Genomic DNA, 72,089 nt, shown 5'->3' on the forward strand with positions numbered 1-72,089 from the left:
ACTTTATGACTTTCATCAGGGTTATTTTGGCGGTTCTTTAAACTGAATTACAGTATTCAAATGAAAAGTGAAGACACAAATATTGACCCGTGTGGCATTTTCCAGATAGTTATTTGTCCTGTGCTATTTACGGTTTCAGACATAAACAGTAACCAATTATATTCCACATTTTGTAACTGATCATTTTCTGTCCCTGTAGAAAGCAGGCACTCCCTACAAAAACATGTCAATTCTAAAAATGGGGAACAACATTTAGATAATTTGGTCAGAGGCGCCCATGTCTTAAAATGACAAATATCACTAAAAGTCAACAGGTTTTTTTCCTCCAAAACATAAGAATTTATAACCACGCTCGAAAAGGCAAAACCTCACTCCATCCAGAATCAAATTTGTTTTCAGATTTAAGTAACGGTCTTAAGTCGACCATTAATTATCTAATTTCAGAGTTTATATGATTAGATGTTAATTGAAACTGAGGTGGCCGAAAGTTTGCTTTGATGCGATCTGTAATGAGTTCTCCATTTCATACACTAACACAGGTCCCATCCAGCCAATTTTAACATCAGTTTTCAGCTGTAACAATAGGGATCTAAAATATTTGATACACATTGAGATTTTAAATAGCTTTTATATATCTGGGTCTTTACAGTAAAATTAACAGAATTAAAGTGATGGAAAGTCCACTGGCATCGATGAGGAGCTAAATTCTTCAACCAGACTAAACTTGAAATTAGAGACACAACCCCGCCCCTTAGAAATGAGTGAAACGGGGTTTGCTTTAAAATTAAGGTACATAAACCACAAGACGACCACATACTGTTTTCCGTCTCTAATTTTCTCTGGCTGGTGTTCTGCTTTCTGATGGCAAGACAACATAACATGGCACATGCGGCGATCAAACCTCAATCACAGCCGCCCTGAGGCACCCCTTCAACTCCCTCAAACCTCCGCGCCATGTGTTATTAAGTTTTGCCTGGATCGGCATGCTGTTCCGCATGATGATCTAATTTTTTTGTGTGTGTGCATACTTTGGCACAACCCACCGGTTAGTTGGCGAGCCGCAAAACGGATGGTTGTCTGGGGCCATGAAATTCCTTCGTGTCGGCTGGAGTGGAGGAAGGGAGCGAGGATGGAGAGGAACTGTCAAACTGCACGTTCTTAGGCATTACGTGAACAAATAGCGAGTTGCCTGGGATCAGGTTGTGTAACTTTGCGAATGTGCCAGCAACTTTAAAATCCCTTCCTCCTTCTCCACTCCAGACAGTACCAAGAAAATGTGAGGCACTCTATACAGCTGCAACTTTTGGCAAGCCGGCTCTTGATCCTCTTCGCTATATTCTGTGTGCACATATATATAATGTTCTGAAGAATCACATTGACTTTTACATTTAAAATATATTTGATGGGAATATAGACTTTTTGAAAAAAAAAATATTTTCTGGGGAATTACAATTTCCCCTCTTCCCTTGATTTAAAAAGATGAATTATCCAACGTTAATGTCTTTAGTCAAACTTTTTGGTCTTTACTTGACTTGCCTGGTTCGAGACGTCGATGGACAACAACAGCAGCAACAGCAGGAGGAAGGGGAGAGCTCGGCGGCGGCTGTTTGGCGCCAGCGAATTCAATGGCGAAACAACGGGCGCGTTTATAGTTTGCTGAGCCTGGGTTCCGAGTACCAGCCGCCCCAGGGCTCAAGCGGCAGCAACAGCCTCTTCCTGCTGAGTGACAGTGATACCAACAGCACGGTGGGCAGCGACAGTGCCAGGGACTCCCGGAGGAGAGCCCCACCACCCTCAGCCCAGTCCCCCTCAAGAAGCTCCGGTGCCCGGGCCGCCCGACAGCCGGAAGACTCCCCCTCATCCACATCCCAGCAGCGCTCCTCCGGCGCCAGGCGGGCAGCTGCCAGTCGGTTGTGGCAAAGCACAAGTAGCAATAGTGCCAGGTCTTCGGGAGCCCGGAACCCCTCCGGTGCTGGGGCTCGGGCCAGCGGGGTACCCGGACAGGTGGCTCGGGAGACCCCAGCCGCTTCCTCCACCAACCCAGGTAGCAGGGAGCCACCTGCAACTGGCCAGGACACATCGGGCCAGAGTCCTGACAGGGCTGCCAATGAGGATGTCATGGTCGGGGATGATCCTTATAACCCCTATAAGCAAACTGATGACAATCCCTACTACAATTACTACGATACATACGAGAGACCCAGGGTTCGACCTCGCAGACCTGGGTACGGTACCAGGTACTTTCAGCATGGTAAGCCCTGTTACTAAAACCTAGAATTTATTAGAAAAGAACATTGTCTTTTTTTTAATTTCTGAAAATAGGAACAGTTAATCGATTGAAAATACACCCTTATGTTTGCTTTGATGCCTAATTAAATTAAATCAATGCATTTTTTGAATCTGTAGGTTTGCCAGACTTAGTTCCAGATCCATACTATATTCAAGTCTCAACCTACGTTCAGAAGATGCACATGTACAACCTTAGATGTGCTGCAGAGGAGAATTGCTTGGCAAGGTACAGTCTGCACCATAATCAGAAACATGTGCCACTCATTCTTGCATCACTAACTGCACCCTTAACTCGTTTCCTTCCTTTGCACTGTAACTCTTACCGGCAGCTTCTCTCAATCCCTCAAGACTTTTTAGCCATTCAATTCCCTGCCCGACCTCATCCAGATTGCCTGCACAAGGAAGATCTCAGACAGCCTCTTATAGTGGAAAAGAGTCACAAAAAGTAGTAATCTTAGCAGTTGTGTTGGCGCATCAGCCAAATGTGGGTGTGAAGTGGTTTTGAATTTGGTGTAAATGTTAACTATGTGTAGCAGCGGGCATTCGGAATCCAGAGCCGAAGAGGTTTCGGCAAAGTGCAGCATGAGCATAGCCTGCACGACTGGATTGGATTAGATTAGTTTTGGAACAATACCAGCCCCCATTTCTGGATTTGTATTCTCTGTGTACGTGTAGAGGACTACAATTCTTGCAACGACATACTTTAAGTTTTAAAAAAATCGCATTTCTATCATTTGGCTTTAACAGAACGCCAAATAACTGAATACATTTGAATAATTTCTTCTGACTTGTCCATGTGATAGAAATGAAGAATTGAGGATATGAAAAGATTCGCTTCGTTTTCCAAAACTTAGCCATTATCAAAGAACAATTTAAATAAAGGTTATAAATGTAACCGTGGTAGCTTTTACGCGTCTAAAGCTTAGATTTATACAACAACCACTGATTTTTCGATTCAGCTTGCACCAGGTTAGCCTGAACATGTCTGTTCATCCATTGAGATATAATGAGGGTTTTTTGATTAAAATTATGTTTAGTATGTGATGGTTCTCTCTCTCCACTGTTTCCTTGTAGTTCAGCCTACAGTGGGGACGTCAGGGACTATGATATGAGAGTGTTGCTAAGATTCCCGCAAAGAGTCAAGAACCAAGGCACAGCAGATTTCTTACCAAGCAGACCTCGTTATTCATGGGAATGGCATAGCTGTCATCGGTAAGTGAGAACTGCAGGATAACCTGCACTTGGTTCCATTGTCAAGTTTCAAACACATTTTTGAATGCCCAGCGAGATATCAATGATTATTTTACTTTGTTTTCTTAACGTCACCCTCTTATTTGCAGTCAATTTTCCCATTTTTTTCTTTTTGTTCTTCCTTCATTTTCTTGCAACGGAGCTCTTATCCAACTGGAGGCAAGCTGGAGGAGCATGAGAGGGACCTCATTGCAATGGAGTGCTCAGACTGAATTGAGCCCAGAATCCAAGTTTAGATTCTGGAGCAGTACAGGAGAGGTGCTACACTGTTGGAGGTGCAGTCTTTGGGATAAGACTTTATACTGAGGTGGACATAAAAACCATTTCGAACAAAAGCACGGGGATTATCCCTGGTGTCCTGCTCAACATTTGTGGCTCAAGCAACTTCACTAAATAGATGATCTGGTCAATATCACTGCTGTTTCTGGGAGCTTGCTGTGTGCAAATTGGCTGCCATTTTCCTACATTACTGAAGTCCAGTCATTGTTCTAAAGTCATTCATTGGCTGAAAGGCACTCAGGGATGTCATGTGGTCATGAAAAGTACTATATAAATGCAAGTTTTTTTGACCCCCCCATTTAAGACAGCTACACTATCAATATTAATCTGTTCCAGACTACAACAGTGCAGAATTTCTACAAGTGTCCAACATGTTTGTTAAGCATTAGTATCATTATCAGGATGCAGGACTATAACATGCAAATTCAACAGAGCTTGAGTAATATGGACATAAAAAACACAAAACATTTACAGCACACAAGGTCAATAGAATAAGGATTGCTCTAATGGCAGTTCTTGTTATTATTCGAGCATGACAACATCATACTATGCGCAATGTGGTCAGATAACATTAATGCCCAATGACATGTAGAATTATATCAATGTGAGATATAAGTCAAAATACTGTGGATGCTGGAACCTGAAACAAAAACAGAAACTGCTGGAAAATCTCAGCAGGTCTAACATTATCTGTGGAGAGAGAATAGAGCCTTAATCAGAGCATTGAGGGCCATCCAGACTCGAAACATTGGCTCTATTCTCTCTCCACAGATGCTGTCAGATCTGTTGAGATTTTCTGTTTTAGAAATAAGTCAGTTCCACCTAATTGAGTATACACACGAACACTGATTTTCAATTATATATTTAGTTTCCTTCTTCCTAAGCAAAGACTCAACTTCCCAAATTATAACCCTTAGTACCTGCCTTTATCACTGAAAACAACATCCACTATTTTGGAGTCTTATTTTTGTGACCCTATCTTTTTCTTCAGTCCAGTCAGTAGTTGTGAAAATATGCATCTGTGTCAGGGAATGAGTTTATTCATGAGCACATTATTATAAAAATAGACAATATGTTTCATTATTATACATGCCTATACTGCTAGCATGAGTGATGACATTTCTTAGCATTTTCATAATATAAATGTTACTTACCACCCAATTGATCCACAATCAATTACCTAGCTGAAAAAAGGCATATAAAGCTAAATATGTAAAAATGAACATAAGGATTCAATGATGTCAGGAGATGAAATTGAGAACCTCAGTGAGAGACTTACCAAAATGAATATAAAAACTAGGTTCATACTCTCAAACAATTTTGGGAAAAATGTAGACATTCCAACACAATAAGATGAGGAATAAACACTAATAATAAACACTAATGGACAATTTAGCCATTTAGCCTTCTGAAAATGCTCCTGTCCAAAAAGGGACTTAAGAAAATTAATAGAACATGAAATGAATTATGAAAAAACTTGTGCATTATTTAAGAGTAGGAGAAAGTCAGAAAATTCAGACCTAGCGTTAGTCATTTTAAGGATTAGGCCATTTCAAGGTACAATCATAGGAATTTTTTTATTCATTTACGGAATGTGAGTGCCGCTGGTTGGGCCAACATTTATTGTCCATCGCTGAGCGGATTCATGAGTCAACCATGTTGCTATGGCTCTGGAGTCACATGTAGGCTAGAACAGGTAAGGATGGCAGGTTTCCTTCCCTAAAGAACATCAGTGAACCAGATGGGTTTTTATGACAACTGACAATGGTTTCATGGTGATCATTAGACTTCTAATTTCAGATTTTTATTCAATTCAAATTTCACCATCTGCCGTGGTGGGATTTGAATCCAGGTCCCCAGGGCATTACCATGGGCCTCTGGATTACTAGTCCAGTGACAATACCACTACACCACTGCCTCCCTTTAAGCTTGAAATAAAGGTATAAGGATAGATTCAGGTACTATGTTCAGATTTACAGTAAATCCAAACACCATTCCTAATTACCCATGACATTTTAAGCAAAAGTTCTTATCACAAATGTAATCTGAGGAAAATTGTATTGAAAAAAGATGTAAAATTAACAATTTTTCAATCTTTTAAAGATCAAGAACAAGAGAAAAAGGTACAGGTATCAGCTATTTCTACCCTTTGACCCTGCTCCACCATTCTACAAGAACATGGCTGATTTCCTACCTGATCTCCACCATCCTGCACTATACCCAAGTCACTTAATTCCCAACATACCCAAAAGTCTACTGACCTCTGGCTTGAACATACTCAATGACTGAGCATCTACAGCTCTCTGGGGTAGACCATTCAAAGTTTCACAAACCTGTGAGAAGAAATTTCTCATTTTGGTCCTAAGTGGCGAGCTCCTAATTCTAATATTGTGACTACATGTTCCAGATTCCCCAAGAAGGAAAAAGTTTTCTCAGCACCTGCCCTGTCAAGCCATTGAAAAATGTTCTATGTTTCTATTTGATCACCTTACATTCTTCTATACTCTGGGAAATATAGGCCCAATCTATTTAATGTTTTCTCTCAGGACAATGTCCTCACCCCAGGTATGTCTAGTGAACTCTTGTGCACTCCCTCTAGGGCAAGCATGTCCTTCCAAATTGTATGGCATCAGTGAGGCCACATCTAGAGTACCGTGTACCAAATTGTACACAGTACTCTAGATGTGGCCTCACTGATGCTCTGTGTACTTGTAGTTATACCTTCTGCCTTTGTGACAAAAGCTAACATATAATTTCCCTTCCTAATTGCTTGCAGTACCTGTATATTAAATTTCTGTTATTTATTTACAAGGACATCCAGGTTCTTTTGAATGCAAGCATCCCGAATAATAAATTCCAACATTTTGCTTCATTCAAAGTATTCAAAGTGGTTGTGGATAGAGGGCTATGGAGAAATGGCATGGAAAAGGAGTTGTGGTCGGCATAGATCATCCATGATCGCATTGAATGATGGGGCAGGCTTTAAGGGCCTAGTGGCCCACTTCTGCTTATATTTCTTGTGTACTGATATTAGGCTAATTGGCCTATAGCGTTCTGTTTTTGCTCTCCCATATTTCTTAAATAATAGGATTATATGTGTTACTTCATTGAATGGCTGTTTACGCAGCAGATTCTGTCATACATGGATTATCTTTCATTTTGTTTATTATCTTGAAACAATATTGCAAAGTGGGGATGGACTGACCTCAAGTGCACAGGGCTGTGATTTGAGTACTGAGGAAGGGAAGAGGAAACTTCTCCCTGTAAAATAAACATATGAAATAATAAGACTGTTTAACAACATGAAGATGATTTACCCAGATTTTCTTCTGGGCTTCCATTGTGGTTACTGGTAGAACTAGATATGAAGAGTTTATATTATATGCAACTCAGCTTTTTGAGGTAGAGTTCACAATATTATCAGTGTATAATGGATTGCTTGGAGCACTGTTTGGAACAGAGTGGAAACAGACTAATGCTTCTATTGTTTTATTCATTTACCGGTGTGTTTAAGAACTTTCAGGATATCATTTTGTGTATAAAATGCATGCGCCAATGACAGCTCTCACTTTTGTTTTACTATACTCCTCGCTTCCAGACTCCCAGACATATTGTATCCCTCATTTCCAGCTGTGTCACATTTTCTTGCCCTTCCTGACATTTTCACTTTATGTATACCTTTGTCTGTTACCCGGTCTTTTTAACTGGAGGTGCCTGCCTTTTCTTATCAAATTTCTTTATTCTTCCCCTGTCTTTGTCTGACACTATGGGTGGAATTTTACAGCCTTGCTCATACCGAAACCGTAAAAGCCTGTCCGAGGTCAATGGACCTTTCCATGGTCCGCCCCTCGCCCACTCCGATTCCTGTAGGGACGGTAACATTCCGGCCTATGGCTTGAATATTCACCCCCAGGCTGGGAGCAAAGTCAGTATGTCTGTGAAAACCTGACCCAGGAGGAAGTACTCTGGAAATTGGGATTTTTGTTCTGGAATGGTAGAGATCTCTGGTGACCGTGGTGTGGAGGCAGGTGGGCAGAAGGTCTGACTTGGTGCACTGGCACTTATCCGATACTTTTTTAAAAGCATTAAAACAAAAAACAGCCCTCATATACTCTCTATGCCCTATCTAAGTCAACCTGTTGCCACCCACGTTCATAGTCCCTCATACCCACCATGTCACTTCATGCTCTCTACCCATGCCCATTACACTTCATACCCTCCAATCCAATCTATGCCTTTCCATCTACCACCATAACCTCTCACACCTTCCATATCAAACTATGCCTTCAGTCACCCTCATTGCCCTTTATAGACACAATGTCAAACTATGTCCACCTCCCCTGCTCATACCCCCACACCCTCCATGCTAACGTATGTCCTTCACGCACCCTCATGGTCCCTTGTAGCCCCTATACCAACTAAGTGCCAACTCATGCCATCTATCCACCAGCCTTTTCCTTTAGATCTCCATGCCACCTCACTCAGTATCTACCATGGCCAGACCTCAGGACCTACACAGAGATTAAATAAAATTCATAGGGCGGGACTTTATGGCCTCGCTCGAGTGTGACTGGAAATTCCCATCCAAGGCCAACAGACATTTCTGTTGTCTGCCCCTCGCCTGCTCTGATTCCGTGGTGGGCAATAGTGTTTATTATAGACTTCCTTTTTGAACACTCATTCATAAAAATCCATTCACCACATTTGCATTGTCAACTACATCGTTATAAAAAAGAAACATTTCATTCAAATCCCTTATGAAAAATATTTAATTCATGTTCTTGATCACTTATAAAAACAAATATTGGAATTCATACTTCAAAGAGTCTATAACCACTTGGAGCAGTCAGTCAAACTGAAATAGAAGGCACTCCATTATGATAATGGAACATTGTGGAATCAATAATGATAATCAGCAGGCTAATGTCAACAGAGAGAGTGAAATAGCAAGCAATTTTTTATACACTCCACTGAGATTTTACAAAGATTTAAAGGATAGGAATTTTAAATGCCTTGACAGTTGCTTTTGACAGTTTCTCTTGACAGTTCCAATGAACTTATGCACATTCATATCCACTTTTAACAATCCCAAAGGGCATCTTACCTCTCTGAAAAGTGCCTTGTGACCATATTCAAAGGGATATTATATCTCTCCAAAAGGGTAGCCTATCTCTCCAAAAGACTCTCAAAGTTTAGACCTGTTCCTATCAAGTATAGTCTGCACATATTGTGTTTCCCACTCCTAGCTAATGAAAACCAGACAAGACTCGAGGCAGCTGATGTTTCATATGGGCAGCTTCCCCCACAAAATACACGTGCAAATCCCAACCCAGTCCCATTCCTGCCCCAGTGAAAATGTTGGGTGCTCTTTCGCAGGGTGGACTTACAGATTTTAACCTCTTCCAGCATTTTTTGCAACATGGGAGAGGCTCCTTGGCATTCTAAAAATTCAGGCCCATTTCTTGCACAAATACACAAGATGTGACTCGCTTCATGTTTCTATTTCTCACGGTCATTCAGCAGTGACAGAAGAGTCTCATGGGAAAAGTGTTTTTCTTGAACTTATTCCTCAGCCATTTCACACAAGCATTGTGAACTCTACCTTGAATTACTGGATTTTGACACTGGAACATTTGTTGCTTCAGATGCATTATTGGATCAATATTATCAATGTGCCATGATTGACTTTAGTTTTCCTCGTATCATAACATTGAATTCAACAGAAATGTACATTTCAATAACATGCGCTGAGATTAGTCGATTGACATTTTTTAGAAATGGGCAGTTAGCTCAATTTTGATGAACAAGAACATGGAAATAAATCAGAATATTAGTGACCGGGATTATAAAGTGGTTACCAATTTATTGGCTAGATGAATATTGAGTTAAATGATAATTATTTTCTGAGGTATTTGAAAAAATTGTTGAAGATGTCTGCAAGTTCATTCTTATTATGCAGTTTTCCATTATTAGTAGGTTGGTAATATTAACATAGTAGGGTAAAATGAAGGAATTTTAATGGTTGGATGAGGGGACAAACTAAATACAATATAGGATACAATGGAAAATGGACTCTTAATGCTTATATCATCTCTCATTAGCTTTGGACTTGTTTGTGCACTCGTGGCTTAGCTTTTCTAATATGCTGATTGACAAAAAGCCCTTCACAGGTGGAAAAAGTAGTTTTCCCATATAGTTGCTAAATATATAATCAGAATAAAATATTCCATGTGTGGGAACACTGGGAGACTAATTGTTCTGTAATAAAACTTCAACAATTAAAATTACAGCTCTTGGATTCAGTATTGCTGGCACCTGTAATGGAAAAATAAATCAGCTGTGCATAAAGATGAATCGGTTGATTTGGCAATGGTGACAAAGAGGGTGCTAACGTACTAAGGTTTTAATATGTCAGCAGTTTGTTCTGGCATAGGTTAAAGCCAATCAATTTATTTTAAAAATAATCAGGGTAAACTCCTCCAACCTTTGTTCAAATTCTGTCTTTCCAGCCTTATACCAGCTGTGGCCAAGATAGAGGCATGTTTTGAGACCTCTGCTACACTAAGTAATTGCCAAAATTCTCCATCCAAATGCAAAATAATTTGTTCAGCAAATTATCCAGTTTATAGCTCACAAAAAGTAATTTAAGATTAAGAAATGATTGGTACGGAGACTGAACTTGTATCACACCATGTCAAGGCACCATGGCTTGAATTTTTCAGATGGCAGGGGCTCGCCTCCTGACCCACTGACTCTGACTGCCTTGCAACCAATTTATTCTCAAATGAGCGTTGATTGACAAGGCTATTGGGTACGTAAGTGGAAGAATGCCTGAAGAAACTGGCTCAGAGGGGGCAGCATTAGCATTCACGGGGCAAGTAGCAATTAACTCTATTTTGACCTTTCCCTCTCCCAACAATGATCTTAGCATCTTGGGGCCTCCAGCAGTCGATTGAAGGCATCTACACCAGTGACGAACACAGCTGTAAGCCATTTAGGACTTCTACTGTTGCCTAGGAAATGGTGCTCCAGGTGTACTTTGTACCATGTTCAGATGCAGTGCAATTTGGGTTGACTGCCTGTGCAGGAGAGGGCAGGAAATTGCAATTCTACAGCAGCATTCTGAATTGTTTTTAATGATAGAATAATAGCTAATTGCTGTATTGATAACATATTTATTTTGATATAATAGGAAACAATTTAGCTTATCTTACATAAGGCATTACACCACCACTAAATAACATTTAATTGCCATGCTGCATTAGACAGTAATGTTATACAAGAGAATATCTTGATGTTGTAACTGTTATCTTATGATCTCATAAATACAGCCTAATTACCATACACATTCCTCATCATCATGTCATTCTTAAAAAAGCCTGTTCTAATGCAATCTTGAAGAAGATTATATATAATGGTGTTGCTCGAGAACTAGGAATAAGATCTGGATTTTAATCTGGGGGTGAGTTCTGAGCCGGGAGATGCTATTATGCCATCAGGAAATCCAGAAGAACAGGTTTTTCCAAAACAAAAACAGAAAATGCTGGAAAATCTCAGCAGGTCTGACAGCATGTATGGAGAGAAAATGGAGCTAACATTGAGTCTGGATGACCCTTTGGTGGACATGGGGGTCAAGGGTGGATTTTTTTTTGAGAGAGTTGATTGTGGCAGTTTTTAAGTCTTCTTAAAATGGTTGGTCAGCAGTTTAGTGGGAATTGGGTCGAGAGAGTAAGTTGGTCTCATGGATTGGTTAAAATGGAGTAGGAGATGAAATTCAGCGCTTGGGTAGATAGAGGTTTAAGCATAGTTTTGAATGATCCTTAAGTAGTACATGTTTTTGAGTAAATGATTTTGATGAGAGAAGAATGATATCCCATAGAGCTTGGCACAATGATAGCAGATCTGTTGTAATGTAGAAAATGTGCTACCAAATTGCCAACATCAAACTCCCACAAACAGATGTGTGATAATCACCAGATCATTTGTTTCTTTTTGTGATGTCCATTGAAGGATATATCTTATCCAGTACAATGATGGTTAACTCCCCTGCTCTTCTTCAAAATAGTATCATATTTTAGGTCAACTTGAGAGGGCAGATGGGGCCTTAGTTTAACATCTCGTCCAAAACACAACACCTCTGATAGTGCAGCCACTCCCTCAATACTGCAGTGAAGCATCAGCCTAACATCTTGTGCTGATGTCCTGCAGAACCTTCTGACTCAAATGGAGGCTGCATCAGGTGGAATGACTGGGATGTGCAATGGTCATCACTTTGCTATGAATGAGGGTATCAAAGGTGGAGGTGAATGACTGGTAAACATATTAACAGCTGCCATGACATTAATGCAGATTGAAAAGCAAAGACTGGGCAGTTGGGAGTTAAGGGTTTGCATTATACAGTTAAGTGCATATTTGTCAAAAGAGCTCTTAAGATACCATTAATAGTTATGGAGAAGATTGTGACAGATAATAAGCAATTTACTCTACATAAAATCACCCAAAATTAAAGCAACACCCTATTTCTGCGTTTAACATATAAATGGAACTTGCTGTGCACAATTGGTTGCCACATTTCCTACTTTACAATAGCATCTACGCTTTAAAAGTACAGTACTATGTTGACTTAAACCACCTTGGGACGTCCTGAGGTTGTGAAAGGTGCTATACAAATGCAAGTCTTTCTTTTATTAAAAGAATCTGATATAAAGTGCAAGTATTCAATTTTATAACTAAATTGCTAAATGACTTAGGCTATGAATGTTTCTAACCAATTAGCAAATTGTTGAGTTGGCAAGCTATTTAGCCAAAGCAAACAATGACATTTCCTTTCACAACTTAGTTTGACATACCCATGTTGCCTCACTTGCCAGATCACCATTTCAAATCTACTGTATTATTCATTATTCCTGTTCTGTTTTATATTAATCCTCATTTTATCTACTTTCTTTGTATAATCATTGGAGTTGAATACACAATAATTACAAAGCCAACAGTGTAAATGTTTTTGGTCAGTTAGTTAGCTGACATGCACCACCAAGAAATTCACCATCAAGTTTGAGAGTCTCCAAACTAACCTACTGAAAAATCTACCCAGGTAGAGTTTCATATTTGCTAGATACAGAGCATGAAGTCTGTCTTTACAGTGGTACATTCCATTTACTAAAACCTGGAGAATTTAGGCAAGGTTGACAAAGCCAAAGTTTAGAACCCCAAATAGATGCAGAAGTATAGTTGGGAGTTTAACCAGTTAATATCCACAGCCAGAGTACTGGTGAGCTTCCTGTAACAACATGTTGTTTGTACCTAAGCACAATAATAACAATTTTGTTTTGTTTTAAATCACAGGCACTACCACAGCATGGATGAATTTAGCCATTATGACCTCCTGGATGCCAGCACTCATAGAAAAGTTGCTGAAGGACATAAGGCCAGTTTTTGTCTGGAGGATACCTCTTGTGACTATGGATATTACAGAAGATATGCTTGCACAGCACATTCACAGGTGTGTGAAACACAATTTAATATTACACAGCTGTCAACCAATATTCATATTACAAATGAATTAGACTAATTTGCTCTTTTGTGTGTCATCTGTGGCTCAGTTAGTAGCACGTTCATCTGAGCGAGAAGATTGTGGGTTCAAGTCCCAGGTCTTGAGCACAAAAATCAAGACTGACAATCCAGTGGAGTACTTAGAGAGTGCAGCACTGTTAGAGATACTGTCTTTCGGTTTAGAGTTAAACAGAGAGCCTATCTGCTTTCTCAGGTGGATGCAAACAAATCCATTGCACTATTTTGAAGAGGCATAGTGGAGTTATCCCTTGTGTCCTGGTGAATACTTATCCTTCAATCAATATTTTTACAAAGCAGAACATTTGCTTGTTATCACATTGCTGTTTATGTGCAAGTTAGCCTCTGTATTTCCTATATTTTAAAAATTCATTTATTGGATGTGGGTGTTGTTGTCTAGACCAGCATTTATTGCCCATCCCTAGTTGCCCTTAAAAGGTGGTGATGAGTTGCCTTCTTGAACCACTGCAGTCACTTAATGTAAGCACACCCACAGTACTGTTAGGGAGAGTGTACTGGGATTTTGACTTAGCGACAATGAAGAAACAGTGATATATTTCCAAGTCAGGATGGTGAGTGGTTTGGAGAGGAACTTCCAGGTGGTGATGTTTCCAGGTATCTTGTCCTCCTAGATGATAGTGGTCGTGGGTTTGGGAGGTACTGCTTAAGGAACCTTGATGAGTTCCTCCAGTGCATCTTGTAGATGGTACACATTGCTGCCACTGTTCATTGGTAGTGGAGGAATTGAATGTTTGTGGAAGGGGAGCGATCAAGTGGGCTGCTTTGTCCCGGATGATGTCGAGCTTCTTGTGTTGTTGTTGAAGCTGCACTCATCCAGGCAAGTGGAGACTATTCCATCACACTCCTGACTTGTGCCTGGCAGAAGGTGGACAGATTTTGTGGGGTCAGGAAGTGAGTTATTCGCCACAGGATTCCTAGCCTTTGACCACAATTACAACAATGAATAAAATTTAAAGTACTTAAATGGCTGTAAATTGCTTTGAGAGATTCTGTGGTCACGATTGTTTCCAAAAAAAGTCTTCCTTTTTTAAAAATGGAAAAAACACTACCTATGAATGATTTTTTTCTGGGTTGTAATTTTCTATCAATCTGACTGTATAACCAAAGAATGCTTAATTGGGGGCTTGATACAAGTTCAATTCACATGGGAAGGCATAAGCAACATAATCTCTTTATGTGGCGAAAACCCAACTAGAAAGAAAGATGATATAAATGAAATTATACGTCAGACAAGCTTAAGGGTTCAAGTAAACAAAGCAGAGGTGGATGGTACTAAACCCAGAGCTTTACAAAACACAGGGCAAAGATTATGAGCCATCATGAACGCGTTGAACACAGGGAAGCACCAATAAGTTAAAACCTGGCAAACTTAGTCACTTTCGGACAATAAAACCAATGAAGGCTACTAAGTTGCACTTGCTATGACAGAATCAACTATTAGAGGTAAACCTGAAGATTACTGGTACAATTGTTAACATGGTAAAACAACAATCAAGATGGATTCTTGACCTTTGTGATTAAATGGCATCTCAAGTGGACTTGGTGCATCTGGAGTTCCAAAAGCATTTGATCAAGTTTTGTAAATAGACCATCCACTAACATTACTGAAGTAGGGATAAGGAATGAATAAGTTTTAAGCTTCAGTTATAAACAGTAGGAACTTTTTGAAGGATATATATAAGGATGGCGGAGAAATAATGCCAAATACCAAGGATCGGAAACAAGGAATGCAGAGGAGTTGGGGAATTGCTGATTTTCTGTTTTGCTTTTCAATTTTCCTTGTTTTCATGAGCATTTGTTGAACTGAGGGCAGTTAAGAGTCAACCACATTGCTGAGGGTCTGGAGTCACATGTAGGCTAGACCATATAAGCATGGCAGTAAGTATGTATATTACATAAATATTGTAGTATATTTATTACTTGGAGTTTAGCATTTCTCAAAGTACCCTTGTTATTATAATAAATTGTATTTGTAACATTTACCTTTTTGCATGCTTTGGTTTTATTTTATGTATTTAGCATGAGATTTAGGTGAAAATGATTAAGGGGATTTAATATTGAAATAAATCAAGCTAATTCTAGGAATTCCAAACACCAGTAAAGCATCATGTTCTTTGGAACAGAAAAAGTATATTTATGTTACAGCCCCACAGTTCTGAAGTGCTGGCTTACTTTATTGAAGTAAAAAGTACCACATTTTTAAAAATAATGTAGATTAACTTTTACAGCAGTGACTCATTTCATTTACACTTGAGTCATTAATTTTACGATATAATAGGCCTTCCCACAATTGAAATGGGAATTAATCTTTTGAAAACAGTTTGCAATTACTTAGGCAGATTCTGTCCTTCTGAATTTAATGTATCTGTTTATGCACATGAAGATAGTTTTAAAGTTTGTATTTGCAACTATTTAGCATTGTGTGGGCAAGATCCAAACAAATCAGTGATAGCAAAATTCTTAGAGGGCATGCAAAATTTCTTCAACCTCAGTATGCTATAAGGAACCTGGCCTGATGTATTGACAGTAAGAAGTCTCACAACACCAGGTTAAAGTCCAACAGGTTTATTTGGTAGCAAAATCCACTAGCTTTCGGAGTGCTTGCTGTTCCTTCGTCAGGTGAGTGGGAGTTCTATTCACAAACAGGGCATATAAAGACACAAACTCAATTTACAAAATAATGGTTGGAATGCGAGTCTTTACAGGTAATCAAGTCTCAAAGGTACAGACAATGCGAGTGGAGAGAGCATTAAGCACAGGTTAAAGAGATGTGTATTGTCTCCAGACAGGACAGTTAGTGAGATTTTGCAAGCCCAGGCAAGTCATGGGGGTTACAGATAGTGTGACATGAACCCAAGATACCGGTTGAGGCCGTCCTCATGTGTGCGGAACTTGGCTATCAGTCTCTGCTCAGCGACTCTGCGCTGTCGTGTGTCGTGAAGGCCGCCTTGGAGAACACTTACCCGAAGGTCAGAGGCCGAATGCACGTGACCGCGGAAATGTTCCCCAACAGGAAGAGAACACTCTTGCCTGGTGATTGTTGAGCGGTGTTCATTCATCCGTTGTTGTAGCGTCTGCATGGTCTCTCCAATGTACCATGCCTCGGGACATCCTTTCCTGCAGCGTATCAGGTAGACAACGTTGGCCGAGTTGCAAGAGTATGTACTGTGTACCTGGTGGATGGTGTTCTCACGTGAGATGATGGCATCTGTGTCGATGATCCGGCATGTCTTGCAGAGGTTGCTATGGCAGGGTTGTGTGGTGCCGTGGTCACTGTTCTCCTAAAGGCTGGGTAGTTTGATGCGGACAATGGTCTGTTTGAGGTTGTGCGGTTGTTTGAAGGCAAGTAGTGGGGGTGTGGGGATGGCCTTGGCGAGATGTTCGTCTTCATCAATGACATGTTGAAGGCTCTGGTGGAGATGCCGTAGCTTCTCCGCTCCGGGGAAATACTGGATGACGAAGGGTGCTCTGTCCACCGTGTCCCGTGTTTGTCCTCTGAGGAGGTCGGTGCGGTTTTTCACTGTGGCACGTCGGAACTGTTGATCCTGTGTATACAGAGGGCTTGTCCATAGGGGATGGCTTCTTTAACGTGTTTAGGGTGGAAGCTGGAGAAGTGGAGCATCATGAGGTTATCCGTGGGTTTGCGGTACAGTGAAGTGCTGAGGTGACTGTCCTTGATGGAGATGCGTGTGTCCAAGAATGCAACCGATTCCGGAGAGTAGTCCATGGTGAGTCTGATGGTGGGATGGAACTTGTTGATGTCATCATATAGTTGTTTCAATGATTGTTCACCATGAGTGCAAAGGAAGAAAATGTCATCGATGTATCTAGTGTATAGCATTGGTTGAAGGTCCTGTGCGGTGAAGAGGTCTTGTTCGAACCTGTGCATGAAGATGTTGGCATATTGAGGTGTGAATTTAGAACATAGAACATAGAACATTACAGCGCAGAACAGGCCCTTCGGCCCACGATGTTGCACCGACCAGTTAAACAAAAAAACTGTGACCCTCCAACCTAAACCAATTTCTTTTCGTCCATAAACCTATCTACGGATCTCTTAAACGCCCCCAAACTAGGCGCATTTACTACTGATGCTGGCAGGGCATTCCAATCCCTCACCACCCTCTGGGTAAAGAACCTACCCCTGACATCGGTTCTATAACTACCCCCCCTCAATTTAAAGCCATGCCCCCTCGTGCTGGATTTCTCCATCAGAGGAAAAAGGCTATCACTATCCACCCTATCTAAACCTCTAATCATCTTATATGTTTCAATAAGATCCCCTCTTAGCCGCCGCCTTTCCAGCGAAAACAATCCCAAATCCCTCAGCCTCTCCTCATAGGATCTCCCCTCCATACCAGGCAACATCCTGGTAAACTTCCTCTGCACCCTCTCCAAAGCCTCCACATCCTTCCTGTAATGTGGGGACCAGAACTGCACACAGTACTCCAAGTGCGGCCGCACCAGAGTTGTGTACAGTTGCAACATAACGCTACGACTCCTAAATTCAATCCCCCTACCAATAAACGCCAAGACACCATATGCCTTCTTAACAACCTTATCTACTTGATTCCCAACTTTCAGGGATCTATGCACACATACACCTAGATCCCTCTGCTCCTCCACACTATTCAAAGTCCTCCCGTTAGCCCTATACTCAACACATCTGTTATTCCTACCAAAGTGAATTACCTCACACTTCTCCGCATTAAACTCCATCCGCCACCTCTCGGCCCAACTTTGCAACCTGTCTAAGTCTTCCTGCAAACTACGACACCCTTCCTCACTGTCTACCACACCACCGACTTTGGTGTCATCAGCAAATTTGCTAATCCACCCAACTATACCCTCATCCAGATCATTAATAAATATTACAAACAGCAGTGGCCCCAAAACAGATCCCTGAGGTACACCACTTGTAACCGCACTCCATGATGAATATTTACTATCAACCACCACCCTCTGTTTCCTATCCGCTAGCCAATTCCTGATCCAATTTCCTAGATCACCCCCAATCCCATACATCTGCATTTTCTGCAGAAGCCTACCATGGTGAACCTTATCAAACGCCTTACTAAAATCCATATATACCACGTCCACTGCCTTGCCCCCATCCACCTCCTTGGTCACTTTCTCAAAAAACTCAATAAGGTTAGTCCCCATGGCTGTTCCGTGTGTCTGGATGAAGAACTGGTTGTTGAAGGTGAAGACATTGTGGCCCAGGATGAAGCGGATGAGTTGTAAAATTGCATCTGGAGACTGGCAGTTGTCGGCGTTGAGTACGGAGGCCGTTGCAGCAATGCCATCATTGTGGGGGATGCTGTTGTAGAGTGCCGAGCCATCCATTGTGAACAGGAGTGCTCCATGTGTGCTGAGTTTCTGTAGGAAGTCCGTAATGTCGCGACAAAATGTATTGACTCAGCAGTTTAAGGCACAGTGGGAAGGAGTTGTACACCAGCAACTCTACTTGCTTCTGTTGCTAACCTAAAATAACTCTACTGGTAGCAGCAGGGCATCACATTTACTTGCATTTTGTGGACAATTCATGATCTGGTTTTGGTGTGAATGTTTTTGAAACCATGGTTTGTATCTGATCATTGCAAGTACACCAATGGATGTTGCATATTGTCACCATTGGGAATAAAAGTCCCATGGAACATTATATTCCATAAGGATCATATGCACTCAATGATATAAAAACAGAAAAATATTTATATGAAATTTCTTTGAACTAAACTTTACTGTTGAATAGTACTGAAGGCCCTTTCATAAATAGTGTTATTTAAGTTGTTTGATGTGGACTTTTAAACCAAAATGACTGAAAAATGCATATTTTACTGAAAAGTTGATTTAAAATTTATCAGTTCATTAAAATTATTTAATAAGTTAACATAAAGTGACCCATCGAATCATGCTTGCACTAATTACATGCACGGTCAGTCAAGTAAGTCTGATCACACAGCGACAAAGTCAAATGTATGAGTGTTTAGCATTTATTTGACTGGATTAACAATTCAGAGGTCATAGATATAGATCCTCTCAAATTAGGAATAAATCTACCACTAGGTAAAATGACTATCAAAGTTGCCTGATTGTTTTAAAGAGCTAACTAGTTCACTAATGCCCTTTGGGAAACAGCTACTCATGTGATTTTAGATGAGTACTCCCAGGGCAAATAGGAATGGGCAATAAAACATCCCAAGAGTCAAGAAAGATTCTACTGAGAACAAAACATCCCTAAAGGATAAACTGATTTAATTCAAGGCCTTTCCATAGGCTGGACTGATGAATGGGAGTAATTTGTCATCAAACTACTTATTAAACTTGCAGATTTTGCAAAATGCTTTCATAGTTTTCTCATAAAAATTCAATTGATTTGCAGGGATTGAGTCCAGGATGTTATGATACCTACAATGCTGATATTGACTGCCAATGGATCGATATTACAGATGTTAAGGCGGGAAACTACATACTGAAAGTAAGTGATGTTAAACAGTTATCACGGAAGAAGAATGACACCACAGGGATTGTTACTAATGTAAAATTTCCTTATTCTACAGGTTGCAGTAAATCCAGGCTATTTGGTACCAGAATCTGACTACACTAATAATGTTGTTCGTTGTGACCTTCGCTATACAGGCCACCATGCTTATACCTCAGGCTGTAGGATTTCACAGTAAGTGCTCATGAAATTAAGTAGTAGATAATTTACCAATTTTGAGGACAAAACAAGTCTTCTTGCATACATAAAACATCCAAGTTGGTACAAAATATGCTGTTACATATTGCAATTTTAGTAGAAAGATACTAAATGAATAAGGAATGCACTAATGCTTGATTTATTTCATTTAGACTAGTGATCTCTGTTCTGTATGAATTACTGTGGACACAAAAGCAAATGCTGAAATCAAATAGATATTGTTTTTAAATCAGCTTCTTTATGAGAAGGGAAATTCAGAGATGATGAAACTAGTAAATCAGATTATAGTACTTCAAAAATGTTCTGAAATTGCTGTTGTATGTTTCACCATAGTAAATCACAAAAGTATTCAAATGAAAACACAAAATTGGACCCATGTGTCTGTAACATCAGTTACATACATTTCTATGTGTAGTCTTTAAAGATGAGATATTAGAATATATGTTTTGCTCAAAACATACAGCACATTCCCTTAAACCAGCCTCAAAAAACATCTGCCATTAGTTTGGCTGATTGCTAATTATTGTGCCACTTCATTCTCTGGCATTAAATTGCTGTGGACAGAACTAATACTATATCTTATGATATAGCAAGGTATACCAATCAAATTTCCAGGATTGGGAATAATTCCCTATAATGACATTAATCAGACATTTCTGAATCTTGATTAACAGAGCAATTGGATTGAAAACCTGAACTATAGAAATAACTGCAATACAGTCTTACTCAGACCTAGTTGTTGTAACAAACATTTTTCTCTTGGTTTTGCATTTTAATCAGCATGGATTTTTAAAAATCCTGAAATAATGAACTTAACTGAGAGAACCTGGGGGGGCGGGGGGGGTGGAAAGAGTAAGCATTTTGTCAATTCCAAAGATTATGGTGGAAAGTAATGGTTGTGTACAGTCAGCAGGAAAAGGGGTACAGGACAGTTGAGCGCAGAAAATTTATTTTTCTAACTATATACTGCAACATTCATTAGAAAATCATGGTCTTATTAACTCCAGAGTTATAACAATTAACAGTCTCAAATTATCATATGTTATACGTTGCTTTCATACAGAGATCTTACATTGCTGTTTTGTAACTCTAGGTTTTACCTCCCATTTCATATCTACTGTTTGTAGAATTATTCTGCAACAAATTCATCAAATGGGGCGGCACGGTAGCACAGTGGTTAGCACTGCTGCTTCACAGCTCCAGGGACCTGGGTTCGATTCCCGGCTTGGGTCACTGTCTGTGTGGAGTTTGCACATTCTCCTCGTGTCTGCGTGGGTTTCCTCCGGGTGCTCCGGTTTCCTCACACAGCCCAAAGATGTGCGGGTTAGGTTGATTGGCCGTGCTAAAATTGCCCCTTATTGTCTTGAGATGGGTAGGTTAGAGGGATTAGCGGGTAAATATGTAGGGATATGGGGGTAGGGCCTGGGTGGGATTGTGGTCGGTGTAGACTCGATGGGCCGAATGGCCTCTTTCTACACTGTAGGGTTTCTATGATTCTATGAAATCACACCATAAAGAAGATACATCTTCTATGCTACTCCAAATTAAGCAACAAAGATGCTCTTTGCAGAGTTCTTTGCTGATTTTCTCTGGCCCGACTGCTATGTTCACTCATGTCTAGCAAAGTAATTGGTGTTAATCTCGCTGGCATGGCATTTCTTATTCTTCCATTTAATTTTTATTCAGTTATGTTCATGGTTCTACTGTCTTTTCTAAACTTTACTCATCACAACTGGCATCTTGATGACATGAAGCATACTGAGCCAAGTTTATTGATTCTAGGAATCTTCAAGCATGTGAACTATTGTTGTTTCCTTTTCCCTCCTGCAGTCATTCCTATGATCCATTTCTACAAGTCTCTGAAATGATATGCAATTCCTTCTTTCCTTTTGGTGTTAGTTTTTCTAAAGAACTAATTGTCCTTTTGACTTTTTAAAAACAAATACCTCAGCTCCAGCTCGAATGGCTTAAAACAAAATTCAGAGGATTTCTGGAAATGGCTGACCAATATAAAATTTTAAATCATAGAAACATAGAAAAACTATAGCACAAACAGGCCCTTCGGCCCACAAGTTGTGCCGAACACATCCCTACCTTCTAGACCTACCTATAACCCTCCATCCTATTAAGCTCCATGTACTCATCCAGGAGTCTCTTAAAAGACCCTATTGAGTTCGCCTCCACCACCACTGACGGCAGCCGACTCCACTTGCCCACCACCCTCTGTGTGAAAAACTTACCCCTAACATCTCCCCTGTACCTACCCCCCAGCACCTTAAACCTGTGTCCTCTCGTAGCAGACATTTCCACCCTGGGAAAAAGCCTCAGAGTCCACCCGATCGATGCCTCTCAACATCTTATACACCTCTATTAGGTCTCCTCTCATCCTTCGTCTCTCCAAGGAGAAAAGACCGAGCTCCCTCAGCCTATCCTCATAAGGCATGCCACTCAATCCAGGCAACATCCTTGTAAATCTCCTCTGCACCCTTTCAATCTTTTCCACATCCTTCCTATAGTGAGGCGACCAGAACTGAGCACAGTACTCCAAGTGGGGTCTGACGAGGGTCTTATATAGCTGCAGAATCTGTTGAATCCTCCATTCTCTGGTCCTAAAGAAATTTCTTAAGTTAATCTCAAGATTTGCATCTCTCAGTTTACCTCTACTGAATATGAACTCTATCCCTCCTCCAGTTGACAGGCCCTTCTTAACATTTGCCATGTTCATTCTATCCTTAAGTAAAAGCTTTTTGCCCTTGCATGCATATTTTTTAAAGTTATGGAAATTGCTTTGAATTCACAAATTATCCACCACTTTCAAAGTTATGGCTTGATCCATGTTGTCAGTGTTAACTCTGAAGAATGTCTTCTGTAATCATGTACTTCTGTAGAGGTAGAACTCCATTTGTTTGCGAAGGTATTTCAGCAGTTTTGTTTTTGACTAGGCGCCAATCATGATCACCTATCACTTTCCTGTAAATAATTCAAGTATGTATTTCTTTACAGCAAAGTCCTGAATTAAATCAGTAGTATTTTTGCCAAATTTCACTGTATTTAAAAATTGCTGGAAAAGAGATGCATGCCAGTGAAGCTTTTGGTCTTGCACTCATCAGGATAGATACACAAGGATACCAATTATAAAAAATTATACTGCATGAGAAGAGAGTTCTGATTGGTTTGCAAGTGGGCTCTAATTGTTAGAAGCATTGACATGAAGAATGTACCAGAAAACACTTAACTACCAAGCTTTTATTTAAATTCAAACCAGACAGATTGATTCTTATTGATCAAAGCATTGCCATGGGGAATGAACCAGTGAATGGTTGCTTTTGTTTAGTTGAAAAAGGTGCAACATGTGAACATGCTCCTTCTGTTTGCATTCCCCTTGGCAACACTTCTGCCAATCAACCACCACTTGTCAGTCAATCAGCACTGTCTTCTCGTGCAGTATAAAGTGTTGTTTCCTTTACAATTGGAGTTCTTGTGTATCTGTTCTGAAGAGTACAAGATAAAAAGCACATCTCTTTTTTCAGCAATACTGAAGTTCTTTTCAACCAAATGATTATTCTCTACATTTCAAAGTCTGAAAATAATCCAAATGGTACCGTAGGAATTTAATATTTTTTGATAAAATACTTTGAGATTAGATAGTTACTGGCCTGACAGTAGCATCTATTCCTTGAGATCTTTAAATTCCACAAACATAAAAAAAGATCAAGCTTGATAAAAGGGCATTCAAACTATTGAAGCTAATCCCTTTAATACTCAAATGTTTGCATCTTAATATCCTAAAACATTAAAAAATATTATTTTCCTTTGCCTGTTTGTCAGATTTATTTCAAATATGTATTACTCTTTGAATAAATAATTGTTCCTAGGTGCTTCACACCTTTGATAGAGGTTTGTTTGGTAAATAATGTGCAAAATTCACCTGAACTCAATTTTTCTTTTCAGATACTAAATTCACAGAGAACAAGATGTGTTTAAGAATGGATTGAATCAGTAACATTTACAAGATACAAAACAAGTCAAGCTTCAGTCTCCTTATTTGGCACCATTTCAATTTAAACAGGTATTATTTGCAGGAGATGCTGAAATCTATGAGAACAAATGTTTTAAAACCCGTAACACTGTGACTGGGACCTCTGGAACCAATCTTTACTATTGCAATGGAATCAATTTTGATACTTTAACTCATTCACTACACATTGCCATTGTGAAGGTACTGTCTCCAGTTAACATCCATTTTGCATAGATGCATTCTCCCAGGACCAAGGATTGCAGTGGGATTAGTGCCAAATGGTATCTCATTACTGAATGAGTTAAGAAAAGTTTGGTGTGATTAGACTATATGTAACTTGTAATAGACATTTTATATTTTATATTTAATAGGCACATGACTATTCTAAATCATCCACTCTAAAAAGGCCATTTTCCACCATGCAAGTCACAGCAACGACCAGATGAATAACAGAACATCACAGGGCAGGGCTTGTATCATTAAAAAAGTGGATGAGTTAGAAGAAGACATGTGGTTATGACCAATACTGTGTTTACATTTAACAGTGATCCAGTTACATTCCACTGCTTTCATTCCAAACAATGAATCCTTTGTTCGTTGCAGGATGATTGCCTGTTACCATGCACATTTGACTATGAAAGTTATAATTACAGTTGAAACATTAAAATTGTTTCTGTTTGTTGTGTAGTTATGCACCAAAGAGGTGTAGAAATATGAATTTGCTGTTGCGATGCATTCAAGCTCATCAGCAAGGATCCCATTAATATATATGTTTTATGTACTATTTGATCCCAAATAATACATTATTGAATGTCACTACATTCAGGTGGTTAAGGGCATGTGTGCCTTTTTTGTAAATTTGAGCCTGACCTCTTTAACTGAAGCTCCCCAATGAGTGGTTAAAATTTATTCCTGTGGAATAAATGTTAAAGGCATTTCATCTTTTTTGTTCTACAGTAATAGCTGAGCAGAATTACAAATTCAGAAGCTAAAATCTAATCATTATCATATGAAACTCTGTAAATATGAATGTAAGAATTTAGGACTGAAATAACTTATGATTCAAGGCTTCTGATTTCTAAAAATGATGCCCGAAGGATGGTTAATTTCTACAACTACAGCATCTCTAAGATATTTTACTGTAGAAGAATATTGCTCCAAAAAATAACATAATTTGAAACAGTGTGTAAAAATTAATAATGAAAATGAAATGTAACCATCAAGTTGGTGTAAATTTTCATTTTTACATTTATCTAATTTCTACGCACTGAAAAATCATGACTTATCTGCAAATAGATTGAACTTTTATTTAACTTTATTGATTATAACTTTTGCAAAAGGAAGTTATTGTGAAGATAAAAAGCTGAAGACTTACATACAAACAAATTAATTTCAGCAGAAAGTAAAAGTAGATTTAAAAATAATTTCAATCACTAAAGAACAGGCCTAACATAAGGGACAAAGGACAGATCAAAACAAAAATGGCTTCATGTCTCTAGAATTAACTTGTAAAAGCCCTTTTGAGATCCCTGATCAGCTCCACACATATTTCAGGTTAGAATTAGAAGGAATTATATAAATAAGTGTGAAGAAATAACACAAAAGCAAGTGGTGTGAAGTATGGGGATCTGATGACACAATTATCTACAACACTCGCAATTCAGAAGACAGGTCAAATATAGACTAAAGTAAAGTTTATCCTCCATTCATGTCAATCAAGTGCAGAAATAGTTAATATATAACAATATATGGATTATATTTTACACACCAGTGATTTCAGACACAGGGAAAAATCCTGTGCCCTCCCCTATTTGAGTTTAGTGATGGGGTGGGGGTGGAGGGAGGTGGCATTTAATCAGGTGGAAGGAAACTCTGCCAATTTCCTACCTTCACCTTCATAAAGTCTATGGCGGGAAGGCCCATGGACAACCTTCTAGCCCCACCATCAATTCAGATCCCTAAATGGTGACGACCACAAGCAAATCTGTGCGGGGTTACTCAGGTTGCCGGGGTTTGGGGTCCCAAATTCAAATGTACTCAGTACTTGATTGGTGGACACGGCATTGGGAAGGGGGAGCCTGTTGAAAGATCCCTGTCCTTGCGGCTAACTCTTCTCCCTTGAAATGTATCCCCTCCCCTGCCTCCAACATCACTCATATCTGGCCTGGAATCCAGTGACAATCTTTGGGTGGGTGTCACACTGGCAGCAGCTACCGCCTCCCTGGGAGTGCTGCCATTCAATAGAGCAGCTGACCTCTGATTGGCCTTCCACCACCCCCCCCCCCCCCCCCCCCCCCCACCACTCACCCCCAGGGTCCTCGATTTTGGAGAAGGCCCACTGCTGGCTCGAGTAGAACAAGATGCGGCAAGCTTTCCTGGAAAGAGGTGACACAGAACACTGGCTGGTTGTCCAGCTGGCTGCCGAGACCCACGTCGCCTCCAAACAATTCGGCCCATAAACAGCTAGCCCCATGTAGAGTGGTGATATTTATGAGCATCAGCAAACTCTCACTATTCAATATGTTTTGCAGAAGCAGGTTGCATAAATTCTCTGGTTTATGTATAGTATTTGCAGTGCACATTGATTTTAGTGAGGCAATGTATTTTTGGAGGCCTATTCTAAAGTCATAGCAAAATGCAGTATGCGGCAAATATACGAAGTTGCTTTGTGCTGTCAATATAAGTGACTCATAAAAATGATTCATTTTCTAGTTTAATAAACTTTCATTTGAATGTGCCACCTAAATTACTCAGTGATCCACCCTTTCAAGTACTGTGTAAATGCTGTACAGTTGCTAAGTTGCATTTAAATGACTGAAACACTATTTGACAATAGTGATCCACCTTGATGCATTTGCTACAATTTAAATAATTGGTAGGTGATGATGTTTGTTTCATTTACTGTATTTATTGCACATCATGACATGAACCGACAACCTGCACTGTAAAGCCTAGCTATAAAATGAATTGTATTACCAGCTTTAGAGTTCAAGACAAAAAGGAAAACAGTCAGTTAAAGGTTCATTAGTATCATGGATCACATAATAATATTAACCCATCATGCCCATTTCGGTTCTTTGAAAGAGATATCAAATTAATCCCACTCCACCGCTTTTGCTCCACAACCCTGCAAGTTTTCCTTTTCAAATATATATCCAATTTCCCTAATTATCATTGAATGTAGTTCCATTACTGTTTCATGCAGTACATTCTAGGTCATAACCTGTCACACAAAAAGCATTCTCGCCTCTCTGATTCTTCCATCAATTATTTTAACTTTTGCCCTCTGCTTACTGACTCTCTTGTCAGTGGAAACAGTTTCTCTTTTAATCTATCAAACCTCATCACCATTTTGAAAACCTCAATTGAATGTCTGTTTAACCTCTTCTTTGCTCCAAGGAGACCAATCCTAACTTCTCCAGTCTTTCCACAAAACCTATCTGATGCCGTGGTTTCGGCATCACCCTCTCCATGGATTCGGCATCATTCTTAAAGTGCAGTGCTCCCAATAGGACATAATACTCCAGCTAGGCCTAGCTAGCAACTTGCAAACGTTTAGCATAACCGCCTTGCTTTCCTATATCAAGCCTCTAATTATAAAGCCAAGAATTTTGTATTCAAGAAAACATTAGAGAATTACATCTCTCCTCCACATTAAAATGGCTGTGCAGACATCCCCCATTCCCACTCGACTCCCATCACCCACAGCTTTTTCTAGGAGGCCTAAACCTGATTTTAAGGTGGTCTCAGCTTCCCCTTCTGCGACAGACACACCTTGGTGATGGTAGGCATCCCTAAGTCAGTCTAGATTGATCTACCTTAAGTTTGTCAGCTGCCTCTCTCTGCCCATTTTATTTGGGCAGCTAACAAGAAGGATGTGAATGAGGTCCAGCCATTAAAATCAGCTAAGGTTTCCCACAGAGACCCATAGACAGGCAGTTGAAATTCACCATGATGTCTGTGTGCCATTTCAGGAGGTTCAGTATTTTGAAAAACGTAACTTTTAAAATCACATAGAAGCTAAACAATCTTTTAAACTGGTCACATAAATTTGAGTAGCCAGCGAAGAATGTACATCTAGACAATTTAACACGGTTAGTCGGAATGGCATAATTAATATTAACAGTACACTAAGCATTATTTCCTTGACACAATTGACTTAAATAATCTACTTCAGTCACACAATCATCATTACCTTTTCACTTGTGTCAGCAATGCAAGGTTTGACAAGTAGAGGTATCACAATTACCTGATAAATACTGAAAACCACTCTGAAATATAAAGAAATGATGGATTTCATGCTGTCCACTAATCATGTGGTCTAAATGTATTTTTCCAGGTACAATTGTGTCAAAGTTTTTGGCCAGTGCTTTAAAAAAATTAAAATAGAGAAAAATATAAGTTTTTTTCAGTAGCATGGTGATAGTTGATAAAAATACCACAGTTACTTATTTGGTGATCCTTGCTTATAGCTGAAGTGCAACATCATTATGGAAGATAATATTGCTTCAATGGGAGTGAACAAGTACATATATTAGTTATATTTACTGGCCCTTGGGGAAATATTTAATCAGAAGAAGCCCTAGCACAAATGCAATAATTTTAGGATAGTCAAAGATTAATGGTAAAGGCTGTGGGCTACAACTTAATAAAATAACAACTTCCATTGTAATGGGTTTTATTCTCAAAGATTTTCTATAATTAATATGCATCTTAGTACAAAGGGTGCTATTTCAATTTGTAACTTTGTTTAAAAAAAAAACTTAGTTTCATACAAAATGCAAAGAAAATGCTATTGCTGGAAATATGCTCAGTGATAAGTAAAAAAATGAAATGCCACTAAGTTTACAAGCCTGTTTTGGTGCTTTTCACCATATGTATCTGCTTCATACTGAATTTCATAATTTTTAGCTGCAGGTAATTTTTATTTCTAGAAATCATTGTATCTGTACTTGAAGCTTATAGTTACTGTAATAATTTGTAGATGGTAGATATGTAATGTTTATTGCAGATTTATAATCCAGAGTTATTTGCCTATATCTAATTGTGAGACCTTAACTTGAATAAAAATGTTTTCAACTAATGATATTGCTTAGTGACTTTATTTGGAGGCATTTAATTCACCTTCAAATGTATCACATAAAATATGATGAGTGACCAAAATAGAGAACTTTGTAAATGTCTTGTTTCACATTCAGCCCAGGTTCAGCAGTGATGGCAATAGCAGTCACTTAATGACGATGATTCGTTCGTCACTGTTGACAAGGACAGCCTATGTTTCATTTCCAATTTAATCATTTATGGAATCCCATTTGACTGTAAAATTTTGTTTTTGCTCGGAATGATTTAACACACATAGGGCATCATATGGCAGATTGCCCCAAGATTGTCCTGATTTTCTTTGGGCGAGCCGGGTATATCTTATTCAAGTTTTGTTGTGGCATCATGAAACATCTTTTGAGATATTTTCCTGTCATGTATCAGGCACCGATGTGGCAGATCGGATGCTTTTTTTAAAAACAAAATGGAAGTTAGATAATCCTTGCATCTTTTGAATAGACGACTATCAGATCTTTAACCAATCTTCAACTCACCTTCTTGGGTAATCTAGTATCAGGCATTTAGCCAAGGTTAGTATCAATGTCTTTACCCCTTTGTATTTATTCGAAGACTTGAATGCTTGAAATCTTGTCCCACTAGCAATTTATTTTGCAGGGGAGACAACCATCTTGATTTCTAGTGTTTAAAATCTACCACCGTGGACCACAAATATGCTTTCTTTTCCTAACTGAGACAGCACAGTGGCAAAGCTATATTCATAGCTTAGACAATTGGTGTGTGCGCATCAGGCATCCATGTAGCTGACTTTACATGCAGCTATCCTAAATCTGTCCTGACACTGGTTCTAGATAGAAGAAGCTGAAATGTGAGGTAGACTTATTGTAAATCTTTATCATGAGAAATCGCTGGTTCATTTTCATTACCACAATACCATACCATTTCTCAAAGTCCTAGGATGATGGGCTAGTGGAGAAGCAGTGAATGTGGATTCACGGGATGTTGTAGTTGTAAACTTGAACACAGGTAATTCCCGCACAGAGTCTCTTCCCCCATCCACCTCGTGTGACTAAGCAGTCACATTTAGGATCACACCATTTACCTTTGTAGAATGAGGAAGGGGCAAGAAATAGTGCCCTGAACAATGTTTGCTTCACCAACTCTTGGCTACTTTATCATAGCTGATAGAAATTTAACACGTGGTCAAAACAATAAGAGGACAAAATACAAGTATAGTAGCTTGGAATATAGGATGAGTCAACAATTATGCAGAAAGATGAAGTGCTCTGATCAAAAGGGAATAAAGATCACATAAACTCAATATTGTTGCTCTCATCAAAAGCTGTTTAGAACCATAGAAAATTACAGCTCAGAAACAGGCCTTTTGGCCCTTCTTGTCTGTGCCGAACCATTTTTTGCCTAGTCCCACTGACCTGCACTTCGACCACATCCCTCCACACCCCTCTCATCCATGAACCCGTCCAAGTTTTTCTTGTTAAAAGTGACCCCGCATTTACCACTTTATCCGACAGCTCATTCCACACTCCCACCACTCTCTGCGTGAAGAAGACCCCCCTAATATTCCCTTTAAACTTTTCTCCTTTCACCCTTAACCCATGCCCTCTGGTTTTTTTCTCCCCTAGCCTCAGCGGAAAAAGCCTGCTTGCATTCACTCTATCTATACCCATCAAAATCTTATACACCTCTATCAAATCTCCCCTCAATCTTCTACGCTCCAGGGAATAAAGTCCCAACCTATTCAATCTCTTTCTGTAACTCAGCTTCTCAAGTCCCGGCAACACCCTTGTGAACCTTCTCTGCACTCTTTCAACCTTATTTACATCCTTCCTGTAACTAGGTGACCAAAACTGTACACAATACTCCAAATTCGGCCTCACCAATGCCTTATATAACCTTACCATAACACTCCAACTTTTATACTCGATACTCCGATTTATAAAGGCCAATGTACCAAAGGCACTCTTTACGACCCTATCCACCTGTGACGTCACTTTTAGGGAATTCTGTACCTGTATTCCCAGATCCCTCTGTTCAACTGCACTCTTCAGAGTCCTACCATTTACCCTGTACATTCTACTTTGGTTTGTCCTTCCAATGTGCAATATCTCACACTTGTCTGCGTTAAATTCCATTTGCCATTTTTCAGCCCATTTTTCTAGTTGGTCCAAATCCCTCTGCAAGCTTTGAAAACCTTCCTCACTGTCCACTACACCTCCAATCTTTGTATCATCAGCAAATTTGCTGATCCAATTTACCACATTATCATCCAGATCATTGATATAGATGACAAACAACAATGGACCCAACACCGATCCCTGCGGCACACCACTAGTCACAGGCCTCCACTCAGAGAAGCAATCCTCCACAACCACTCTCTGGCTTCTTCCATTGAGCCAGTGTCTAATCCAATTTACTACCTCCCCATGTATACCTCGCGACTGAACCTTCCTAACTAACCTCCCATGAGGGACCTTGTCAAAGGCCTTGCTGAAATCCAGGTAGACAACATCCACTGCCTTCCCTTCATCCACTTTCCTGGCAATCTCCTCGAAAAACTCTGATTGGTCAAACATGACCTACCACGCACAAAGCCATGTTGACTCTCCCTAATAAGTCCCTGTCTATCCAAATATTTGTAGATCCTATCCCTTATCACACCGTCCAATAACTTGCCCACCACCGACATCAAGCTTACTGGCCTTTAATTTCCCGGATTTCTTTTGGAACCTTTTTTAAACAACGGAACAACATGAGCCACCTCCAATCATCCGGCACCTCCCCCGTGAATACTGACATTTTAAATATGTCTGCCAGGGCCCCTGCAAGTTCAACACTAGCTTCCCTCAATGTCCGTGGGAATACCCTGTCCGGTCCTGGGGATTTATCCACTCTCATTTGCCTCGACAGCGAGCACCTCCTCCCCTTTAATCTGTAAAGGTTCCATGACCTCCCTACCCGTTTGCCCTATTTCCGTAGACTCCATGTCCGTTTCCTCAGTTAATACGGATGCAAAAAAACCATTTAGTATCTCCCCCATCTCTTTTGGTTTAGCGCAATAACTTCAGCTGAAAGATTTTGGGGTGGGAGATACACCTTCTGCTGGATAGGGAATTTTAGAGGAGCGAAATTCAACATGTTGGAACTTTCCCAAAAATTACTAAGGTGGCAGTGCGGGGGGCGGGGGAATTCACTGACCTGATGAGATGGCCAGCAGGAAATCTGATGCCTTGCTGAATGGGGCTTCGGCCAAAAATCAGGATTCCCAATGGGCGTGAAGGCAATCGGGATTTACCCTCCCCACCAGAGCTAGGAGCAGTCTAATTATTATGCAAACCTGCTAATTGTAATACAATTAGCGGGCTGGGTGGCCCATTAAGTGGCCTTCCACTATTCACCCTCCTCTCCAGTGGGAACTGCACCAAATGGGCTTTGGTGCTGGTAATGACCAGGATGACCTGGCATGCTGGACCCTGAGGTGGTTCAAGGAGATAGGTCCAGTGGCCACTTGCCCCTTTGCTGCTGCCAGGCTGCAGAGGGAGGGTCTTCATGGGTCCTGGGGCATGGGTGGGGTGGGCTCAGGCTGGGGGAAAAGGGTTGATCTCTGCACTGTCCCCTGGGATGGGGGTCCTGTAGCTGGACTGCCCTTTCTAGCCTTGGCAGACCTGAAGATCAGTAATGGCATGGTGATTTTAGGCAGCTCTGTGCTCAACATCTTCATTGCTACCTGTCCGCTGTGAAAACTTTGAAGTGGCTGGGTCACTTTAATCTCCATGTCCCCTGGACAGCTGGCAGGATTTTAAATCACAGCAGCACTGCGTTCTGCAGCAGGGATTCCCCTTTCTCTCAGCTGTAGATGTGATCAGATCCCTTTGAAGTCCTCTGACAGAGAGATGTCAATTTCACTGGGGGTTCCTTTTCCACAGCTGTTCACTCAGCCCCAATGTCTTCTCTCATCTTTATTTGAAGTCTCTGAGACTTCCTAGAAAGCTGAAGACTTTGAACACTCTCTATTCCATTAAAAAACTTTCAGCTGTTTATTTACCTTCCACTTCTTGCTTGATTAATTCTTAAGTATCCTCAGTGTTCCTAACTGTAATGTTTACAAAAATTCTAAGCCCGATTAACAGCTTTGGTTTATTCAAAGGAAATAAGTGGTCTGCAAAAGTGGAAGTGAAACCATTTAACCCCTTTGAAGAAACCAGAGCCGTCAATCAGACTCTGATGAAACCAAAAATTAATTCTATTATGACATGTGTATGTATTCTAAGAGTTTCTAGAAGGGACAAGGTCATTATAATGAGTTTAAAATGCTCACGTAGGAGTTGACCATCAGTCCTGGATGAGAATCATTTGTTGGTATGAGAATGTGCAATGGAACACTGCTCCTTAGAGCAGATCATCTGACCATCACCACCACAATCCCGAGGCTTTGAAGCAAAAACAAAACTAGATTGCATTCTCACTCAGAATACTGAAAGGTGAAACTGGTTGGCCAGAGGAATGACAAAAATGTTAAGTTCATGCAAATGAACAGAGCCAAGCATGGATTAACCATAAACTCATCAGTCATTCAACACACAAATCAAACTGCCAAAGGCAGCCTGGAAGGTGAATTTGCAGAATGCTGCCGTGATCATAATACAATTGAATTCCCAAGACTAGCATTTTATGCTTCATTGCCGTGGGTTTTTGAGAGGGCAAGGGTGTAGAGTGAAGTTGTAAGGACTGGATTTTCTCCAGGGATTTTATGTTGGGGGTGGACAAGGCCATGGATGGGAAACCTGATCTTACGCCAATTGAGGCCCTTAAATGGCCTATTAATGGTCACTTAACAACCATTTCCTGTCCAGCCTCAATTTCTAGGCTTGTGGTTGGATTGAAGATCTGTGAAGGAAGGCTGAAAAGAATCCAAGTTAGATCTGGGGCGAAAAGGTGGAGGGGACATGTCTCCATCAGAGGACCACTTCTGGCAGCTCTCCAAGCTGGGACTACCTCCTGACTGAAGGACAGAAGTCTCACCTACAGCCAATCAATACTCATTTGAGCATAAAATGGCAATGGGTCAACCAGAGTACATCTCTGCCGACGCTTTGGATGGCAGAGACCAAGCCCCCACCCTCATTAAAAATCAGGTAGTAAGTTTTAGAGTGACATACTTGAGTCCAAAGTAAGTGCTTTAAATATAAACACATATTATATAAGCATGAGCAGTTAACTGGCTAAGATTGATGTGATAAATAAATTAAAAGGCTTGGTGATTAAGTCTCCATATCTAAGGAAGGAAACATTCACCTTGGAAGTGGTGCAGTGAAGGTTCGCTAGACTGGTTCCTTGGATGAAAAGGTTGTCGCAAGGTAAGAGGTTCAGTAAATCAGCCCTATGCACTCTGGAGTTTTGAAGATGGAAAGGTGGTCCCATTCAAACATTAAAGATACTGATGAGATTTGACAGGGTGGATACTTAAAATATTGTTTTCCCAGGCTGGGGAATCTAGAATGCTGGGACAAAGTTGTCAAAGGGGTCAATCATTTATGACCGAGATGAAGAGAAATTTCTTCACTGAGGATTGTGAATCTTAGGAATTCTCTGCCTCAGAAAATTGTGGCTGCATTTTTGAGGATATTAAAGGCAGGGATAGATAGATTTTTGATCTCTCAGGATATCAAGGGATATGGGTAGTGGGCATGATCGCGGACTGGAGGCAAATGACCAGCCATTATTGTATTGAATGGCAGAGCAAGCTCATGAAGCCGTATAGTCTATTCCAGCTCCTTTTTCCACCATTCTCTGTGGTACTGTTGTGCAATTAATTTTATTATACAGATTAACATGTTTATTTTGGGGATCTGTTCCAATTTATGCAAGTAATCCTGAACCTGCCTTGCTTAAATTGAGGGGCAGCAACAGGGAAACAAACACAGCTGTTGAAAATCTGTTACTAAAGTTTGTGGTCATTAGCTTTCTTCAAGTTAGGGAAAGGTCAATGTAGGCCAACAATGTAAAATTGCAATGCTGGTCTTTGTGGGGTAGGCTGTGTGTTCAGCTCATCTGTAGCCAGATACATTTCCTGCAATTGGCCATGTGTGTTTTTCCATCATGAGTTGTGTGGTGTGCAGGGAATGGGGGAGAACAAGAAATTACTCATTGAAGTGATACTGCAGGCACCAGAGAAGCAGGTGGAACAAGCATGAAACTTTGCGACGATTGCAGGACTCCCCATGGTGCAGGGTGCTATTAACTGCACACACAACATTTTCTGCATCCCTTATATTAATTCTGACATGTAGCACAATGGAAGCAGACTGCACTCCCTTAACATAGGGTGCAGAACATCAATCTAACAACAGTCATGATCAATGTTCCCACTTTTTTTGAGTAGCCTGTAAATTTCAATGCATGGTTCCTTACATTGCAGCCATGTACGTGCATTATCTTAAAACAGGACAACTGGTGAGCAGCTTGCCTTCTGGGTAGCAGTGTTTTTGTACATGCATGCACCTTCGAGGGAACATTGGTCGTGATTACTTCAATCTGTGGCAGTCTATTGTACCATCTACATTTCAGGCACAACAACAAACTAGGGAGTAGCCACTGGGTGACAAGGGCTATCAAACCTTGGTACTCGTATGACCCAAAGCTTCAGTGCGCAACCCATGCACATGTGGGAAGTATATAAACAAAGGCTAGGTTGCTGTACAAAATGAGATGGAACAGGCCATTGCTTATACAATGCTTTCATTAGACCAGCAACAGCTGCCTGGAAAGCTCCGAGGAGACCTGATGTATTAAGTACAGCATGTGTCAAAGTTCATCTTGGTCTGCTGAATGTTGCACAACCTAGTCATCACATGGGAACAGCCTTTGCCACCAAGTATGCAGCAAACAGCTGAAGAAGTGGAGGAGGTGGCAGCAACTAGTGTGCGCCCTTTCTGGCTGAACTGACTGTGTTACTAGGACTGCAGCCAGAATTCCCATTTATACTTGGCCACAATACTAAAAGAAAAGCCACCACCAAATAAATATTCCAAACCAAATTAACATATTAAGCTCTGCAAAAATCAATTAATCACTCTTGCGAATTCCTTTTACACCTGTGTTTCATTTGCTTTTGCCCGTTGCTGTTTTGCCACAAAGTACTATCTCAAAGTCTGAGCATGGCTGGTGGAAGGCTGCTGATTTCAGTGGGAGAAGCTGCAGATGACCTTACAAGATGACATCAACCGGCTCTGGGTCTGGAAAGCCAAGCTTCAGACTGCACATCTCATAACAGGCAGCAGCAATCTCACTGGTTGGTTGTCAGGCAACAGCATGGGCACTAGAGGAGTGGCACTGGTGGGAAGACAACGACAGTAGGCTCATGCTCCATGATGCCATTGCCATTCCCAAAGGGTGGTGCCTTAGCAATATGTTACAAGATAGATTACTGAACTGCTGCGACACCCAAAAAGCCACTTTGCACATTGGTATCCACAGCTATGATAGCAGCAGGTAGAGCTTTCATTAGAGCTGTAAGAGCTTGCACGACAGAAAGCTGAGCTTCCAGTGCAACATCCTAACTTTGAGTAACTTCTGTTTGTGTTCCAATGGAAGCGGAGACATCAGCCATCAGATGCTGCAACATGAGTGGGTCTTTAAGTGTCCTCATGTAAATGACTGTTTCCAAACTGAAACACAGTAAGAAGTTTAACAACACCAGGTTAAAGTCCAACAGTTTTATTTGGTAGCGGTGTTCATTCATCCGTTGTCGCAGCGGACAACGGATGAATGAACACTGTTCGACAATCACCAGGCAAGACTGTTCTCTTCCTGTTGGGGAGCACTTCAGTGGTCACGGGCATTCGGCCTCTGATATTCGGGTAAGCGTTCTCCAAGGCGGCCTTCACGACACACGATGGCGCAGAGTCGCTGAGCAGAAACTGATAGCCAAGTTCCGCACACATGAGGACGGCCTCAACCGGGATATTGGGTTCATGTCACACTATCTGTAATCCCCACAGCTTGCCTGGACCTGCAGAGTCTCACTGGCTGTCCTGTCTGGAGACAATACACATCTCTTTAACCTCTCTCCACTCACATTGTTTGTACCTTTAAGACTTGATTAGCTGTAAGTATTTGCATTCCAACCATTATTCTGTAAATTGAGTTTGTGTTTTTATATGCCCTGTTTGTGAACAGAATTCCCACTCACCTGAAGAAGGGGTTTAAGGCTCCGAAAGCTTGTGGCTTTTGCTACCAAATAAACCTGTTGGACTTTAACCTGGTGTTGTTAAACTTCTTACTGTGTTTACCCCAGTCCAACGTCAGCATCTCCACATCCAAACTGAAAAGCATGGATTCCAAGTTGCACAAAGTCTGGTACAAAGTTGATGCCAGACTTGACATTGCTTTGAACTGGAGTATTGCTGAAAAAGTATTTGTCAAAGCACTCAGGACTGCAGCCAGAATTCCCATTTACACTTGGCCACAATGCTAAAAGAAAATCCATCACCAAATAAATATTCCAAACCAAATTAACATATTAAGCTCTGCAAAAATTAAGGGTATAAGGATAAACTGGTATTCTTGCAAAATGTCCTGGTAAGTGCCAGGCGTAAAGCTTCAACATGTCTGTTTTCAGCAATACTCAAGTTCGGTACTGCCAAATGATTAATTACTCCCAACATCGACATCAATATTTTCCAGCAGACCTGCCAATGCACCATAGATTTCTCTGCGCACATTCATTAGCCTTCTTCTGTATGTCACTCTACGGATGTACTCAGCTTAGTCCACTGCAGCAAAACGTGTGCAAGATTCTGATTTCATATGAGTTGTCACCTGTATGATCCTAGTCCCCTGACCTAGCTGTAGCCCACCTGTGCCTAGTCTCTCCTGGTCTAGTTTTGGTTGATAATCTATGAAGAGTGTTAGTATCTGAGCTGGTTGTTGCGAGTGTGAGAGTGAGCGACTGTGTTTCTTCTTCATCACTGTCCTTCTGATTTTTCAATTGCTTCTCTTCTATCACTGCCTGGCCAGCCTGTGGTCCTTGGAATCTAAAAGAAGAACGGCAAAGAGTAGGGCTGTCATGATTGGAGGTGAATATTTGTTAATCAGAAGAGATTGAGCAATGAGGGGAAAGATAAAATTTGAGGAGGAGGATTAGGTTTTACCTTACTATCATTTTTAATAGTTTTAGCCCTGTTGCTGGTCACAGCCTTGATCACGGCTGCTCTAATAATGGTAAGCATCATCTCTTCCATAAAGGTAAGGAGCATTCAGACCTACCTATCCCCTGCCAGTCAGCTGCTTCTGCCTCTGGTTACACCCCATCATGTCCTGCAAGAGAGGGAAGTGTATCAGTCAGTTTGGTACAAGACATTTAGGTGACATGGCTGTCATAGTTCACTAGCTGGGGGCTTGCAATGCAAGCTGCCAGATGTGATGTGAAGCTTACAGTAGTTCGAAGTATGAGAGTGAGGTGAAGCTATGAACAATAAGTATGTGTCATGATTGATAGTAATCAGTGGTAGGCAAGCGATGGTGTATGGTGCATTGCGCAGTTTCTGAGGTTACTGTTTCAGCTGGCATTTGACGATGCATTCGCTGACCACTAGGAGATTCAGGTTCAGTGAGATTACTGAACATTTTGCAACACTTCATTCAGGTCTTAGGGGTGAGAATGCTGACACTGACAACAGTGGGTGCCTGGTCCCACTGCCTTGCCATGTCTGTCTGTAGGGCCTCCTGTAGATAGAGGACGTTGTTCTTCCTCTCCACCTCTTGCACCAAGGCTTCCAGTGCAACATCTGAGGGCCTTACAGCATGCTTTCTCCACCTCTTGCACCACCAGTCTTCCTCAAATACCCACAGCATCTGCTGCTTTAAAAGGTGCAGTTTGGGTGTAGGTAGTGTAGGGTAACTTTAAATGTTGCTAACCGCACAGGAGTTTTGTCTCCCTTTTGAGGTGTCCAGTCACTCAACAGCATGTCTAACATTGGGCAGCACACTGATATAATTTTATGAGGTTTCTGCTCTGCCTGGAATGGAAGCAATGGACATGGGTACGTAATGCTTTGTGATCCCCATACTCATTTTTCCTCAGTAGAGCTAAGAGAAAACCTGTTATGTAACTATGTTAACAATGGCAAAATAATCTTGTTGCACTGCTGTGTTGTGCTTTATTATTCAAAATTCTGTCATTATTCAAAACTCTATTGTCAGAAACAGTGGTAACATCTCAATTGTGAATCAAAACACCAAAAAGAGAACACAGCATAGCCACAAGATTCTGTTGACTTGATCATGATGAGCTCAAAAACAATGGAATCTCAGAACAGTAGGTCTTCAAAATATACCATTGTGGTTTTATGCAGTGAATGGTAATCATGTTCCAGAATATAGATACTGTACAAGAATCAATAAACCACCATTCCACCCAAATTAGTTCATTGCTGGCAAAGGGAATCTAAAATTCTCTGGAGTCGTTAGCAGAGCAAAGGTTGATCAACATTTGAAAAATAGAAATCCTCCTCACAAGAATTCCCGGACAATATCCATAACTTTTGTTTTGGGTTTGTAATCAATTATTAACTTTTTCTGAGCAGGCAAGTAAAATATTTGCAACGAATTTGCCATTTATTGTCAGATTTTATTCAGAGAACCCCAATAAACACCGTCTAATTTGCATTTATCCACTTTTCTTACTAACATTCATCATTGAAAGCTAACAAAAAGTTGCCTTTAAATACACAAGGTTAAAGGATTTTGCTGTTATGGGAACAATCCACAAAAGGAAAAGTAAGAAGTTATTTTTACAACACTAACCATCACAAATTTGAAATTATCAAAACATTGAATGAGAACATTTACTGAATTATCATCAATAGTTCAAGAAATGACCTAATTTAATTCTGTCACCAAACTTCAACATTTGCTATATTTGAACATTTTAAATATTTTTAGTCTGAAAAATATATCAAAAAGCAAGCTCATATTACATACTTATTATTTAATAAATCATATTATTATATAATAATATGAATTTTAAATGTTTGGTCTTCCAGAAAGGGTACTGCAAAAAATCTGGAAACTCTCTGATAAATATGCTGCATTAAAATAAGTTCTACAATTGCTTTTGGCATTAAAACACAGGGACAGATGTTTGATGTGTGTGTGATAACTGTCATTATAGAGAATGGTCTTGAATACGAAATAATGTAATAAAATGTTATTTCCTTGCTTTCAAAAAAAAACTAATCATCAAATCTGATCTTTTTTCCCTGGAATGCAACGATTTGGGTCTGCTCTTTCCGCTTTCTGCTCGCTTCCCAGGAGGGATGAAGTGATTGCTGTGGCTTTGAAATTACACCACCAGGCCTCCCACATGATCTCTCACGAAAGGAGAAGCTTTTGTTTTGTATAACATCTGTACAAGCAAAAGTAACAATGTAAGAATTATGATTTACAAGCAATTCGAGTTCATTTACAGTACAATGCAACTATACAACTATATCATACTAGAGATTTTAGTTCAACATGCCATCCTCCCTTTGTATTACATCTTTTGAAAAGTATCAATCTTTATATTTTAATAGCCTTACATAATTAAGCACTCATTTTATCATTAGGGAAAAGATGATCCTCTACACAGCGTCTGAAGTAAAAAAAACATATAGAAGCAGAAGTCAATTAATTAACAAAATTAACTAACTTTGTACCACTTACTAAACTCTTAACTTAATTGCAGAAGAAAATAATGGGAACATTTCAAAGATAACAATTTGAATGTGATTTTTTTTGTTTTAAAAAAGTGTCTGCAGGTTTTGATAGCCAGACTGTGGTTCAATCCGTTCTTCATATGAAGATCCAGGTCCAGGATAGCGCAGTGAGTTAACACACTATCCTAGTTCTAAAATATGGGTTAGCATCCAGACCAAACTGATGGAATGAAAATTTGTTTTGTTTGTCAGAGATAAGGGTTTTACATGGAATGGGCTGGTTAATTTCACCCTAGGTCTTAACGACCACAACTTCATATGGTTATCAGCAGATTACAAAGACTGAGGCATTATAAATTTACACTTGTACAATAGGAATGTTTTCTTTATTAAAATACATGATGGAGGCAGAGGAGATGAATCCTTATTCTACACCTGTCTTGCAACACAGAATGACTAAGACAGAAGTGAGAAGGCATTGAATTTCCTTGCACTAATAAAACAATTGTTGACTGTCATTAAAACCCACCTGGTTCTCTAATATCCTTTAGGGAAGGATGCTTGCCATCCTTATCTGATCTGGCCTAACTGCCTCTGAAATGGCCCTCACAAGCCACTCACTTCAAGGGCAATTTGGGATGGCTAACAAATCATTGGCCTGGTCAGTGATGCCTACATCCCATCAAAGGATAAAACAATATGTTTAAAAAATGAGGGGAAGAAAGAAATTCCCAAAGCATATAATTTTATGTTTTGTCCAGTGCAATCTGGCATTTCAATGTCTTGTATGCCCCACATATCACCCTGTCCTGCTCATTGGAATCTTTTCAAGGATCAAAACTCTTCAGGCATCAATCAGTGTAGGTGGATAGTATGACATTTTTACTCATTTACCCTCAAGGGCAAGGAAAGTTTTAGTTTTCACATTTTAGAAATCATGTGACCATTCACCTCTGATCAGAAAATTTAACAAATTGAGGGCAGTCCTTGACATGATCTGTTAGAAAAGACACACATTGGGCTAATTGACCTAGCTTATTCTTTTATGAAGATGGTTGGGGATGATCAGTTGACTAATATAGTCTAGACAGAAATCAATATATATCTTCTCTCTAAGGGTATCAAGTGACAGGGAGACAGAGCAGGAAAGTGGAGTTGATGTCGAGGTTCAGCCATGATTTTACCGAATGGTGAAGCATGCTGGAGAGCCCTTATGGCCTACACTTGCTCCTATTTCTTATGATTTTCTATGACTCTTTCCTCTATTTCTACTAACTTTCCTTTTTTGTGGATTTTCCCAGTCAAATCTGTAAGTGCACAAGAGTGGCCATTTACCCACAAATCCAACTCCCTCTCCCCAGCTTGGCATCTTCCCAACAAAGACATAGGGCAAATCAATATCCCATCAATTTATGGCACCTCTAACAAGTGCACCTAAGCACTCACTCCATCATGTTGGTTGGGTGTTCTTTACTTGCTTACAAAATTCTCATGGTGCAATAAACCCGAGTGCAACCATAGAAGAGCTTGAACCACTTGAAATTCAGTTCCAAAATTAGGGCTCATGCATATTTAGAAAATACTGATCACTGGTCAAAACAATCATGGAAAAGCCAATTAAAAGAAAAGTATCACTGACCTGATTTCTTGTTCTTGATATTTCCTTGACAGTTGCTGAGAAAACAAAGAAAGAGGTTTGACGCTTAATTTAGCTTGCTGTTGGGAAACAGTATTTATTTTTTGTATTATTTATAACAATTTAATTCAAAAACAAGTTTGAAACCAAAATTAAACCTGGTTCTTACCTCGTCTGCTTTGAAGCCTTTGAACCAGACAAACTATTACAAAATAAAGAACTAAATGTTGTTTTTGTGCTGTTCTTTTTTTCACCAGAACCCATGGGATCATTCTTTCCTCCATTTGTTTTACTTGGTATACTCTTTTTATCTTCTTTCACAATGCTGCTTTCAAAAGTTGGATCAGCTTCCTGCTTCTTTTTATTTATTCTTTTCACCTTTCCAATAAAGAAATCATCTTCCCCACTGTCGTCACTTGATGTCTGATTGTAAAATCTCTCCTCTGTGCTATCGTCAAAGTACTCCTTTTCTTCCTCATCGGAGATATCCAGGTCGCTGGCATCGGCTTCAATAGGTTTTGTAATCTCTGATTTACTGGGAACTTTTAATTCTTCCTGTGTTCCTGACAGGGTGAACTTTTTCTCTTCAATAGCCTGAGGGATTCGTGTCACTTCAGTAGCTTGGGTTATGGAGGTTCTGTCTTCATGCAGAGCTTCAGTTTCAATTTTGTTTACTGTTGCACTGGTTTGTTTGACGGCTGCTTTTTTGGTTTTCTCATCCTCTTTTACCTCATTTGTTTTATCAGGTGAAATTTCTTCTGGGCTTGCCTGTTGTAATGAGTCCGTTTGCAGATTAGTCGCACTGTGCAATCCCTGCTCTTTTGTTTTTTGTCTCCCCTCTTTGAATGAACTTACAGCAGCTGTAAAACAACAAGTAAAAATCTTCACGTAAAGTTTATTTCACAAGACCAGCTTTAAAATTATTTTATAATTGTATTTACCTGTTCTACAAAATGACTATGCTTTAACTGTTATTCCCCAACTTGGCTTTTTAGAAGAGTTATAGCTAGAAACCCATTTGTAAGAGTGTATACCCAAACATAATAGTTTGTAATTTTGTAGTGTCATATATAACTGGACAAACATGTTGTTCCTAAGTGGCGACGTCCATTTAAATGTTTTGTATTAGGAAGAAGAAAAATGTGTTAAAATAAAATCTTCTCAAATCATTATCTTAAACATCCTACAATTCTTATAACATTTAATTCTTATTTAATTCAGCTGAAGTTATTTTTTGTTAAATTACACTACTTGATAAAAAATATCCATTGTTTATTCTGATCTGAAAGTGACAGTCATGAATGAGATGAATAAATAGTATCTCATTGGATAATGCAGTACACATACATACATACATACACATTCATTCAGAACAGAAAATGAAAAAAGATAAAATAAAGATTATTTTTTGAAATTTGAATGGTTTAAGTTATTTATGATCATTTTTGGCTTTTTAGTGTGAAGATTTGTTGGGAAGGCAGAGCGTCTCAATTTGCAAAACTTAGAAAATATTTACCGTTGTTGGTCAATGCTAAAAAAATGTGTCCAACAGATTGATGGGTCTTGTGTGTGGGTGAAGACAGCATACTTTTCACTTTTGTATGCTAGCTGTTTCTCATTTTCACTTACGCCATTGGCTAGCAGCAATGCAAAAAAAGAGCCAATCTTTCCAAGAGTACACAGCCTATCAACAAGTCCTCAGCTGTGCATCCTTGTAGCAACTCACAGAAACTGGGTCCCTTGCAGGATCTTCTTGTTTGCTGACAGCGTACCCCCAGGTTTTCCCGGCGAAGTTGGGTGGCTTCATTGGGAATTCCCATTGACTACGACTGGACTAGATGATCCCACTGCCGAGAAAAATGCCACAGGGAGGCCAGAAAGTCCCACCCAGTGTTTTGCAGTCCTTTGGACACAACCTGAAAGGTCAATAGGGGGACCCTGACGTTTGGGCAGCCCAGGGTCTCCATAAACTTTGCCCAAGCCTGAACTCGAGAGGACATGCCAGTTTTGCTGCAGGGCATTAACACAACACAGAGGATACCTGCTATGAGTAATAAGCTCAACTGAGTTGGAGCGGCAAATGGGTGCCTTAGGCTGTCTCTGACAGGAGGGACCAATATGTTCAACTGGTCAGCCATTGCCTTCCACTCCCAACAGCCAGGGAGTCAGCAGCAGAGACACAGTTGGGAGATTGAAAACAGCACAAATGGCGAGGCAGTGGGGAGATTGCAAACAGTGCGAGTGGAGAGGTGCAAGTAAGAGAGTTTGGAACAGCAGCTTTTCTAATTACTTGCTGTATAACACGCTGTGTGATTCATGCACTAGCACACCCAGATCCCTGCATGCCTCAGACCTCTGCAATCTCTCACCATTTAGATCATAAGCATTTTTAAAAAATTCTTTCTGCCAAAATGGAGAATTTCACATTTGCCCACATTACACTCCATTTGCCAGATCTTTGCCCACTCACTTAACCTGTTGCCCTTTTGTAGCCTCCTTATGCCCTCTTCACAATTTACTTTCCCACCTATTTTTGTGTCATCAGCAAATTTAGCAACCATACCTTCAGTTCCTTCATCCATGTCATTTATATAAATTGTAAAAAGTTGAGATCCCTGTGGCACACCACTCATCACACCCGGCCAACCACAAAAAGACCCATTTATGACAACTCTTTTCCTGTTTGCTCGCCAATCTTCTATCCGTGCCAATATGTTATCCCCTACACCATGATCATTTATTTTTCATAATAACCTTTGATATTGCACTTTAACAAAGTCTTCTGGAAATCCAAGTACAGTAGAACCATAACACATGTAACTTCTTCAAATTCCAATAAATTAGTTAAGCATTATTTTTCTTTCACAAAACTATGTTGATGCTGACAGATTACCTTGAATTTTTCTAAGTGCCCTGCTATAACAGATTTAACAATGGTTCCTAACATTTTTCCTATGACAGATGATAGGTTAAATGGCCTGCAGTTTCCTGCTTTCTGTCCCCCTCCCTTTTTGAATAAAGGCATTACATTTGTTATTTTTCCAATCTTATAGAACCTTTCCCAAATCTAGATAATTTTGCCAAATTAAAACCAATGCATCAACTAAGATCTTAGGATGAAGTCCATTTGGATCTGAGAATCTGTCAGCCAGTTGACCTAACAATTTGCTCAATATCACTTCCCTGGTGATTGTAATTTTCCCGAGTTCCTCCTCCCTTCTATTTCCCGATTTATAGCTATTTCTGGGATGTTACTCATGTTTTTTATAGTGAAAACTGTTACAAAATACCTATTTAATTGAATTGACATTAATTGTTATCTTTCTGTTATCAATTCCCCAGACACACTTCCTATAGGACAACACTCACTTTGTTAACTCTTTTCTTATTTAAATATCTATAGAAATTCTTACTATCTGTCTTTATATTACTAGCACCCCAATTGTACCCCAATTTTTTCACTCCTTATCAATCTTTTTGTCATTCTTTGCTGTTCTCTATGTTCTTTCCAGTCTTCTGACTTGCTGCCCATCTTTGCGCAATCATATGCTTTCTGTTTATGTTTAATATTGCCTTTAACATTTTTAGCCAAGCACGATGATGGGCCCATGCCTTGGAAGGGGTCTATTCTGTACGTCTGCACTGAATCTATTAACCTATTCCTTGACTACATTTCCCAGTTCACTTTAGCTAGCTCTGCTTTAATGCTCTCTTAAATGCCCTTATTTAAGTTTAAAATTCTAGTCTTGGGCGCATTCTTCTCTCCCTCAATCATTGTGGGATTGAAGCTGGTCACTAAACTGCAAATCTTTTTCATGACAGTTTCTTGGCAAAATTCTACCTATCGGTAGATGAGACTAGATGCTCCCTTAATTTTACTTTCAACCAAAGAACCACCAATTTGAGAATGATATAAATATGTAATAGAAGTGCCTCTTCCACTATACTGTTGGGACTATTTACAACTTCAGCTTGTTGCAACAAAGAAATGCATAAACATTCCTAATATTGAAAGGCTATCTCCTTGGTGTTGCAAAAATATTGTCCTTCATTTTGTGATCAGTGAGTTTCCTACGTGATTGTGGCATGGTCTTACAGAATCTGACATAATTGAACCATTAGGCTTGTGGGCTTTTGCTTCTTGAAGCAATGAATAATATTTGAGCAGTTGATACAATAGTTGCAGCTTCAGATTTATAAAATGCTTCACCAATCACTGTTAACAAAACTCTCTTTTCCAAAATATGGCTTAGCCTTTCTCAAAAAAAAATTCAAATAATAGCTCAGATCTGAAGATCACCAGCAAAGGAACAGAACCGCCATTCGCTACATTTGTAACTTTCCAGGTGTTTTTTGAGCAAATATTGCTGTTGCCAGATGTCTGCTGCCAGATGTCTGCTCCCGCGTGATGCACTCTATAGGGCATTTCTGGTGTTTGTGAACAGGGCAAGCAACTGTGAACCTCTTCAACCAACCACACTGAAGAATCTTCACTCATTGTGGAGCCAGCGTTACCCATGCTATGAGTGGGTGCATAATTGAATGGGGTGTCCAAATTGTGAGGAGTTAGCACAAGTAATATCTAGTTGGTACCTCTTCATAGGGAGGTGTACGGAGGCTGGAGGAGGTAGTGGAGGCCCTTATAGAAGTTATACTAACATGGAAAATGTTTGAAGAATGTCCCAATATGACAGACATGGGCTCCAAGGTTTTCATTAGAGTCTTTGTTAGAGGAAGTGCAAAGGATGACAGAAGTGCTGTGTTCACAGGAGGCCAGAAGGCCATCTGGGTAAACGTTCAAATGGTAGCGGTACAAGATTGCAGTCAATGCCAGGATTCAATTCCTGAGTGCCCGGATCCGGTGTCATATGTAGCGATCGCATAGAAATCAGTGAATGCATTCTCAAATGCAATATCCCCCAACTGTACCACTAACTTCCAACAGTGTTCAATGCACCACCCCTCTATCATTCACCTTTCAGTTCTCTATCACATCACCACTTATTAAAAAACTCCTTTCTGTTTACAGACAGGTATTGAGTGGAGAAATCCAGGCTGTTTAAATTAATTCCCCATCCTGTCTGTAACACAATTCGTAGACTGAGAATGCATCCAGGACATCTTGTTGTGATTAGGGAGGTGGAAAACTGTTGGTGATTAAGAGCTCACGTTCAGCATGCATCTTCAGCAAGAGGAGACCATTGCTGTCAACCCTAATTTTTCCAATGACCTCTTCCCACATTGAAATCATCAAGAAGGGTTTGCTTGTCTGATTTTGGCACAATAGCAATCAAGGAGTGGAGGTCATCATAGAATTTTTTTCTTGAGTGCATCAGGATTCGTCACAGTAGGGGCATATGCATTGATGCATGTTGCTTGTCTGTTGCTGTGCCAGGTGAACTTAAGCACTATTGGATGATCATCAACATCTCTGGAAAGACAAGGCAGCTTACGGATGAGATGGATCATGACAGCAAAGTCTATGTCAGCTTCATCTCATTCCTCTTTTCCCCAGCCACTGTAAAAGAATGTATAACCTGCACCAACTTTCTCGAGCTAACCCGAAGTAGATGGGTCTCGGTGAGGGTGGCAATCTGGATGCTGTACCTAGCCAGCTTTCTACCAACAAGAGCAATTTGTGTCCCAGGTTTGTTGATTGTGGCGTTGTTCATGTGGATGGACACGTTTCCAGAGCCAATGGCGACCAGTGTCACCTTTATTTTTTTTTTGAATTTGACTTATGATTGCGTTGCTGAGATCCCTGCCAGCTATGGCCTGCAGGAGGGGGTATGAGGAGCAGTAGCCTCTTTCTTATACTGTGGAAGGGGAGGGGGGGGCGGGGGGTGAGTAGTGTGGCCCTTCTTAGTTGCTCAGGTGGCTGCCAAGTTCCACTTCTGTTTCTTTCCAGTTTAAAATGACCCTGTGGCCTGAGTTGACCGTGTGTAGGTTTGTGGCTACAGCTCCCAGTGATGCTCAAGACCATTGACCTTCGATTGGTCTCGCCCACCCAGTTTGCCCAAACCAGTCTTCACATTTCAGGGTAGACAAATTCCTATGTCGGTGAGGGTTGGTGACCAGACAACTACCTTCGCCTGTTTTGGCCCGCCCACAAGGTGGTGTATTTGCTGTTGCGAGCTAACAACTGCTGGTGAGAGGTGGGTGAATGTGAGGACTAATATAGGATGAACCACACCAAAGAATTCAGCAAGCCCACCTCCAAAAGGTGCGAGCCCTCCCTTACACCCGCTCTTCTCTTACTCCATTATTAGATGTCACAGATATTTGTACATACGCTACCCATAAAACAAAAAATGTTTGTTGCTTTTCCTCAATGTACTATTATTTTAAAGTATTTCTTACAAAAAATGTAAATTATCACTGCAGCTTATTGCAGTTTTTTTTTCAACATTCGCTACTTCAAAAGAAAACATGCTCATGATATGCCTCAGCTTGAGTGCAAGGCAGATTGATGGACTTTACAGATTTCATCCACACAGGAGGCTGCTACAAAACTGGATGAAATATTGAATTTGACATTGCTTTAAAACAGAGAGAGAGGTGGATTTTCACTCTCAGCATTTTGGTTTGAATCCAAATGGAATGAGAACCTCTCCTTCTGGCTGAAAGGTTCCCACACAAAATTAATTCCCATAGCCATGACTCAGGGCCACAGCATTTAAGTTCCAATTGAGTAAACACCTGACAATTCACTCAGAGGAAATAAAAGGATATGTATAAAATGGAAAGAATAATATATAATAGGGTACTTTCTGAAGCTGTGATAAAGGCACATTGTCAGATAGAGTATAGTGTTTACTCAATGTCTATTAGCCTTTGGAGTGTCTGGCACTGATGTTGAGAGGGAAAAGGAAATCATCTTTCATTCCACATCATTGGCCCTTGAGGCAAGATAAAAACAGCAAAATATTGAACTGTAAAGAAACAGAATAACCATTGGAAAGGAAAAATAAAAACAAAAAAAGAAACGTGGAGAACAATGGAAAACTGGCATTGAATTACCAATCTGAAAATTAACAATGACATCAAAAACTGTTACAGTAAACCTCTTATGTTTGTCACCTGACCCCTGAATTAGAAACTATATAAATATGGTGCCTTATAACGGTCAGATTCCCTTCTGGGAAGGAAAACAGTTTCCCAGGTATTTTTACAATTTTTTTGCCTCTTCCAGGAAGTGTAAGTAAGTTTGTTCTGTGTGTTTGGATGTGTTTGGAGGAGTGTTTGGTAAATGGAGTGATGGTGTGCATAAATTACACAACAGTTTAGGATAAGCTCGATGAACCAGCTAATCCATTGGGGCAACCAAAATGAAACTTGCATTAATTATGGCATCTCTGGCAGCAGTTTGAACAGCTGGTATTGCATTGGCCTCATCACCTTCCTTCTTTCTGTCTTTGAATTAATTGAAGGGGATCCAAGCTCTGCACCTCAACTCTTCTGCAGGACCAAACCACATTGCTGCACAGTATTGCACAGGGAACAGCACACCACAATCATTCTGGAGATCCTGGCTGGTGTATACTGAAAAGCGAGTCCAGATCAAGACCTCCAGAGTCTAGGCACCTGTAACATATCTTCAACATGCCACTGGCTTCTTTGGTGACACATGTGGTGCTGATGATGGCTTTCAATATAGTGCTTTAAGGCTTCAGTGACTGGGTCTCTGGTGAGTGTCATCAGCCAAGTTTACAGTGGGTATCCCCTGTCTCCTAACAACAAGTGTGCTTACAGATGGAAAGACATCTGAGAGCTTTGACTGTGACAGGATGAAATCATCATGGCAGCTGCCCTCAAATCATGTGCACACCTACATGAACATCATTATGCTTGCTCACCAGTAGCACATAGTAAAGGTGGAAGCCTTTAATTGATGAATAGTCCTGGTTGATCTGACAGTGCCCCGATTGCCAGGTGTGTGCAGTTGATGACACCCTACAACAGTGGAAAGCCAGCCAAAGATGCAAACCTCAGCACCTACTCATTCTGGCTGACATCACCAAAGGCAAAGTTGTCAATTGTCGGCCTTGAAAAACAACCCATCAATCACCTATCTTATCCATTTGTGGACTGCTGATTAGAACATGCTGATATGTCTCTGATAGAGCTCTGAAAGGATATGAAAGGTAAAATATTGAGGGAAATCATCACTTTGACATCTCTGGCAAGACTGCAATAGACTGCACCCATGTGGCTATATGGGCTCCAAGAAGTGGCCCCTAATGTTTATAAACCACAAAGGCTACCATTCTATAAAGGTACAACTGCTGTATGATCAAAAGGAGCATATATTGCATGTTTGTGCACAGTATCTAGGAGTTGGCATGACTCTTACATCCTGAGTCACTCCCAGGTACCTGAGATTTGAGGGCCAGTACATCTGCATGGATGGCTCTTGGAATAAGTGATACCCACTGAAATGCTGGCATCAGTGCATCATCCTCACACTCATTTACTCAACTGTTTACCATATACATAGGCGATTTGGAGGAGGGGACCGAGTGTAGGGTAACAAAGTTTGCAGATGATACAAAGTTGAGTGAGAAAGCGAATTGCGTGGAGGATGCGGAAAGTCTGCAGAGAGATTTGGATAGGCTAAGTGAGTGGGCGAGGATCTGGCAGATGGAGTATAACTATTGGTAAGTGTGAGATTATCCACTTTGGAAGGGATAATAGTAAAATGGACTATTATTTAAATGGTGAAAAATTACAACATGCTACTGTGCAGGGGGACCTGGGGGTCCTTGTGTATGAATCGCAAAAACTCAGTTTGCAGGTGATCAAGAAGGCAAATGGAATGTTGGCCTTTATCGCGAAAGGGATGGAGTATAAAAGCAGGGAGGTCTTGCTGCAATTGTACAAGGTACTGGTGAGGCCGCAACTAGAGTACTGTGCGCAATTTTGGTCCCCTTATTTGCGGAAGGATGTATTGGCCTTGGAGGGAGTACAGAGAAGGTTCGCCAGGTTGATACCGGAGATGAGGCGGTTAGCTTACGAGGAGAGATCGAGTAGATTGGGCCTGTACTCGTTGGAATTTAGAAGGCTGAGGGGAGATCTTATAGAGACAGGGCTAATGAAAAGGGCTAGATAATGAAAGGGCTAGACAGGGTAGAGGCAGAGAGATTCTTTCCACTTAGAAAGGAAACAAGAACTAGAGGACACAGCCTCAAAATAAGGGGGAGTCAGTTTAGAACAGAGTTGAGGAGGAACTTCTCTCAGAGGGTAGTGAATCTCTGGAATTCTCTGCCCATTGAAGCAGCAGAGGCTACCTCGTTAAATATGTTTAAGTCACAGGTAGATAGATTTCTGATCAATAAGGGAATTAAGGGTTATGGGGAGCGGGCGGGTAAGTGGAACTAAACCACTATCAGATCAGCCATGATCTTATTGAATGGCGGGGCAGGCTCGAGGGGCTAGATGGCCTACTCCTGCTCCTATTTCTTATGTTCTTACGTTCTTATTCTGAGGAGAGGTACAACACTGCTCATGGTTCCACATGGTCTCTTATACAACAGATCATAAGATTTTTGAAGATGTGATTCAGATACTTGGACCACTCAGGTAGTTCACTACAATACACTCCTGAGGGTTTCCCTCATCACTGCAATGTGTTGTACCCTTCACAATTAGGAAATGCAAAGAGGTGATCCCTTACCAGAGGGTGAACTATAAGAGGAGGAGAGCTCATTAGAGGATGAAGATCCAGAGGCCCAGGAACCTCAAGAGGCTGTTGAGAGTCAATGAGTGCAAGTACGCCATGGAGGAAGGAAGGCGTGCCCGTGATACTTTAATTGCTGACAGGTTTCAGGGAAGAGTAAAGTTATGTGGGAGCATATCACCACAGCTCTCCTAACCCTCAATCTCAGGGGATGTCCAACCATTCGCAGCGAGGACGAGTCCACTTCATTCACACTTGCACGTTCTAGCCTCATGAATCGCCAGGCCATGATCTCTGCTTCGGACTACGGTGCCCTGTGAATGTGCTCACTCTGGGAACTGAGAGCCCGTGAAGAACAAGGGCGACATGAGAGAAAACTTGAAGTTTTTGCCACCAGATAATGAGGCAAACATTGTGCCTACGCGATGAGGACATGGCTAGGGATCTCCTCTTCCAGTGCATGTCTTGTCTTTGCCATTATCACAGAGGAGGCACAAAAGCCACTACAATATAAATGTTGATGAACTGCCCTCCACTCAATGGTGTTTTTTGTCGAAGTACGGTTAGAAACACTTAAATTACACACTTCAAATAAAGATTTAAACACATCTCCCTGACAGTACACAAGGGGGTGGAGACTAATTTAACTAAGGTTGACATCACGTTAATCTCACAGTGGGACACAATCACTGAATGGGAGGGTGGCTAAACCTTGACATAAGCCCAAAAGCAGATTCAAATGTATAAACTCACTACACCCTCGGTTGCCCTAAACATTCACATAACTGTCACATGTATTCACGGAAGTGCAATTTCTTTACAGTGCTAGCACATCCATGACCCAAAGTGACCTCAAAAATTTCTTAACTTTCCTAACCCCACCGCTAAACCTCGGTGCAGCCCCCACATCTGGAGCAGAGGTGGAGGCATTTTACTGACTGCTACAGTGCCAATTGGTTCACAAGTTTTTTTAGAAGAAAGATACGAGTGCCCCACCCTGATAAGGGTCTATTGCTCAAAGGTATGGCTCAGTGCCCTGAGCAGCTGGAGTGCATGGAGTCACAAGCAAGGCAGAACATGAATGGCTGCACACCCTTAAAGCGTCCTGAGAATAGGCTGCCAGGTTGTTCGGCTGACGCTCATCCTCTCTTGGGGTGCCCAGGGGCCCTGACCTGACTCCAGCAGGAGATGGTGCACCTGGAGGGAGGTCAAGATGCCTGGTCCCCATGTTGCTTTTATCTTGTTGGTGCCTACCAGGGGCCATGGAATGCTGGGCCGAGCGCAAATCTGGCAAGTCCTGCTGGACCAAGGTCTCCATGGTGGGCACCAACCTTCCCATGGTAATCTTCAGGTGCTTGCATGTCGGATCCATATGGATGGATTCCTCCATCGCTTATTCTAGTCTGCTGAATCACTGTAAAATCTCTGCCTGGCATTCTGCTCCGTCATTGCATCTCCAAAATCTCTTTATAATAACATGGTCAACAACAGAAACACAAAACTGCACTTCACCATTCTCTGACCCACATTCAAATTCCTACATGATACACCAGAAAATGTATTTCTCCCCAAAATTCTTTGGGGAGACATTTATTTGAAGTGTGTGATTTAAGTGTTTTGAACCCTTCTTCCACAAGAAACACCATTGAGTGAGGGCAGATCATCAGCATTTACATTGTAGCGGCATTTGTGTCTCCTCTGTGGTAGCGATGGTGTCAAAAAACAGTATGAAAATTCTGAATCTTAGGTCAATGACTGAAAACTTAATGAAACAAGCAATATTTTTGTATGTAAACATTATAACCATAATAATTCCATTTTAGTTTCTAAAGAACAGATAACAATATGATTAGAATGAACAACCTGCAGCATAGACATGCAAGGCATTTATTCACATTGAATGTCTTTTATTCACTACGTGTTTCACAGTATGCTGCATCTTACCTTTAATAGCTGCAATTTTTCTGCTCATGAGTGGATGTGTTGCAATTCGTGCAACTGCTCGGTCAACTGCTGTGGAATTAGGCTGTCAAGTCCAAACAACAAAGAAAATGATTAGTAAGTTGGTGAACAATTAAATAAAGGTATTAATTGCTCCAACACAAAAAGGTAACTGGCTCTTTCATAAAAATTAGTATAATAATCAGTGCACTGGTATTTTCATAGCAACCAGCCCATCACTCTCACCCTCAATTTTCTGTATAATGGAGAATCCTTAAAAAATAAAGCTTTATTATCATAGTAATTATCATAGAAACCCCATAGTGCAGAAGGAGACCATTTAGCCTCCTTCTGATGTGCTCAGCATTTTAAGCACATCCTATCCCGGTAACCTCACGGATTTACCCTAATCCCCTTAACCTACACATCTTGGGACGCTGAGCAATTTATCATGGCCAATCAACCTAACCTCCACATCTTCGGACTGTGGGAGGAAACTGGAGCACCCGAAGGAAACCCATGCAGACACGGGTAGATCGTGCAAACCCCACACAGATAGTCACCCAAGGCCAGGATTGGACCTGTGTCCCGGGTGCTGTGAGGCAGCAGTGCTAACCACTGTGCCACCATGATAAATTGCTCAGCGTCCCAAGATGTGTAGGTTAAGGGGATTAGGGTAAATCCGTGAGGTTACCGGGATAGGATGTGCTTAAAATGCTGAGCACATCAGAAGGAGGCTAAATGGTCTCCTTCTGCACTATGGGGTTTCTATGATAATTACTATGATAATAAAGCTTTATTTTTTAAGGATTCTCCATTATACAGAAACTCTGGTTACAGCCACCACGGTATCACAGAATTGTTATGGTACAGAAGGAGGCTATTCTGCCCATTGTGTCTGCACCAGCTTTGAATGAGCATGGTGACTTGGTGCTATTTTCCTGCAGAGAATAGTACTAAGAACCAGTGCACAAGTTGGAAATCGAACCTGGATCCCTGGCGCTTTGAGGCAGCAGTGCTAACCACTGTGCTGCCATATCACCCACAGTTTCTCTCTATCTATTCTGTCCAACCGCCTCATGATTTTGAATACCTCTATTAAGTCTCTTCTTCACCTTCTCTCCAAGAAAAACAGTCCCAACATCTATAATGGATCCTCATAAATGAAGCTTCTCAGACCTGGAACAATTCTTGTAAATCTCTTGTACATACTCTTAAATGTGTCCACATTCTTCCTATAACATAGCACCCACAACTGTACACAATATTCCAGCTGAGGTCTAACTGAATGTCTTGTATAAGTTCAACATAATGATTTGATTTGATTGTCACATATTAACATACAGCGAAAAGTATTGTTTCTTGCACGCTATACAGACAAAACATACCGTTCATAGAGAAGGAAACGAGAGAGTGCAGAATGTAGTGTTACAGTCATAGAGAAAGTGTAGAGAAATATCAACTTAATGCAAGGAAAGTCCATTCAAAAGTCTGACAGCAGCAGGGAAGAAGCTGTTCTTGAGTCGGTTGGTACATGACTACAGACTTTTGTATCTTTTTCCCGAACGAAGAAGGTGGGAGAGAGAATGTCCGGGGTGCGTGGGGTCCTTAATTATGCTGGCTGCTTTGCCGAGGCAGTGGGAAGTGTAGACAGAGTCAACGGATGGGAGGCTGGTTTGCGTGATGGATTGGGCTACATTCACGACCTTCTGTAGTTTCTTGTGGTCTTGGGCAATGTAGGAGGCATACCAAGCTGTGATACAACCAGAAAGAATGCTTTCTATGGTGCATCTGTAAAAGTTGGTGAGGGTCATAGCTGACATGCCAAATTTCCTTAGTCTTCTGAGAAAGTAGAGGCGTTGGTGGGCTTTCTTAACTATAGTGTTGGCATGGGGGGACCAGGACAGGTTGTTGGTGATCTGGACACCTAAAATCTTGAAGCTCTCGACCCTTTCTACTTCGTCCCCATTGATGTAGACAGGGGCATGTTCTCCTTTACGCTTCCTGAAGTCGATGACAATCTCCTTCATTTTGTTGACATTGAGGGAGATATTATTGTTGCCGCACCAGTTCACCAGATTCTCTATCTCATTCCTGTACTCTGTCTCGTCACTGTTAGAGATTCGACCCACTACGGTGGTGTCGTCAGCAAACTTGAAAATCGAATTGGAGGGGAATTTGGCCGCAGTCATAGGTCTACAAGGAGTATAGTAGGGGGCTGAGAACACAGCCATGTGGGGCACCGGTGTTGAGGATGATCGTGGAGGAGGTGTTGTTGTCTTTCCTTACTGATTGCGGTCTGTGAGTTAGGAAGTTCAGGATTCATTCGCAGAGGGAGGTGCCGAGGTCCAGGCCACGGAGTTTGGAGATGGGTTTCATGGGAATAGTGTTGAAGGCTGAGCTGTGGTCAATAAATAGGAGTCTGATATAGGTGTCCTTGTTATCTAGGTGTTCCAGGGTTGAGTGCAGGGTCAGGGAAATGGTGTCTGCTGTGGACCTGTTGCGGCAGTAGGCAAACTGTAGTGGATCCAGGTAGTCCGGGAGGCTGGAATTGATTCATGCTATGACTAACCTTTCGAAGCACTTCACAATGATGGATGTGAGAGCCACCGGCTGATAGTCATTAAGGCAAGTTGCTTGGTTTTTCTTAGGTACCGGGGAGCAGATAGGGACCTCAGATTGTTGTAAAGAGAGGTTGAAGATGTCTGTGAATACCTCCGCCAGCTGATCCACGCAGGATCTGAATGCACGTCTGGGTACCCCATCCGGGCCAGTTGTTTTCCGTGGGTAATGTCTTGTATAAGTTCAACATAACCTCCTTGCTCTTATACTCTATGCCTCTATTAATAAAACCCAGAATACTGTATACTTTATTAACTGTTCGCTGCACCTGTCTCGCCACCTTCAATAATCTATGCTCATATACACCTAGGTCCCTCTGCTCCTGCGCCCCTTTAAAAATTGTACAGCTTATTTTCTATCATCTGTCCATGTTCTTCCTACCAAAGTGCACTTCTCCACATTGAACTTCATCTGCCACCTATCTGTCCACTCCACCAACTTGTCTATATCCTTTTGTAGTTCCACACTGTCCACTTCACAGTTTACAATGCCTCCAAATTTTGTATCATCTGCAAACTTTGAAATTGTTTCCTGCACACCAATCCAACAATTATGATGGAGGAAATTTGCAGTGAACTAAAAGGAAGAGGTGCTAGAGGGAGGGTGGAACATGACAGAGGCAGCAAACTTAGTGACAAAAAAGTTTATGAATTCCATGCACTTGTTATTTAGAGCCGAGGGTGGAGGGGACAGGGAGATGGGTTTAAAAAAGACAGTTTGCAGCAGAGAAAGAAGACAGAGGTTATCTTTATACCCAATAATGTTTTAAGTGATCCAACCAGATCTGGCAGTGGACGGATAAACCAATTTTCTGACATACCCTTTCAAGTCTATATCCCTTGGACTTAAGGGAGCAGCAATGAAGGCTGTACCAGAGAGAATAGCAAAGATTGAACTGGAAAGAGAATGGAATGGTTTTATTCATGGTTAAATATGCATATATAATCCTTGGCTTTAAAAATGCATAGAGTACAAAAGTAAGAAGGTTAAGTTAAATCATTATAAACCACTGAATAGGCCTCGGCTGGAACATTGGGTTGAGTTTTCCCAACACGTTCTGGGGCCATATGTGGGTCCCAAACCCATTCATGGCCATACATAGCCAGAGCGATATTGAGTCCAAGTAAGGACTGTAAATGGATCGCGGTAGCAGGATGTCAACAGGAGAGCCAAGAGGATGACAGACACAGCAGGAAGGGTAGGTGCTGCTGGAGAATTAGGAAATCTGGGCACACCTCAAACCAGAGGTGCTTACAAAGCCCCCCCACTTCAGTGGTGAAAAAGATGACCAACTACTGCAAAGGACATCAGGGTGGAGGTTGACCCCCTCTAGCAGACAGTCTGTAGCTGCTCCCCTGTAAGGACTGCATCCCCCTAATGCTGTCAATTAATTCAGCCACATGTGGCCCGCCAACCTCCCAGTGCAGGCTCTCCTCCTTGGTACAGAGGGGGTCCAAATACAGTGGAGGGCTGTGAGACACTGAGAAACCTGCAGCACTGGGGGGAAAATTACCCATGATTGGGGCTGTATTTGGTTCATTGCCTTCTTGAAAAAGGCTGCCCATTCCCACTGCAGCCCGGGCCTGGGAAAGGGCCCTAGGCTGTATACTTTAGGAAGACTGTCAAGATGTTGGAGAGGAGAGGATGCAGAGGAGATTTACCAGAAAGGTAAGAGACTTCATTTATATAGAGACCAGAGAAGCTGGAATGGTTCTACTCAGAGCAGAAAAGAGGAGATTTAATGAAGGTAGTCAAATTATTACAGGTTTTAATTCAGTAAAAAAGGAAAAACTGTTTCTAGTGGGAGAATGGTCAGTAACCAGTGTGCGTAGATTTAAGATGACTGGCAATAAATTAGAAATGGATTAGAATTAGAATGGAAACGAGGAGTTGATATGGGGCAGAACTCTCCCCCAAAAATTCTAAGTGTGGCATTTGCATGAAAACTGGAGTAATTCAGTGTTTTTTTCAGTGGGAGTTCAGAGAAGAATCTCCCACACTCTGTGCACTGCAGAGGCCACCAGCGTGAATATCATTAAATTTCAGGGGGCGGGGCCTATTCCTGCTGTTGAGGCTGAAACCTGCGTGCTGAGCAGGCCACAGCGCAAAGGGCCGATCTGTCATTGCCGAGATTGGCGCATGCAGTGGCCTCGCACTGATCGTCTTCAGATTGCTGGCCAGCGATTGAGCTGGCCAGCCTTGCAACCCACTCAATGCCGGCTCTCTGCCCCACCATGGTCCGATCACTGACCCACCCCCCCCCCCCCCCCCGACCATTCCCGGGCCCAGGCTTGACCTCCCTCGCCCCGGCCCGCCCTGATCTCCAGCCCCCATCCCACCGATTTACTCCCCCTCCGGCTAACCCTACCCCGCCCCCCACCACAGCCCACCCCGATCGCTTGTGTCCCTCCTTCCACCACCAATCCCTTTGCAGAGTGGCAGTGGGACCCCCCACCCCCTCTGATTGTCCCCTCGGTCCCGCCCCCAACAGACCCCGGAAACCTCAGTCCCCGGCCTGTTAATCTCATTTAAATGAGATTAAAATGTCCATGTTAATGGTCTTTGTGCCTCTCCGTCGATTTCTGGTGCGGAGCAGAAGCCACCAGAAATCAGGTGATGGGAGGGGCGTGAACACGCACGTGAACTCCACGAATCGATGTGTCAATCTCCCGGCCCACTGCGCTAATATGGGAGAATTGCAGCCATGATCTACAATGCACTGCTTAAAAATGTAGTGGAAGCACATTCAGTAATAATCTTTCTAAAGGCAACTGAATATATACCTTAAAAAGAAAATTTGCAGGGCTAAGGATAAAAGCAGGAGAGTGGTAGAAATTTAAAAGTTTTTCAAAGAGCCAGCATTGAACTGAAGGACTGGCCTCTTTCTGTATTGTATGATTATATGAATACATGTACATTAATCAGCTCAATGAAAGAACAGCTATCACAAAGGTATTTAAACTCGTTGTTCCATATATGGTATAGAGAACGGGACCGGTGCATCTATGAACTGTCTTATAAAGTACATCAAAGCAAAAACAGTTTTCCAAATGCCTGTAACAAATATGAGACTCTCAGTGATATAATGTCATTGGACATTAGTCACAGAATTCAGTTCGTCAAGACAGGAAACTTTTTCTGAACAATTTTTGGAGAGCTCTTTGCCATTGTACCAAGAAAAGGAGTTTATATTCCCGCATCTCTCATTATTAAACTTTTTCTCCTTTCTGTCCTGAAAACTATGACTTCTTCAAAGGGAAAGGATAAAACCAAAATCATATTAGAGTTTTCTTATATTGTAAGCTTCTGTAGGAAGTAGAATAACCACCTTGTAAAATTACCTTGCTAATGATTTCCAATCTATTTACACTAGGGCCCAGATGTTTACTCCTAGGTGTGCAAAATTCTGGGTTCTTTGTATGCTCAGGAGAGGGATCACTGATCTTCAGGTAATTCTGCTATTTTTCCTACCTCTGTCGTGATGGAAACCTGGGCCTAGAAGTTTGGAGTGGATCTCCAGAATAAAAATGGCAAAATAATATATGCGTAAGAGAGACCATAAGACCCAGGAGCAGAATTAGGCCACTCAGCCCATCGAATCTGCTCCGCCATTCAATCATGGCTGATATTTTTCTCATCCCCATTCTCCTGCCTTTTCCCCATAACCCTTGAGCTCCTTATTAATCAAGAACCTATCTATTTCTGTCTCGAAGACACCCAATGACCTGGCTTCCACAGCCTTCTGTGGCAAAGAGTTCCACAGATTCACCAATCTCTGGCTGGAGAAATTCCCCCTCAACTCTGTTTTAAAGGATCGTCCCTTTAGTCGGAGGTTGTGCCCTCTGGTTTTAGTTTTTCCTACTAGTGGAAACATCCTCTCCACGTCCACTCTATCCAGGCCTCGCAGTATCCTGTAAGTTTCAATAAGATCCCCCTCATCCTTCTAAACTCCACGACTACAGACCCAGAGTCCTCAACCGTTTATCATACGGCAAACTCTTCATTCCAGGGATCATTCTACTGGACCCTTTCAAGGCCAGCACATCCTTCCTTAGATACGGGGCCCAAAACTGCTCACAATACTCCAAATGGGGTCTGACCAGAGCCTTATACAGCCTCAGAAGTACATCCCTGTCCTTGTATTCTAGCCCTCTCGACATGAATGCTAACATTGCATTTGCCTTCCTAACCGCTGACTGAACCTGCACATTAACCTTGCGAGTCTTGAACAATGACTCCCAAGTCCCTTTGTGTTTCTGATTTCCTAAGCATTTTCCCATTTAGAAAATAGTCTATGCCCCCATTCCTCGTTCCAAAGTGCATAACCTGAAATTTTTCCACATTGTATTCCATCTGCCACTTCTTTGCCCACTCTCCTAACCTGTCCAAGTCCTTCTGCAGCCCCCCGCTTCCTCAATACTACCTGTCCCTCTACATATCTTTGTATCACCTGCAAACTTAGCAACAGTGTCTTCAGTTCCTTCCTCCAAATCGCGAATGTATATTGTGAAAAGTTGTGGTCCCAGCACTGACCCCTGAGACACACCACTAGTCCTGAAAAAGACCCTTTTATCCCCACTTTCTGCCTTTTGCCAGTCCTTTCGGTATCTTGTCTGCTTTCTTGCATCTTTGTAGAAACTTGATGTCTGTGTCGATATGCGCGATCTTCTTGGAGATATTCTCCACTTTATCTAACTTCCTTGTTATTTCCTCAAAGAACTCTAACAGATTTGTCAGACATGACCTCCCCTTGACAAAGCCATGCTGACTCAGTCCTACTTTATCATGTACTTCCAAGTACTCTGCGATCTCATCTTTAATAATGCTTCTAAAATCTTGCCAATGACCGAAGCCAGGCTAACCAGCCTATAATTTCCCATCTACTTCTTAAACAGCGGTGTTACATTAGCTACTTTCCAGTCCTCTGGTACCCTCCCCACCTCCAGTGATTTCTGAAAGATCACCACCAATGCCTCCACAATTTCCTCAGCTATCTCTTTTAGAACCCTGAGGTATAGTCCATCCGGTCCAGGTGATTTATCCACCTTCAGACCTTTGTTTCCCCAGAACCTTCTCCTTAGTGATGGACACTACACTCACCTGTGCCCCCTGAATCTCTTTGACATCCCACTGGTGTCTTTCACCATGAAGACTGATGCAAAGTAACTATTCAGTTTCTCTGCCATTGCTTTGTTTCCTATTATTACTTCTCCAGCCTCATTTTCTAGTGGTCCAATGGCTATTTTTGCCTCTCTCTTACCTTTTATATATTGAAAAAACTCTTCCCATCTTCTTTTATGTTACTAGTTAGCTTACACTCATATTTCATCTTCTCCCTCCATATTGCTTTTTTAGTTGTCCTCTGTTCGCTTTTAAAGGCTTCCCAATCCTCTGGCTTCCCACTAATCCTTGCCACTTTGTATGCTTTTTCTTTTCTGCTGTCCTCGACTTCCATCGTCAGCCATGGTTGCAAGAGAGGAAGAAGGGTATGCAAGGATAGGAAGTCTAGCTATATTATGGTCAAATGTAATTTGGGGTTGTCAAAGTGGTCTAGAATTTGAATTGGTAATTCTAATACCTGACTGTTTCATGGTGTGATGTGCCAGTGAAGCCACAAGAGAAAGCTCAGCTCGGGTTGGTGATTGTGATAGCACACAAAAAAGGGAAATAACGTCTGTGGATGATTTAGGATGCAACATTTCCTCGGGCTATCAGAATGGTTAGGAGTTCATCTGCAAAGGATTGAGGGAAGAGCTTAAATGTTCTCAAGAATTGGGCAATTATTTAGTAATGTTTCAAGCACAAACCTGATTAAAATGATAAAGGGGGTGCTGAAAAAATGGAGATGTAGACTCAACTTGTACAACACTCAGCATGTCACCAAAACGAAAAAAAAATTAAAAAGGATCATAAAGCTTAGAGCATAAAGGGATCAATTGTGATAATTATGATTCAATTCAGAAGCATGAAAGTCTTACAATTACCACAAGTGAGTAAGTGAATTTTGGTCGGATGCCACTTGATTAAAAACAAGCTAATCTAGCACTTATACTGAGGAAAAATCAAAATTAATTCTGCTATTACAGACAAATTTAACATTAATACTTTGTAAAATAATGGATGCAAATGATTGTATGCAAACTCAAGTCATTTGTCCGTGAGTAATCTACTTGCGAACAGCAATAGGCCATTCAGCCCCTGCAGCCTGTTGACAATTCAGCTGGATCATGGTTGACCTACATCTTCACTCCAATTACCTGGCTTTGTTCTATATCCATGTCACAGACAGAGTATATTTGCTTTCTGATAGCCTGTAATCAGTATGTCCATTATGAAAAATGTGGGTCTTTTCTTCCCCCAGTATATATTTTAATTAAATAATTCAGCAGCAAATTGATGCTGAGAGGTTGTTCCCTTTGTAGGAAAGTCTAGGATCAGAGGGTATTATCTCAGAGTAAGGGAGGCCAATTTTAAGACAGAGATGGGAGAAATTTCTTCTGTGAGAGGGTTGTAAGTGGAATTCTTTACCATATGGAGCTGTGTAATAGTTGGGTTCAATGAGAAGTTTAACAACACCAGGTTAAAGTCCAACAGGTTTATTTGGTAGCAAAAGCCACACAAGCTTTCGGAGCCCCAAGCCCCGGGGCTCCGAAAGCTTGTGTGGCTTTTGCTACCAAATAAACCTGTTGGACTTTAACCTGGTGTTGTTAAACTTCTTACTGTGTTTACCCCAGTCCAACGCCGGCATCTCCACATCAAGCATGTTCAATACAGAGATAGATAAGATTTTTAATCAGTAAAGGAATCGAGGGTTACCGGGATAAGACGGGAAATTGGAGTTCAGGTTTATCGTATCATATCCGTCATGATCGCATTGAATGGTCGCGCAGACTCAATGGGCTGAATGGCCTACTTGTACTTCTATGTCTTATGGTCTTTTATGAGTTTAAAATAAAGGTTATTTATTCTCACACATTTACCCTGAATTAACATACATGCACACACATAGGGTACAGATAAAAGTAGTGCATTTTTACAGGTTACAGTTAATTCAATCTGATTTCATGACTTTTGACCTCCCACATGGCAGGCCTGTGGTTTCTTAAATGGAGTTAAAGTGATACTGTGGGTGTACCTACACCAGAAGGCAGCACAGCACCACCTTCTCAACGGCAATTAAGGGTGGACAATAAATGCTGGTATAGCCCGTGAAGCCCACATCTCATGTACATACATAAAAAAAACTTCAAATGTGTAAAAAGCATAACATCAGTGACTCATTAAATTAATATGACATGGCTCATTGAATAAAGTAACTGTACTACTAACCACAGTCAAATCCAACCCAACAAATTACTCATCATCCAATGCAAGTGTGGGCACGTCTTAAATTGCCAGACATCTTTGCAACATCGGCTCAAGCAGGCAATACAGGCTTTATGCTCAGTTATCAAGGAGAATAGCCTGGTGTGATCGAAAAGGGGAGGTCAACCTCCATTTGCTAAGGCAAATGGGGCTGGAAAAATTGAGTCAACTTGTATGGTGTGATCTACAGTACATATCGAAATGTAGTTATTGTATCATTATATTATTCAGAATGATCTGGGACTTGTACATCTAGGGTGCTACATTTACTGTCTAGTACTGCAGTCAGATGCTGAACAACAGTGCATCAGACCACCAGCTACATGGACAACTGCAAGAAATAAATTTGATGGAACTTTAGCATTTTGAGTTGAAAACTGATTATTTCAAATGTATGGGAACCAGAAGACATACTACCCACTCCAATTTCCCAATACCTCTTCAGAACCATTTTGAACACACCCAGGATTTAACTCCTTTCCAGCAAGCATCTCTTGGTGCCAGCCCACTAAATATTCTCTCTCTGTTTCTGGCACTTAGTCCACTCTTCTTATCCACACCACCTGCCCTAACCCTGGTAAGGGGCTAAAATCAAAGCTCAAGTTTATCATGGCTCTATATTGCACTAGGTTGTTGGGGGTTGGGGGTAAGAGTGGGATTCAGTTCCTATATTATATAATTTAACCTTCTATAATATGTAATGCAGTTACTGATATACATGATAGGGCTTTAAAAAATCTCATTAATACACAGTAACATAAGATTTATGATAAAGGCAAAATTCTGCAGATGCTGAAATTGGAAATGAAAACAGAAAATGCTGGAAAATCTCAGCAGATCTGACAGCATCTGTGGAGAGAGAATAGAGCCAATGTTTTGAGTCTAGGTGACCCTTTGGCAGATTGACGAAGGGTCATCCAGATCTGAAACATAAGATTTAATACTAATTAACATTTTTTAAATGTTTACCGTAGCTGAGCATTGCCCAGAAAATGATTTTGTGTAATAATTTTGCACCGAAAGGGTCCCAGATTCCTGAATGAATGATAAAATCATGTTTTGAAAGATTAGGGCCTGCAGGCGGTCCAAGTGAGATTGCTGGATCTGCAGCAGAAATTAAAATCATCCTTTATTACTGTCTTATACTAGTGCTGATAAACTTTTATTTAAAACAAAGGCCCATAATTTGCTACCAAAGTTACGGAGCTTTCCATTGTTTATGTATAACTACTACAGTAACTTCAGATCAAGGACTGGCTGTTTCGGTGTTTTCTGAAAATGGCACTTCGCTGTTTGCCTCACCACTGGATTGCATTAAACACAATTTAATTGCTGTTTTTGGGCAGGAGATATGAAATAAACTCCCACAAAAAGTTAAATCAAGTCTTACCAGACATAAGTACCCTTTCAACAACGTGCAAGAGTTAATTATCCCAGTCAACCTCTCTGGCACTGACAGTTGACCATTAATAGCGTAAAGTAGGTTTTAAGTGTAGTTGAAGATTTTAAAAATATATATATTTTAAACTTTTCCTTTCAGTCTAATTCTTTATCTCTCTCAATCCATTTTCCTTCCCTCACGTTATTTCTCTTTGTGATTTGACATTGAAGTTCACCTATTCTAATTTATATTTCCATCTTAGTTCTTGCACAATTAATTTTACAATCCTTGAATCTAACTAAGGATAAACCCAGTTGCTTTTTTGGTTTACTCAGGTTCCAGGTGCCCACTTTCCCTCACTGCAACATTATCAACTCAGACCTTCTAATCATTGTCATGAAAAAGATTTTAAAAAGCCAACCGAAGGCGGCCAAACGCAAACTAATGGCAGACACTGTTAGCTGCCTACACACCAAATATGGCCAATCTGTTTAAAGCCGTGTACTGCAAGTCAAGCCTGAACAACTTGGAGAACTTGCACACCCTTGTATCCATCAAACATCATTCATATGCACAGGCTGTCTCAACGTGCTTTCCACCCAATTAGCACATTTTGAAACCTTGACTCTGTTATGCAAGTACCAGCAGAAAACCGCAAAAAGAGAAAATGACCAGATAATGTTTTGTGTTGGTGGCATTGTTTCAAAGCAAGCCTGAACTAATTACTACACAGGATGTTGTTAAACATTGCAGCTTGACATATGTACATTACAAGGGTAATTTCATTCAGCCAGCATACAGCATCTGTTCTGTAGATTGCCCTAAAGCTACGTCTAGTCCATACCCAACAAGAGTCATTTTCAGCACTGGGGATAAAAAAATGAAATCAGACTACATTTTTTATTAACTAAATATATTCTCACATAAATTATTCAGAAGGAAGTATTCTATAACTATATGTTTCTGCAACAATCACATTCAGTGCTGGCTGTCAGCATGTACTGACTGCTTCAAATAATCCCAGTGGAAAAAAACTCTAAACACGTATACCAGATGTGCTCTACGCATCACAGAGGAGGATTCCCTGGAAACTTTCCTTATGCTCTTGATTTACCGGAACATGTCATGCTATTCACTCATTTAACCATGCTTGCAGAGTAGGAGCCCACGTGACCAGTCTTGATTTCAACACAACGATGGTGCAGCACTGGGGAAACATTTTTAAAATTCATTCATGGGACATGGGCGTCGCTGGCTGACCACATTTATTGCCCATCCCTAGTTGTCCTTGGAGGGCAGTTGAGAGTCAATCACATTGCTGTGGCTCTGGAGTCACATGTAGGCCAGACCAGGTAAGGACAACAGATTTGAGATTGATTCCGGAGTTGAGAGGCTTGGCTTATGAGGAGAGACTGAGTAGACTGGGGTTATGCTCATTGGAATTCAGAAGAATGAGGGGAGATCTTATAGAAACATATAAGATTATGAAGGGAATAGATAGGATGGAAGCAGGGAAGTTGTTTCCACTGGCGGATGAAACTAGAACTAGGGGGCATGGCCTCAAAATAAGGGGGAGCAGATTTAGGACTGAGTTGAGGAGTTCCTCACACAAAGGGTTGTGAATCTTTGGAATTCCCTGCCCAGTGAAGCAGTTGAAGCTACCTCATTGAATGTTTTTAAGGCAAGGATAGATAACTTTTTGAACAGTAAAGGAATTAAGGGTTGTCAGCAGGCGGGTAAGTGGAGCTGAATCCACGAAAGATCAGCCATGATCTTATTGAATGGCAGAGCAGGCTCAAGGGGCCAGATGGCCTACTCCTGCTCCTGGCTCTTATATTCCTTCCCTGAAGGACATTAGTGAACTAGATGGGTTTTTCCGACAATCGACAACGGTTTGATGGTCATCAGTAGATTCCTAATTCCAGATATTTTTTATTGAATTCAAATTCCATCATCTGCTGTGGCGGGATTTGAACCCTGGTCCCCATAATATTTGAAGCAGAGGGTGGTTTTAATGCATTGGTTTCTAGGTTAGTGGGATGTGGACAATGCAATCCAAAAGCAGACTTTCTTGGATGAGTGCAGATCCAACAACACTTAAGAAACTCAACACTGTCCAGCATATAACAGCCTGTTTGTTCGGCATCCGCTCCACCATCTTAAACATTCATTGCTTTCACTACCATCACGGGGGCGGCATGGTGGCATTCTGCCTCACAGCACTAGGGTCCCAGGTTTGATTCCCAGCTTGGGTCACTGCCTGTGTGGAGTCGGCACGTTCTCCCCGTGTCTGCGTGGGTTTCCTCCGGGTGCTCCGGTTTCCTCCCAAAGTCCGAAAGACATGATATTGGCCATGCTAAATTCTCCCTCGCTGTACCCGAGCAGGTGCTGGTGAGATGTTAAGGGGTTGAAATCTCAGGTATCTCATGTTACTAAAGCTTGCAGGGCGCAGCTGACAGCTTTCTTCTTATTAAGCTAATTTGACATTCAGCTTGCCCTGCTTTGGGTCTTGAGGCCCTTCCAAAATGGCTTCTGTGGTGTTTGCGCTACGGTCACTGGGAAATAATACGTGCAGAAACTAACTGCAAGATTAACGCAAGGCCACCTGCGACCAGCTCTCAAACTTGCAGTTGACCAGTGTCTATAAAAACCCCCAAGACAGATAAAAATACCAGCTTTGGGGTCTGCTTAGCTTAAAGAAAAGGGAACTGAAACTATGAGTAATGGGCATGGCCAACGGTTAGACCATAAGACATAGGAGCGGAAGTAAGGCCATTCGGCCCATCGAGTCCACTCCACCATTCAATCATGGTTGATTTCAACTCCATTTACCCGCTCTCTCCCCATAGCCCTTAATTCCTCGAGAAATCAAGAATTTATCAATTTCTGTCTTGAAGACGCTCAACGTCTCGGCCTCCACAGCCCTCTGTGGCAATGAATTCCACAGACCCACCACTCTCTGGCTGAAGAAATTTCTCCTCATCTCTGTTCTAAAGTGACTCCCTTTTATTCTAAGGCTGTGCCCCCGCGTCCTAGTCTCCCCTGTTAATGGAAACAACTTCCCTACGTCCATCCTATCTCAGCCGTTCATTATCTTGTAAGTTTCTATCAGATCTCCCCTCAACCTCCTAAACTCCAATGAATATAATCCCACGATCCTCAGACGTTCATCGTATGTCAGGCCTACCATTCCTGGGATCATCCGTGTGAATCTCCGCTGGACCCGCTCCAGTGCCAGTATGTCCTTCCTGAGGTGTGGGGCCCAAAATTGCTCACAGTACTCTAAATGGGGCCTAACCAGTGCTTTATAAAGCCTCAGAAGTACATCCCTGCTTTTGTATTACAAGCCTCTTGAGATAAATGACAACATTACATTTGCTTTCTTAATTACGGACTCAACCTGCAAGTTTACCTTTAGAGAATCCTGGACTAGGACTCCCAAGTCCCTTTGCACTTTAGCATTATGAATTTTGTCACCGTTTAGAAAATAGTCCATGCCTCTATTCTTTTTTCCAAAGTGTACGACCTCACACTTGCCCACGTTGAATTTCATCAGCCACTTCTTGGACCACTCTCCTAAACTGTCTAAATCTTTCTGCAGCCTCCCCACCTCCTCAATACTACCTGCCCCTCCACCTATCTTTGTATCATCGGCAAACTTGGCCAGAATGCTCCCAGTCCCGTCATCTAGATCGTTAATATATAAGAGAACAGCTGTGGCCCCAACACTGAACCCTGCGGGACACCACTTGTCACCGGTTGCCATTCTGAGAAAGAACCTTTTATCCCAACTCTCTGCCTTCTGTCTGACAGCCAATCGTCAATCCATGTTAGTACCTTGCCTCGAATACCATGGGCCCTTATTTTATTCAGCAGTCTCCCGTGAGGCACCTTGTCAAAGGCCTTTTGGAAGTCAAGATAGATAACATCCATTGGCTCTCCTTGGTCTAACCTATTTGTTATCTCTTCAAAGAACTCTAACAGGTTTGTCAGGCACGACCTCCCCTTACTAAATCCATGCTGACTTGTCCTAATCCGACCCTGCACTTCCAAGAATTTAGAAATCTCATCCTTAACGATGGATTCTAGAATTTTGCCAACAACTGAGGTTAGGCTAATTGGCCTATAATTTTCCATCTTTTTTCTTGTTCCCTTCTTGAACAGTGGGGTTACAACAGCGATTTTCCAATCCTCTGGGACTTTCCCTGACTCCAGTGACTTTTGAAAGATCATAACTAACGCCTCCACTATTTCTTCAGCTATCTCCTTTAGAACTCTAGGATGTAGCCCATCTGGGCCCGGAGATTTATCAATTTTCAGACCTTTTAGTTTCTCTAGCACTTTCTCCTTTGTGATGGCAACCATATTCAACTCTGCCCCCTGACTTTCCTGAATTGTTGGGATATTACTCATGTCTTCTACTGTGAAGACTGACGCAAAGTACTTATTAAGTTCCTCAGCTATTTCCTTGTCTCCCATCACTAGATTGCCAGCGTCATTTTGGAGCAGCCCAATGTCTACTTTTGCCTCCCGTTTGTTTTTAATGTATTTAAATAAACTTTTACTATCATTCCTAATGTTACTGGCTAGCCTACCTTCATATTTGATCCTCTCCTTCCTTATTTCTCTCTTTGTTATCCTCTGTTTGTTTTTATAGCCTTCCCAATCTTCTGACTTCCCACTACTCTTTGCCACATTATAGGCTCTCTCTTTTGCCTTGATGCATTCCCTGACTTCCTTTGTCAGCCATGGCTGCCTAATCCCCCCTCTGATAACCTTTCTTTTGTTTGGGATGAACCTCTGTACTGTGTCCTCAATTACTCCCAGAAACTCCTGCCATTGCTGTTCTACTGTCTTTCCCACTAGGCTCTGCTTCCAGGTTGTTTGAAAGCAATGTGATTATAGAACATAGAACATAGAACATTACAGCGCAGAACAGGCCCTTCGGCCCACGATGTTGCACCGACCAGTTAAAAAAAAAAACTGTGACCCTCCAACCTAAACCAATTTCTTTTCGTCCATGAACCTATCTACGGATCTCTTAAACGCCCCCAAACTAGGCGCATTTACTACTGATGCTGGCAGGGCATTCCAATCCCTCACCACCCTCTGGGTAAAGAACCTACCCCTGACATCGGTTCTATAACTACCCCCCCTCAATTTAAAGCCATGCCCCCTCGTGCTGGATTTCTCCATCAGAGGAAAAAGGCTATCACTATCCACCCTATCTAAACCTCTAATCATCTTATATGTTTCAATAAGATCCCCTCTTAGCCGCCGCCTTTCCAGCGAAAACAATCCCAAATCCCTCAGCCTCTCCTCATAGGATCTCCCCTCCATACCAGGCAACATCCTGGTAAACCTCCTCTGCACCCTCTCCAAAGCCTCCACATCCTTCCTGTAATGTGGGGACCAGAACTGCACACAGTACTCCAAGTGCGGCCGCACCAGAGTTGTGTACAGTTGCAACATAACGCTACGACTCCTAAATTCAATCCCCCTACCAATAAACGCCAAGACACCATATGCCTTCTTAACAACCTTATCTACTTGATTCCCAACTTTCAGGGATCTATGCACACATACACCTAGATCCCTCTGCTCCTCCACACTATTCAAAGTCCTCCCGTTAGCCCTATACTCAACACATCTGTTATTCCTACCAAAGTGAATTACCTCACACTTCTCCGCATTAAACTCCATCCGCCACCTCTCGGCCCAACTTTGCAACCTGTCTAAGTCTTCCTGCAAACTACGACACCCTTCCTCACTGTCTACCACACCACCGACTTTGGTGTCATCAGCAAATTTGCTAATCCACCCAACTATACCCTCATCCAGATCATTAATAAATATTACAAACAGCAGTGGCCCCAAAACAGATCCCTGAGGTACACCACTTGTAACCGCACTCCATGATGAATATTTACTATCAACCACCACCCTCTGTTTCCTATCCGCTAGCCAATTCCTGATCCAATTTCCTAGATCACCCCCAATCCCATACATCTGCATTTTCTGCAGAAGCCTACCATGGTGAACCTTATCAAACGCCTTACTAAAATCCATATATACCACGTCCACTGCCTTGCCCCCATCCACCTCCTTGGTCACTTTCTCAAAAAACTCAATAAGGTTAGTAAGGCACGACCTACCTGCCACAAAACCATGCTGACTATCACCTATCAATTCATTACTCTCCAAATAACTATAAATCCTATCCCTTATAATTTTTTCCAACATCTTGCCGACAACAGAAGTGAGACTCACCGGTCTATAATTCCCGGGGAAGTCTCTGTTCCCCTTCTTAAACAATGGGACAACATTCGCTAACCTCCAATCTTCTGGTACTATACCAGAGGCCAACGACGACCTGAAGATCAGAGCCAGAGGCTCTGCAATCACTTCTCTTGCCTCCCAGAGAATCCTTGGATAAATCCCATCCGGACCAGGGGATTTATCTATTTTCAGACCCTCCAGAATATCCTGCACATCCTCCTTATCAACTGTAATACTGTCTATTCTACTCCCTTGCAACCCAGTGTCCTCCTCAGCTATATTCATG

General features: G+C 41.3%; 2 protein-coding genes across 2 annotated transcripts in view; one reads left to right on the forward strand and one right to left on the reverse strand.

Moving 5' to 3' along the window:
* Window positions 1–823: 823 nt before the first annotated feature.
* lox (lysyl oxidase) lies at window positions 824–29,203 on the forward strand. The gene is made up of 7 exons (XM_078214603.1): window positions 824–2,251; window positions 2,407–2,515; window positions 3,364–3,501; window positions 13,165–13,321; window positions 19,793–19,888; window positions 19,971–20,086; window positions 24,062–29,203. The coding sequence occupies exons 1-7, from the start codon at window positions 1,480–1,482 to the stop codon at window positions 24,066–24,068; spliced, it is 1,395 nt and encodes a 464-aa protein (XP_078070729.1). The 5' UTR covers window positions 824–1,479; the 3' UTR covers window positions 24,069–29,203.
* Window positions 29,204–39,532: 10,329 nt separating this feature from the next.
* Window positions 39,533–72,089, reverse strand: part of srfbp1 (serum response factor binding protein 1) — a 210,850-nt gene continuing 178,293 nt past the window's right edge. The window contains exons 5-8 of the mRNA XM_078214605.1: window positions 54,160–54,241; window positions 42,709–43,399; window positions 42,543–42,577; window positions 39,533–40,611 (exon numbers count right to left, since the gene is read on the reverse strand). Coding sequence (XP_078070731.1) covers window positions 40,439–40,611; window positions 42,543–42,577; window positions 42,709–43,399; window positions 54,160–54,241 — 981 coding nt within the window. The 3' untranslated portion in view covers window positions 39,533–40,438. The remainder of the gene's footprint in view (window positions 40,612–42,542; window positions 42,578–42,708; window positions 43,400–54,159; window positions 54,242–72,089) is intronic.

This window comes from Mustelus asterias, chromosome 6 (genome assembly GCF_964213995.1).
Source record: "Mustelus asterias chromosome 6, sMusAst1.hap1.1, whole genome shotgun sequence".
Classification (NCBI taxonomy): domain Eukaryota; kingdom Metazoa; phylum Chordata; class Chondrichthyes; order Carcharhiniformes; family Triakidae; genus Mustelus; species Mustelus asterias.

Bases quoted from the DNA above. Each gene is read 5' to 3' on its own strand.
- lox (XM_078214603.1), top strand. From the start codon at position 1,480: ATGAATTATCCAACGTTAATGTCTTTAGTCAAACTTTTTGGTCTTTAC. The intron at 2,252-2,406 runs GTAAGCCCTGTT...TTGAATCTGTAG, and splicing joins TACCAGGTACTTTCAGCATG to GTTTGCCAGACTTAGTTCCA. The intron at 13,322-19,792 runs GTGTGTGAAACA...ATTGATTTGCAG, and splicing joins CTTGCACAGCACATTCACAG to GGATTGAGTCCAGGATGTTA.